The sequence below is a fragment of the Pseudophryne corroboree genome, chromosome 6 (assembly GCF_028390025.1).
Source record: "Pseudophryne corroboree isolate aPseCor3 chromosome 6, aPseCor3.hap2, whole genome shotgun sequence".
In the NCBI taxonomy this organism is placed as follows: Eukaryota; Metazoa; Chordata; class Amphibia; order Anura; family Myobatrachidae; genus Pseudophryne; species Pseudophryne corroboree.
The window spans coordinates 600,187,582-600,259,670 of NC_086449.1; the positions used below are offsets into that span (position 1 = coordinate 600,187,582).

Here is a 72,089-nt window from a genome sequence, read left to right on the forward strand (position 1 = left end):
TGATTCAATTAATACAATAAACTAATGGTGTAGTCAAATACACAGCATAAAGGCAGAGGTAGGTCATTACCGGGCCACAACCATGGGTCTCTGCGACTTTGCCTAATGGAGCCAATTCTCTGAGAGATGTCTGTGGAGATCCTGATTAAACAAAACAAGAAGGATTTTTGATCCTGCACCGACCTAGATTCAAAGCTACATAAATAATCTTATAGGAGCCAGAAATGGACAATAATGCTAAATATTAGCAATTTCTATGCGTCCCTGTGGCGGTGCGCCCAGAGTCAAGAAAAGGGGGAATATACGTACGAAAAGAGAAAAGTATGACTCTTGTTTGGGCGCACTCTTGTGATAAACTAGATGTTAATTAACCAGTGATGTATCTAAAGATTAATGATGAAGTCTTTATTGTCTACTCTTTAAAATGCAAGGGGACTAAACACAACAAGTGTTGCCACTCATTCACTGCCTTGCCACCCCACTCCCACCAGTACACCTTTTACACACAGTTAGTTAGGACACCCCCTCACACCTAGCTATTATCACCCCTGTTAGAGCAATTTTCCTTATATCTTCACACTAGGACCATATCACTCTTGCACTTGTTCTGCATTCACTTTCACACCTTTTATTTCACTCTCACTCCCCCCCTCCACCCAGGTTGCACACACACGTTTAATTTTCACATATCTCTATTTGATGCACACCTGAGACTTGACGCACCTCAGGTAGCCACACATGTTACCTCCAGTCCTTGTTATTCCCCAGACACAGTATACTGTCACACCAACACGTTCAACATCCCAGTTACACCATCCCAGGCCATCTGGTATTCTTACCTACACTCATCACTCATTAGTCGCTACTTATTCACTGATTTACCCATCATGCGTCTCTCCATTGCAATTGACACTACTCATTCCCACCTTAAATATCTGTCCACTTGCATATACTAGTATTTTTAATTTTAATTAATCCTTCTTCATGCTGCTCTTTTCCATATATCCACCGTAGCAGGCCCTTACTCACTATTAACCCATTGCTGCTGCTCCTTCACACTTTGTAACTTTCATCCCAACCATTCTTTTTATATATATATATATATATATATATATTCTGTATTCATTTCATTCAAAAAAAAAATTCATATCCTCCTTATCATTTTCTCCATGCCATTTTTTCATTTTTTGATATTTGTAATGTACACCGATTTGCATAATTTTTTCATCCCCAGTCATTTCACTGTTACTTCTATTTCACTTTTTATTATTATGCTCATACCATTATAATTGGTAACCATATCTATATTTACAGTCTGTAAGGTATGGGGGACGGGCGGGGCACACTGGCGCCTCTCTCCGTGTGTCCTCCCGAGTGTTACGAGGGTATCCTAGCAACCCTATGCCGGCCCCTCGCAATTCTCTATTTCCGTCTACTTTGTTGTTGGTTCCCTAGCAACCTGATATCTTCATGCGGGCGGAAGTCCAGATTACAGCTTCCGCCCACACTCACCAGTGTCATGCCGCCCATGTGGGCGGAAGCCCAGTTGACAGCTTCCGCCCACACTTACCAGCGTCATGCCACCTCTAGCGACTGCTCGGACTAGGACTAAACTGTCCAGGGCGGGTAAATCCTCGTCCTCCCTAGTCCGCTGCAGCCCGCCCCATGTGACATTGTTGTCACACTACTTTCTGTGTTTCACATCACGGCAATACAGTTTGGGCGGAAGTGAGAAGTCCAACTTCCGCCCTTCTTTGCCCATTTCACTTGTCTAATTTAGTCCGCACCTATGATGCATTTTTTTGTAGGCCCTCGATTGGACCAATGTGTTTAGTATTCCCGCCCACATGGTCAGCTATTGGCTGAAACTAATCACTAAGGGTTTTTAACACTCAGGTATTCCACTCTGGGGAGCTGCTCAGAATGGAAGTGAACAAGCCCGTGACCTGGTGAAACGCGTTTTCCTTGCAGGCACCCCACCTGTCTGACACTTGGAGTGGTGATATTTGATGCTTATTTAAGTTTATTAATTCTATTGCACCAAACCTATGCAAAAGCAGCACTTTTCTTTGTCCCTGTAAAATCACTAATATTGCTGGAGCTTCCAGCCTAGCTGCAGAGCATATATGTGCACTATCTCATTTAGGTACTTTGTGGTATAACCTTGCGATAGGGGCAGGTATTGGTGGCCCCGCATCCCCTGCGGGTACCCCGTCTGCCTACCAATTAAATGAGTGACATTTAACACTCATCTGCTTTATTTGCTTGAGCCTGTTTTTTACAGAGAGAATCGTTACCACTGTTGGTGTTCTCAGTGAAAGAGCACGGTATATCTTTGTTTTGCTTAAGTATATTGTACAATACTCTTTCCTCACATTTAAGTGTAATTAGGACAGGTGCTGTGTGATTCTGCATGTACTCTGCCTGAGGTACCTCCAAACTGTGTACCTTATGTTTTTGTCCCTCTGAGGGCATTTACCAAAGAGAGAACTGTATAGGTGATAATTCTCCCCCTTTTCTTCCTTTTTTCTTCCTCTTTTCCTCATATATTTGCTCATGTTAGTAACCAATATTTGTTCTAATCAAGAATTCACTGTTAATATCACGAGTGACATTTAAGGTCTGGTGCACTGCAAAATTGCATCTATTATCAAATGCCATTCATATCTGTTATGTACAGGTAGCGATACACTTACTATGTGATCTGGCACCACCCATATGAGATTACTACTATCATGATTTATTTTGGAATTTGTCTTGATACCTGTCACAGTGATCTATATATTTTTTGAACCAGGATTTATTAGAATCCAAATAAGAGAGGACTCAAAGGGACCCACTGTAATCTTATACAATCTAATTGCAATTATTTTCCGTTATCCTTGCTATGTTTTTTCTTCTCACTGTTCTTCCTTCTGTGAACTCTCATCCATGATTCAGGGGAGCGTGTCCCCTCAGGAGACACGTCTCTTCAGTCTAACGTGCACAGCAGATTCACACTCATTTATCTACTACTACTCTTTTCTCCACGCATTTCTAGCATTTCCTCTCCGTGGAGGAATTCATCCTCCCGTTTCGGTGCACTCTCATTGGTGCTACAGGGTCAAACCTTCCTACGACCATACCCCTACGTTCACGCCCAATCTCGTCCGATCTTGGAAGCTAAACGGAGGTGGGCTGGGTCAGTACCTAGATGGGTGATCTCTAGGGAATACCCAGTGAAGTAGGGAGACTCTCTTCCCCGTGGAAACCACACCAACAGCAGTATCACCACTTATACTTCATCTTCTTACCCATTTAATTCTATCTATTCATTCATTTCAATAAATACAGTGGTTTATTGTTAGAATTGTTACCTAGTGTGTGGGTTCTCCCACTCACGAATGTAACCCAACCTAGGGCTACATCAATTCAAACACAGTTTGCACAGATCTTGGGCAGATGGAAGCAGCTTAATATGTGGCTATCTTCCGATATGCACTTATCCAGGTATAATTAAGATCTGGACATTTCTTTATTTTGGGAGACCTATTTCTCCAGTCGGCATATCCACGGGAGTGTTACGTTCAACTCGTTATGTCTAACTTGTTGTGTTTAGTCCCCTTGCATTTTAAAGAGTAGACAATAAAGACTTCATCATTAATCTTTAGATACATCACTGGTTAATTAACATCTAGTTTATCACAAGAGTGCGTCCAAACAAGAGTCATACTGTACTTTTCTCTTTTCGTACGGAGATCCTGATTAACACAGAAGAATAGCTTATGTTCTGGTCACTAGTCACCTCTTATTAAGTTGTTTCTGAAAGGTGCAGATGATACTGAATGTTTTAGTTAGGATCATCTCACCACAGGCTAAGCATAGTGTTAAGCAAACTTGTGGCAAACTTTTGTATGATTCAAGTCTGGCATTGGTACAGGTAATTTCTCAGAGATACACAGCTCCAGTAATTCAGGGGTCTATTTACTAAGTCTTAGAGAGAGATAAAGTGTATTGAAATAAAATACCATCAGATCCTAACTGCCATGTTACAGGATGTCAGTGCTGTTTCTTGTGAGCGGGCGAGCTGTGCGATCACACGGTGCGCCCGGCGCAGCACTTTATGGCTCCATCTGCTCCCCCTCCTCCCTCAAGCATAGCACTCCACTTAAGGGGTGGAGTTTTGCAAAATTATGCAGTTGCATTGTGATGTCATGATGCAACCGTGTCATTCTGTGAAACTCCACCCCCCGAGCGGAGTACAATGCTAGAGGGAGGAGGGGGAGCAGAATATCAGTACTGGCGGGCTGGCGCCTGCCAGCGACTATACATACACCTTTGACAATAAGCATTCCACTTGGCAACAAGCATTACCCTTGGCAACAAGCATTACGCTTGGCAATGAGCATGGATCTCAGAGCATGAAACCCCTGGCACTGAGCATGACACCCAGCACCTGACACCCCTGGCAACAAGCATGTAATTTTAAAGTAATTAAGGGCAGTACGGATGGTGTAATGGCTAGCATTACTGCCTCACAGCATTGAGGTCATGGGTTCGATTCCCACCACGGCCCTAACTGTGTGGAGTTTGTATATTCTCCCTGCACTTGCGTGGGTTTCCTCCGGGTACTCCGGTTTCCTCCCACAATCCAAAAATATACTGGCAGGTTAATTGGCTCCCAACAAATATTAACCCTAGTGTGAATGTGTCTGTGTGTACATGTGATAGGGAATATAGATTGTAAGCTCCACTGGGGCAGGGACTGATGTGAATGGGCAAATATTCTCTGTAAAGCGCTGCGGAATATGTGTGCGCTATATAAATAACTGGTAATAATAATAATAATAATAATAATAATAATAATTAGAAGCCTTAATGTAGGGCATAATGTATCATGGGCATTGCAGAGTGTGGCATAATATGTGGCAGGGAGCATAATATAGTGCAAGAGGCATTACTGTGTAGGGCTTAATATGATGGAATGTTTTTGTTTTGTTTTTTCCCTGTGGTGGGCAAGGTCTGTCGGTGCAGGGTCAAAAACTGGGGTGTAAGGTGGTCTTTTCCTGCGAGGTCATGACCATTTTTTGTGAGGACACGCCCCGTTTAGTGAGGCAAAATAGTTTTTTTTATGTCTTTGGAGGGAGACATTTTTTTAATGCTCACACTGGGAGTCAAATTGTCTAGAAACAGCCCTGGTTGGTAGTTTATCTCACTCAACTTTATCTCTCTAAGGTGTAGTAAATAGACCCCTCTGTCTTCAGGTTCCGCTCTTGCTTTGCCAGTACGAGGAATGTTATTGCACTGTACTTGTATATATTCACTGAATAGAGCTGGGGTGACGGTCATTTCATTTTACTGTGTGGTGTCATTAGGATGGGACTATTTGGTCTGAAATGTGGAAACATCATGGCCAAATGAGGAATGAAGCAGATATTTTACAAGGCAATTCTTGAAAATCTTAATAAACAGCACTCACAGCTGATAATCATAATTATCATCACTAAATACACTCCCTGTGCAAATTACCCACCCTTAAATTTCCTAATTTGTATTTTCTTGAACAAACTCATAAAAAAGTGCCCAAAAATATCCAAAGTAGGAGAAGCAAACATTTCTCACATACTGTGTAGTGATTTACTTTATGTGACCCACCCCCTTCTGAAAAAATGAAAAATGGGATGTACAGTATAAATGTGTTCCTTAGCCTTGTTGTGGCAGAAAATATGTTGTAAGGTACTGTATACCTTTTGGACATTTTGTTGAAACTAATTACATTGGAGTGTTTGACAGATTTTATTTTAAAAAAGGCTTTTTGTAAATAATGAACATACAGTATGTTTCAGATTTTGTGAAACAAATACACCTTAAAACATTCAAAAATGGTGCAAAATCTTCCAGAAATAAATAATGAAAAAGTACTAGGCAAATACAAAGTGATTTAAACCATTGTTTATTATCCAGTTACTCTTAGGCTTCTGTGTCAAATGCAACTGTGCCAGATCTAAATCCTGTAGTTCAGGCATACTTCCCTACATTTCTGCATCCTGCAGGAGACTCCTGTTTCACTGTTAAGTCTCCCACTGCCCTGCATAGTAAGTCAAATTCCCTGTATTCTTCAAATTCTTTACTACAGCTCAACTTAGCCTGCCCGGGGATCATCAATGAGTTTTTGGATAAGTACAGTGATTTGCTTCAATTACTGTGACTGCTATTAATCCATAGCAGCTGATGACTCTCATTAACTGTTGGTCCCCTGGCTGGAGAGAAAACAGCTTACCTGCACCTTGACACCTGTGTAAAAGCAGTCATCTTATCTCAGCACTTGCTGCTGCTGCTGCTTTTGTAAGCTGTGACTGATGTTAATAATTTTTATTAGTGATTTTTAAACCCAGAAAGGGACAACACAACAAAAAGTTTTCAAATCTGTTTTCTATCAAGAGATGATCATTAAAGTAATTCTGTAATTTCTTATCATACAGTATGTGGTAAACCAATGGTTTTTAGGAAAATATAGGTGCAAAAGTTTAACAGTTGAGTATATACTAAAAAACATACTGTACAGTAGCAATATATTTTCAAACCACCCAGCAAGAAATATATGCTTAGGGATGAATTCACACATGGACAAATTGCACATGGAATTTATTGCATACAGTATGCATCACATTTGTCATATATATTGTGCTGAGTGAGAAAAAATAAAGATCACAAATATCATAGTTGCAAACAAGAAATCCAGTAGTGCAGGCAGCAATGTTAGTTTCAATACTTGCAGCAAAATTTCCCAAAATACATGTATATTGTTAGCGATGTTATAAACTGTAGCAGTATCTCGCAATAAGCATTTAAGCATAGATATGCCCATATGTGGAGCTAGACATGCAGTTTCGTGTAGCATAACATGCCACCTCAGCGGCATGAGGCGCTACTTGAGGCGCAGGCTGCTACCAACTATAATTTCCCTGAAGCTAGTTTTCAAAAGTAGGCAATTATGAGTTTTTTTGGGGGGTCAGTGGAGGGTACCCTATTCTTACTCTTGCATTTATTTCTGTAAATATGAGTTAAAGGAACATGCAGAATTACAACTGGAATTGGTGCCAATAGGTGCCATCACCATATCCATTCACATGCTTTTACTGCCATTACAAAATGCTAGGAAAATCTTCTAAGTTACTACATTGGAGTTGTGTTAGTGTAGCATGTTTTAGCAATTTCTAAAATGCTATCCACTCAACGTAGGTCAGTTTGCAATTTGAAGAATAAAATGCACATTATACAGTATGTATCAATTGCCCAATTGTAGACTTATTAAATTACATTTTGTCATTGTCACTCTGATAATCCCCTCTCATCAGAATTATGTTATTAGCGGTGTTATTTGGTTTCTGTAGAGTTTGCATGCCCTCTAGTGGTCTTGGAAATTCTAAACTAAAACTTGTTAAACTACAGTTGATAGGGACTCCTTAATGTCAATTGCAGTTCCAACTATCTTGAAAACTCCTATACTTTTGTAAGGTGTAAAGTGAAGTGACTGCAAGAGCACAATTGAAGCCAGATGGCATCATTATTGCTTTAGTAATTTCTTTTATTCAGCCATTTTACTCAAACATTAATATACTGGACTGTTAAGGGGGGTACACAAGGAGCGAAATGTAGCTGGTTTCATCATCTTTCTGTGGCTGTCAGTTCCATATGCCAGCCTGCCTTTGGACTTCCTTAACCAATACTTAATGAAACAGCAATTATACCTTCACAACGCCAAACAATTTTTATACATTTTTAAAGAAGGCACGAATTGACGCCTCAATAAATCAAATAACACTTGCAGCCATGTCCACTGTTGATAAATTGAGACTAGTACATAGACCACATAGTCTGTACACAGTGACCTATTTTAAGCTATCCTTTTCTGCTTGTTTCCTCAACTACTTCCCTCACAAATAGCAGATCATCTGTGCATGGAAAGCACATATGACTTCTCAAAACCAATACCCCTTTTACACCGCCAGCTTCTAACTTGGGTTATTACACATGAGCATGCATAACCCGTGTTGTGTTGTGGTGTAAAAGGGCCCAGTTGTAATAATCCATGTCGATTGACCTGTTATTCCAATTTAGGTAGCTTGCAGGGTTGAACATGGGTTCACCCTGGCTCGCTGTGCTGTGTAAATGGGAGCCGGGTCGCATCGACCCATTTCCCATTTACAGTGTATGTACTGGCGGCGCTTGGTGATCATAGGATCTCCAAGCACCGCCCCAGCAGCGTAACCGCTGACATCACCAATTTGGCGGGTTGGAAACAGCAGCAGAGGGGGGCCTGAGGCGGGTCGTGTCTGGGAAGCTCCCGTGGTGTAAAAGTGGTATTATTGAGCACATTTTGGGGTCTGGAATGAAAAATTCTTACTGTTTAGTGAAAGTAATAGTATAGTTCCCTAACAGTCAAGTGTAGAGCTACTCATGCTTGTGCACAGATTTCATAATCAAAATGACTGAGTTACTAATAAATTAATTTGACTTATGCATGGTTATCTCTAAAACAAAGAAAACAATTGATTAAAGCTTTGAGATAGATAAAAAAAAAAATGTACCAACCAATCGGCTCTTGTCATTTTTCAAACACATCTTGTAATTTGCAGAGGTCTGTGATTAAATAGTCGCCGCACAGGGAGAGTGAAAACCCGCCCCGTGCAAGTGTGCGAATGCATGCGTACGTCGTGCGCAAACTTTGCCAGACAGTGGACAGCTACAAATTCGTTTGCAATTCCCAGAAAACGGATAGTTACCACTCACGAACATCTGCTTCCTGTCAATCACCTTGCGTATGCCTAGCGATCGAAATTTTTTCACCATTCTGTCGCTGTTTGGCGTCACGCCTGCGCATTGTGGTGCATATGCATGCGCAGTCGTTCGATAATTGGCCGCTGTGCGATTTCGCACAACAGCAATCAGGTCTGAATCGGGCCCTTTATTTTTATGCTTTTGAGAATGTAATTTGTCCACCTGCATATTCATGGCTAAATGATCATTTATATGTGTTTTAGGAAGATTGGGGGTACTTCAGACCTGAACGCTGCTGTGCGTTTTCGCCCAGCGGGCGATCAGGTCTGTACTGCGCATGCACCGCAATGTGTCTGTGCATCGGTCGACTGCACCGGGCATTGGTGAATAGCGATGGCATGGTGCGAAAAAATCAATCGCACGGGCGATCGCAAGGTGACTGACAGGAAGAGGCCTTTTGTGGGTAGCAACTGACTGTTTTAGAGGAGTGTCCAGGAAAACGCAGGAGGGACCAGGTGTTTCTAACGTCAGCTCCGGCTACGATCATCGCAGCGGCTGAGTAAGTCCTGGGCTGAGCAGAAACTGCATAAACTAATGTTTGTGCAGTTCTGCTACAAATGCGATCGCACACCTGCACACAGCTAATACCCTCCCCTGTAGGCGGCGACTACCTGATCACAGGGATGCAAAAAACGCACCCTAGCAATCAGGTCTGAATTACCCCCATTGTTTTTACTGGGTTTACTACGCCATATGGGCGCTCGGGATCCTGGCGACCAGCATTCTGGCGCCGGGATCCCAACTGCCGGCATACCGGCAGTGGGGCGAGCACAAAAGAGCCCCTTGTGGGCTCACTGTGCTCATCATGCTGCGGGCACGCTGGCGCGCTACGTCTGCCGTGCTTTTTGTTCTCCCTCCAGGGGTGTCGTGGACACCCCAAGAGGGAGAATAGTTGTCGGTATCCCTGCGATCAGACTCCGGTGCCAGTATGCCGAGCACCGGGATCCTGACAGCCGGGATATTGAGTGCCTCCCGTCTTTACTATTATTATTACTTTGTGAATATAATTTTTTTTAATGATACAAATATTTTGTACTGCATTGAAACTAGCAGACTTTACAAATGCTCCCATTTCTTTTTATATTGGAGAGAGTAGTGTTTATTAAAGTAAGGCATACCTCCCAACTGTCCCAATTGTTCGTGTCCCGTGTTGGTGTGGGGGGAGGGGGAGGAGTTGGGAGGCTCCTATCACTCACTGCTCTGGTTAGCAGAGCAGCAGTGAATAGGTTCTGTGTGCATGCACACATCGTCTATTCATGGGACACAGAGGGACTGAGGGCATGCCAGCAGTTCACAGAGCTCTGGGCATGCCCCCTGAGTGATGTTAATGTGACATGACTCATGATTGCAGTATTCTCATGAAGACACCCTGCCTTTCCATAGGCCACCCCCCCCCCCCCTTCAGACAAGTGGCTTCGCTGCACAAGAGGGTCCCGCTTTACACGCACTTAATGTTGGGAGGTATGAGTAAATTATTGTGAAGCAAGGTTATTTAGGACCGGATGTAATGAAGTCTGAGTTGCGCGGAGGAGCGGGTTCCTGGCCAAACTCTGATTTTTTTTTAAAGAGGCATTGTGGGCTCTATTTACTAAACTTTGGAGATAGATAAAGTACCAACCAATCACTTCCTAACTGCCATGTTACAGGCTGTGTCTGAAGAATGACACTTAGGAGCTGGTTGGTTGGTGCGTTATCTCCTTCCACTGTATCTCTCTCCAAGGCTCAGCCCATAGACTCCTTTGTATTTTCAGATAATACCATTAGTCTTTTTCTCTTTATCTCCATGCACTAAATCTCTTTATAAGGCTTAGTAAATAGACCCCTTAGTCACACTCAGATGTACAAAATGTTGCACATTGATCACTGCATGCTAACAATGTAGTTTTGTTGCTTCTATGCAAATTAGACAGACATTTTGAGTGAAAAACATGCAGATGCGGCTGAGACACATAGTGCCTGGCAAATCGAGAGAGGCTATTTGGCATGACTGAAGCAACAGTCAAAAGAACGCAACTTTACATCTTCAATACCTGTATCCAGGAAATTAGGGACATTTGGATACTACTGTGTTCATATTACACCTATTCTTCCTAAAAACTCCATTTTGCTAGCAATTCCTCTATTTCACTCAATCACCTAAATCAATGTCCTTTCAGGGAAGAGGAAAATCCACACCTGAACACAGTATTCCCTTCCACTACAATGTTCTCTTCAGGTCAGCCAGCACAAGTACCAGTACCAGTGCCCACTTTTGGAGGTGCTCTCTCCCAGTCGCATCCCATACAGCAACAGAGGTCCATGTTGCCAGCACAACTACAGTTGAGAGACATTCACTAGTATTAGTACTAACATTCTCTGTCTTAGGCAATATGTCACTATGCCTGTGCAAGGGATCAGTATGAAATACCTACAATCAAAATCCTGATGGTACAAATCCCGACAACAATTGACTGATGGGCAAATTCCCGAAAAGGTCAAAAAACCGCCAAGGTCAAAATACTGACATTTAAAGTACCAACAAGGTCAAAATACCAACATTTAAAATGTCGACAGGTCAAAAAGTCGACAATAGCTTTTCATGGTTTTTCATTGTGTATGTCGACATAGGTCGACATGGACACCATTTAAGTGTACCGCGTCCCCTCGCATGGCTCGCGGCTTTGGGCACACTATTATATTCCCCCTCCAGGTCCACTGGGATGGTAAAGTATGAACAAGTTGGTTTCAATGAAAAAATCATGAAAAACTTGTGTCGACTATTTGACCTGTCGATATTTTAAATGTTGGTGTTATGACCTTGTCAGTATTTTAAATGTCTTTATTTTGACCGTCGGGATTTTGATTGTATGTAAATTGACCGCATCCCCTGTATAAATAGCCACAGAGCTGCCTCTCTAAGGCTGCAGGTAGTGTGCATCCCAGCCCACAGATGCCATCCCAAATTACCAAATATTGCCATTTGTGTCCCTGCCAACCAGCCCAGCCTGCCCCTGTTTGTAACCTTCAGTATACCTAGACACACCTCTAGTTTGCAAAGATGTATATGGAGCAGTGAGTAAGCACTCCACTTGATGTGTTCTACAGGACTATCTCTTCATATAGGCTTAATGGGCAGTTGCCCAAAGGCCTGACATCCTAGGGGCCCAGCTTGCAGCAGCTGCAAATGTTAATACCTGCCCCGCCCTAACCACAGCTCGCAGCCATGGCAGGTAAGAGATCCCACTGTACCTTGAAGCCTCCTCATCCATAGCTCCACCAAGTCAGTCCCCATGGGGCTTTGAGAGCAGGCGAGCCAGGTGACATGCTTTTTCCTCCCATCTCCCAATAATCGCAGACAGCAGGTAAGGCGGCACTTGCCTGCCCTGCTTTCACTAAAGTTACTTAGGGGTCTATTCATGAAGCAGTGAAAAGTGTGGAAAAGTGAATCAGTGGAGAAGTTGCCCATGGCAACCAATCAGCTGCTCTGTATAATTTTATAATATGCAAATTATAAATGTTACATCAAAGCTGATTGGTCGCCATGGGCAACTTCTCCACCATTTCACATCTCCACACTTTTCACTACTTCATGAATAGACCCCTTACTGTTAAACAGAATCCTAAAGCGAGTGTGCAGGTGGGTAGCACACAGTCACAGAGGGAGTTAGCAGCAGCCATGCAGCACTCAGGGGAGGGTGGGGAAGTGCAGCAGCCATATAGTAGTCAGGAAATGGAGCAGCAGTCATGCAAAAGTGTGGTGGGGGACAGCAACTATGTAAGAGTCGGGGAGTGAGGGAAGCAGTAGCCATGCACATAGGGGGTAATTCAGACCTGATCGCTGCTGTGCGTTTTCGCACAGCAGGCGATCAGGTTCAAAATGCGCATGCATATGCACCACAATGCAAAGGTGCATCGCACGGGTACAAAGCAGATCGCCGCTCTGCAAAGGGTTTGTGCAACGAATCCATTTGAATGGGCGATCTCAAGGAGATTGACAGGAAGAAGGCGTTTGTGGGTGTCAACTGACTGTTTTCAGAGAGTGTCTGGAAAAACGCAGGTGTGTCCTTGCGTTAGCAGGGAGGGTTCCTGACGTCAATTTCGGATCCGGACAGGCTGATGTGATCGCAGCGGCTGAGTAAGTCCTGGGCTACTCAGAGACTGCACAAGATCTGTTTGTACAGCTCTGCTACACATGCGTTCAGTTCACACACTTGCACAGCTAAAATACACTGCACCAGTAGGTGGCGACTATCTGAACGCAGCAGTGCAAAAATCGCTTGCTAGCGGTCAGGTCCGAATTAGGCCCATAATCAGGGTGGTGGGGGAGAGCAGCAGCTATGCACACAGTCGGATTTGGGGAAGGAGAGAGCAGCCACCATGCACACAGTCAGGGTGAGGGGAGCAGCAGCAGCATGCACACAATTGGGGTGTGGGGGGTGGACTAAAGGTTTAATTTTATTGACCACTTACATTTTTATTCCTGTGAGCGTATTGCTTTGCCCAGGGCTTAGACTGCTGTCAAGACAGCCCTGGTGTTCTGGGTGTATAAGTTACAGTAGGTGTACTCACTGTTAAAAACTATGAGGTTTTGAAATGCGTATTCTAGAGAACTTCATTAATGACCTCCTCTGGGTTTCTAATTTCAGAGTGTTCGCAATGCTTCGGTTGCCATGGATATAATCTTCAACTAAAAATTAGTTTACTTCATTTAGTTATTAGTCATAAGTGAAATTCCCTAAAGACATTGTTAAATAACACCTTAGTAATAATTTGTGTACGTGCTGTCTAAGTTACCACTGTCCAGTATTTGGCAAAACATCAACAGTTAAATAAAATAAATCTCTCATTATCATATCTAAAAGAAAACCCTGAAAACAGCACTCAAGAAGGAAATGTATGACTTATTTATTCAGATAAAAATGAAAATATAAAACACATTTCATCTTTCTCAAAACTCAAATAAAACAATATAAACCAGAGGTTCTCAAGCACTGTTCTCAGGGCATCATAACGGTCCAGATTTTAAACATATCTATGGCTCAGAACAAATGGTTAAATGTACTTGAAACCTGGACTGTTGGGGTGCCTTGAAGACCGTGTTTGGGAACCTCCGATATATAAACTGCTAAAGATTAATCTGGAATTAAAGAAATAACATTAAAATCTGTAAAGGTCATGTAGGGCTCAATGGCAAAGAAATCAGGTCTTTCAGATTAAACTGATACTTCTTGTAAATTATCATTGGTAATTCAGCACAGTAACAAGAAATAAGATATATTTCAGCACAGCAACAAGAATTCTGTCAAAAGAAATAAAAAAACAGATACTATGAGACTGGATGGAACTCAATGAATTAAATTGAGAATTAGGGATCAATATCCCAAAGTTTATTCTTCTGTGTTGTATAAATATTCAGTTCCATATAAGTGGTGATGACCTTCTTAACATAACTGTGCTTATAAAAAAATATCCTGGAGACCTGTTATTTAAAACACCATTGAGAGCTGCATACTGTATTTCTGCCCTTACTTAAACAGGTTCCCTCATTCAAAGAACATATGGGATATTTGCACTGCTGCGAACAGATAGTCGCCGCCCATAGGGGAGTGTATTTTTGCTTTGCAAGTGTGTGAACGCATGTGTAGCAGAGCTGTACAAACAGATCTTATGCAGTCTCTGAGTAGCCCAGGACTGACTCAGCCGCTGCGATCAGAATCAGAGTCATGCGGGGGACACCCAGCACAGAGATAGTACTCCCCGCATGCCAAGCACCCCCCCCCCCCCCCCAGCCGAGTAGCTCCCTGCCTACGCATGCTACCTGCCATGTTTTGGGTCACATTGTGTGACGTCACGCAGCCACCGCGGCCTGCCCCAGCAACTGTCCGGACACACCTGCATTGTCTGGACCGCACCCCCCCCCAACAGCGTTCAAACGACGCTGCTGGCATGCCCCCTCCAGCCCTTGCATCTCACTATGTGCGCATGCACAGTGTAGCCCCTGCGTGTGCGCACACCACATAGGGCTTCAGGGTGCTCTGAATTAGGCCCATTGTATCTAGAACAATCCATGTTGCAATTCTAGGGGAGCAAATACATGTATCTTTGTTTATGTGCAGGGTAAATAATGGCACACAAATGTTAGACAGCTTTATTTTTACACTACAATTTACACTGTTCATTTTGAACACACTCCACCCTAATGTTAATATCTCTGCACATCTGCCCCACCTGCAGTGCATCAGCTGGTACACAGTTGCTTCCTTTTTTTTACTTCCATATCAGAATCAGGCCCATAAACATAAAGGCAGACAAGACATGTACATTGTATAGTTTTAGGCTGAGCAAAAGTTATTTTTTCTTTATTTCTTTATTTTTTTGTAAACAAATCAGTATTTTGCTTTACGGAAATAGAATTTGAAATTACAAACCTTATAAGATGCAGGAAACAGAGTAATAGGGTTGCAAACTATAAGTTCTATTTCCAGAACCCTATTTCCAGTCAGAGATAATAAAAAGCCATAGGGTAATATACAGTACTGTAATGCTTTCTTTAAACTGTACAATCAGGCCTACCTAGTACCCTATACCCTATCCAACTTGCGTTCATTAAGAAGTACATAGTAATAAAACAAAATTCAATATTTTATAATGGCCCTCATTCCGAGTTGATTGCTCGCTAGCTGCTTTTAGCAGCAGTGCACACGCTAGGCCGACACCCTCTGGGAGTGTATCTTAGCATAGCAGAAGTGCGAACGAAAAGTTAGCAGAACTGCTCGTAAAATTTTCTTGCAGTTTCTGAGCAGCTCCAAACCTACTCCTACCTTGCGATCACTTTACTCAGTTTAGTTCCTGCTTTGACGTCACAAATACGCCCTGCGTTCGGCCAAACACTCCCCCATTTTCCCAGGCACGCCTGCGCTTTTACCTGTCACGACTGCGTTTTTTAGCACACTCCCTGAAAAGGGTCAGTTACCACCCAGAAACAACCACTTCCTGTCAATCACTCACCGATCAACAGAGTGACAGAAAAGCGTAGCTCGATCTAGTGTAAAACTGCATAATTTTGTGTGAAAGTACTTCGCGCGTGCGTACTGCGGCCCGTACGCATGCGCAGAAGTGCCACTTTTTCAACTAATCGCCGCGCTGCGAACGAAAGCAGCTAGCGATCAACTCGGAATGAGGGCCCATATTCTAAGGGATGTGGTTTCTAATTTTCAGATTCTAGAAATGAAAAAATAGGTAATAGATAATATATAATTTCTTTATCCATTTTTCATGAAGATTATAGAAATATATATTTTAAATATAAGTCTTATAGCTGTAGTTCAGTGTTACTGCCAGGAAAACTTCATGTGTACAGTATTGTGTTTGACTGCAGAACTGGCAATTTGCACAATGATTGTTGAAAAAATAATTAGTAAATTATTTCTGAGATGGAAGTATTTATAGTTATTTGATTAATTAAATCAATCATAATTAATACCGCTTTCACATACATTTAAGTGAGTCGCACCTGGGACTTGTGCATGGGTCCCGCTTGAGACCCTTTCAGACTGGCGGCTCTGACACGGCATATTGCTGTGTCGATTACATCACCACGTCACGTGCCACCTGCTCCCATACAGTGAACGGATAGCAGGTTGCATCAACCCAGAAACCAGTTCACACTGCACTTCAACACAGTTCGTACCCGTGTTAAACCCGGTTTTAATCGCGGATTGAAATACCGGGTTGCTCCTCTGGCCTCTCTCACACTGCACAAAAACCGGGGTTGCTGCGCATTCACGTGCAATAACCCGGTTTGAAAGGGGTATAATTTAATTCTAAACTATATTCTTGTCAATATGTAATGGTCAGTAGTGTGACATTTGTCATCAATCTGCTTTTCTAGAACATATTTATTGTCCATCATCAGTGTCATTGTGATCTGGTGTTGGAATAGAAACATTATTTATCCCTGTCGTCATCTTTTTTCGGAACTTCCTCTCAGCGAAAGTGACTGCATCATGCACACTGTGAAATGCATGCTCACTAGCACTGCTGTTTATGACGCTAAAAAAATCTCCATTGTGGAGTAGCCGGCAAACAGAGGGATTGCAGTTGGCAAGAAACACCCATACACCAATCTCTTCATAGTCATTGCGGACCTCTTTGAGTATGCTGAGACCTGCACTATCTACAAACTGCATAGCTCCACAATCAATAATTAAAGAGTGCACATCGATTGCTGATAAGGTTGTATCAAGCGATTTGCGCGGTTTACATACTGTTTTAATAACATTCAGCTTTGAGCCAAACCTGTGATTGGTTTGCCCAGGTGTAACCTCTTCTCTTTTGGCCTTTCTCTGTAATGTCAACACGATTGATGGGTTAACACCTGTTTTGCTATGCAGACTTGCTATGAAATAATCTTTGTTGGCATAGTAAAGAGAACCATTAAACCGATATATTTTAATATTGGGTATAGTGTTTAACTCTTTGTATTGTAATTGGTCTTCATAAATCTCTGTCCCACTGACATTACCTAAAAGGGTGGCCCTTGGCCTCTGGGTGCGAAAGATCACACAGAGCATAGAGAAGCAAACACCAACCAACAGTCCAATCTCAGTTGAGATCAAAGCAGAAGCTAACATGCTCACCCACCAGACCACTGTGTCAATTCTGCTTATCCGCCACATTTTTGGTGTATCTGCAAATTTAACAAGTGCACCCTTAAGGCTAACAATTGTGATAACTCCTAAAATACTATTTTGCAGTGAGTACAGAAGGTGGGAAAGAGCAAGAAGTACTATCATCAATAATAGGGAGGAGACAATTCCATTAAGCTGTGTATTGGCGCCTGTGGACTCCTTAAGCAAAGTTTTGGCAAGAGCAGCACAGCTTGCGAAAGAGTAAAAGAAAGATGGTATCACGTTGCACATGCCAATAGCGATCATCTCCTGATTGATACTGACTGTGTACCCGTGCTTTTTGGCAAAAATCTCAGCAAGGGATACTGTCATCGCAAACCCAATTATTGCAATTGGGATTGCATCAGTTGCAATACTGGGAATCATACTCCACTCTGGTGCCCTTGGAGACATAAATCCAGTAGGAATTGAGCCACAAATTGATGATTTATATTTGCGATTAAAATCATAGTAATGGGAAACCAATGTGGCAACAATGATAACAAAAATTTCTACTGGAAATGGAACCTTCATTTTACTTTTGAATCTGTCATTAATAATTTTGACTGGTACCATGACAGCTATCGTAACAGCACTGGCTATAAAATCACATATATTAGTGTCTTGTAAATTTGTGAAAATATCAATCCAAGTAGTAATCAGGGAGCCTGCACCATCACTGCGAGGAATCTTCAAACCGAGAAGGTATTTCATCTGAGACGTTATGATGGTGAGCGAAGACCCAGTAACAAAACCGCTCAGCAAGGGTTCTGATAAATACACTGAGATAAAACCTAAGTGGAATATTCCCATAAGGACCTGGAAAATAGATACATTATATTAAATATTTCAAAATGTGCTTAAAGTGCACATGATAGAAAAGTGAACATGATCTTTACAAGATATTATGCTACAAACAATAATTTTGAGAAAATTTATTTACTTCTGTGTTTCAATAAAAAAAAAGTAAACAATAATATTCTAAAAAAAGTGAAGAACTTAAAATGTATTGAGCTCTGCAAGGACTATATTGCCAATTTATAGTGACATACACCATTTCTTGTGCTTCGGGCAGCTATTGTCAAGAGTAAAGAGAGTGAAGTAGCAGCTGTTCTTAAAAAAATCTCACAACAATGTGACCTGAGTTATAGTTTTTGTTTTCACTAAGAATAAAATGTTAGAAAAGTTCATGGGCCGTTGAAACTGACATGTGACCTCTAAAATAAACTGTATGAGATAAGTGAAATTAGCATCAGCATGGTGTCAGTTACTGAATACCATATATATGTGAAGGTAGGATATGCACCAATGGGGGGAATGTAATAGGATGTGAGAATCAGGTTGAGAGATTTTGTGAGAGTTTCCCTGTTTTTTTTTAAAGTGGCAATCATTTACATGGCAACGCCAACCTGGTATGGCCATGTAATTGATTGCCACTTAAAAAAAAATGAGAACTCTCACAAAATCTCTCACATCCAGATTCTTACACCCTATTACATTTCCCCCATGGTGTCTCAGTTAGGGGTGACTTTCATCAAGAGAAGCTTACCGCCATTGGGCAATATATGATGTAAAACGCTTTTTGATATATCTATAAAACATTTATTCTTCTTAAAAAAAAAAAAGTTTGTACAGAGCCTTCCCTCTCAGGCAAGACTGGGCTTGTGTGCTACATAGGGTTCCATGGATTGTTGCGCAGCATGTAGCAGACCTGCTAGGAAAGATTAGCATATGCTCTCTATCTCCCTCTGTCTCCCTCTCTCTCTGTGTGTGTGTGTGTGTGTGTGTATGTATATATATATATATATATATATATATATTTCTCTGATGTCCTAGTGGATGCTGGGAACTCCGTAAGGACCATGGGGAATAGCGGCTCCGCAGGAGACTGGGCACAAAAGTAAAGCTTTAGGACTACCTGGTGTGCACTGGCTCCTCCCCCTATGACCCTCCTCCAAGCCTCAGTTAGATTTTTGTGCCCGGCCGAGAAGGGTGCACACTAGGGGCTCTCCTGAGCTTCTTAGTGAAAGTTTAGTTTTAGTTTTTTTATTTTCAGTGAGACCTGCTGGCAACAGGCTCACTGCATCGAGGGACTAAGGGGAGAAGAAGCGAACCTGCCTGCTTGCAGCCAGCTTGGGCTTCTTAGGCTACTGGACACCATTAGCTCCAGAGGGACCGAACACAGGCCCAGCCTCGGAGTCCGGTCCCAGAGCCGCGCCGCCGGCCCCCTTACAGAGCCAGAAGCAAGAAGAGGTCCGGAAAAATCGGCGGCAGAAGACATCAGTCTTCAACAAGGTAGCGCACAGCACTGCAGCTGTGCGCCATTGCTCCTCAGGCACACTTCACACTCCGGTCACTGAGGGTGCAGGGCGCTAGGGGGGGGGGGAGCCCTGAGCAGCAATGTAAAACACCTTGGCTGGCGAAAATACACCACATATAACCCCCAGGGCTATATGGATGTATTTTAATCCCTGCCAGAATTCACCAAAAAGCGGGAGAAAAGGCCGCCGAGAAGGGGGCGGAGCCTATCTCCTCAGCACACGGGCGCCATTTTCCATCACAGCTCCGCTGGAAGGACGTCTCCCTGACTCTCCCCTGCAGTCCTGCACTACAGAAAAGGGTAAAAAAGAGAGGGGGGGCACTAATTTGGCGCAGTTTTGATAATAACAGCAGCTATAAAGGGAAAAGCACGTTATATAGTGGTATTCCTGTCTATATATAGCGCTCTGGTGTGTGCTGGCATACTCTCCCTCTGTCTCCCCAAAGGGCTAGTGGGGTCCTGTCCTCTATCAGAGCATTCCCTGTGTGTGTGCGGTGTGTCGGTACGATTGTGTCGACATGTTTGAGGAGGAAAATGAGATGGAGGCGGAGCAATTGCCTATAATAGAGTTGTCACCCCCTAGGGAGTCGACACCTGAGTGGATGAGCTTATGGAAGGAATTGCGTGACAATGTCAGCTCTTTACGAAAGACAGTTGACGATATGAGACAGCCGGCTACTCAGCTTGTGCCTGTCCAGGGGTCTCAAACGCCATCAGGGGCTCTAAAACGCCCGTTACCTCAGATGGCAGACACAGACACGGATACTGACTCCAGTGTCGACGATGATGAGACAAATGTGACTTCCAGTAGGGCCACACGTTACATGATTGAGGCAATGAAAAATGTTTTGCATATTTCTGATAATACAAGTACCACTAAAAAGGGTATTATGTTTGGTGAGAAAAAAATGCCTGTAGTTTTTCCTGTATCCGAGGAATTAAATGAAGTGTGTGATGAGGCGTGGGTTTCCCCCGATAAAAAACTGATAATTCCTAAAAGGTTATTGGCATCATACCCTTTCCCGCCAGAGGATAGGGCACGTTGGGAAACACCCCCTAGGGTGGATAAAGCGCTCACACGCTTGTCTAAACAGGTGGCACTACCCTCTCCTGATACGGCCGCCCTAAAGGAACCTGCCGACAGAAAGCAGGAGAATATCCTAAAATGTATATACACTCACACGGGTGTTATACTGCGACCGGCAATCGCCTCAGCCTGGATGTGCAGTGCTGGGGTGGCGTGGTCGGATTCCCTGACTGAAAATATTGATACCCTAGATAGGGACAGTATATTACTGACTATAGAGCATTTAAAAGATGCATTTTTATATATGCGTGATGCGCAGAGGGATATTTGCCGACTGGCATCAAGAGTTAGCGCGCTGTCCATTTCTGCAAGAAGAGGGTTATGGACGCAGCAGTGGTCAGGTGATGCGGATTCCAAAAGGCACATGGAAGTATTGCCTTATAAGGGGGAGGAGTTATTTGGGGTAGGTCTATCAGACCTGGTAGCCACGGCAACTGCTGGAAAATCCACATTTTTACCCCAGGTAGCCTCTCAACATAAGAAGACGCCGTATTATCAGGCGCAGTCCTTTCGGCCCCATAAGGGCAAGCGGGCAAAAGGCTCCTCATTTCTGCCCCGTGGCAGAGGGAGAGGAAAAAGGCTGCAGCACACAGCCAGTTCCCAGGAACAGAAGCCCTCTCCCGCCTCCGCAAAGTCCTCAGCATGACGCTGGGGCTTTACAAGCGGACTCAGGCACGGTGGGGGCTCGTCTCAAGAAGTTCAGCGCGCAGTGGGCCCACTCGCAAGTGGACCCCTGGATCCTTCAGGTGGTATCTCAGGGGTACAAATTGGAATTCGAGACGTCTCCCCCTCGCCGTTTCCTAAAGTCTGCTTTACCGACGTCTCCCTCAGACAGGGAGGCAGTATTGCAAGCCATTCACAAGCTGTATTCCCAGCAGGTGATAATCAAGGTACCCCTCCTGCAACAGGGAAAGGGGTATTATTCCACACTGTTTGTGGTACCGAAGCCGGACGGCTCGGTGAGACCAATTTTAAATCTAAAATCCTTGAACACTTACATACAGAGGTTCAAATTCAAGATGGAGTCACTCAGAGCAGTGATTGCAAACCTGGAAGAAAGGGATTATATGGTGTCTCTGGACATCAAAGATGCTTACCTACATGTCCCAATTTACCCTTCTCACCAAGGGTACCTCAGGTTTGTGGTACAGAATTGTCACTATCAGTTTCAGACGCTGCCGTTTGGCTTGTCCACGGCACCCCGGGTCTTTACCAAGGTAATGGCCGAAATGATGTTACTCCTTCGAAGGAAGGGAGTTTTAGTTATCCCTTACTTGGACGATCTCCTGATAAGGGCAAGATCCAGGGAACAGTTGGAAGTCGGGGTAGCACTATCTCAGATAGTGTTGCGGCAGCACGGTTGGATTCTCAATATTCCAAAATCGCAGCTGATCCCGACGACACGCCTTCTATTCCTAGGGATGATCCTGGACACAGTCCAGAAAAAGGTTTTTCTCCCGGAGGAGAAAGCCAGGGAGTTATCCGAGCTAGTCAGAAATCTCCTAAAACCAGGCCAAGTCTCACAAGGGTCCTGGGAAAAATGGTGGCTTCCTACGAAGCAATCCCATTCGGCAGATTCCACTCAAGAACCTTCCAGTGGGATCTGCTAGACAAATGGTCCGGGTCGCATCTTCAGATGCATCAGCGGATAATCTTGTCACCAAAGACAAGGGTGTCTCTCCTGTGGTGGTTGCAGAGTGCTCATCTTCTAGAGGGCCGCAGATTCGGCATTCAGGACTGGGTCCTGGTGACCACGGATGCCAGCCTGAGAGGCTGGGGAGCAGTCACACAGGGAAAAAATTTCCAGGGCTTGTGGTCAAGCCTGGAGACATCACTTCACATAAATATCCTGGAGCTAAGGGCCATCTACAATGCTCTAAGCCTAGCAAGACCTCTGCTTCAAGGTCAGCCGGTGCTGATCCAGTCAGACAACATCACGGCAGTCGCCCACGTAAACAGACAGGGCGGCACAAGAAGCAGGAGGGCAATGGCAGAAGCTGCAAGGATTCTTCGGTGGGCGGAAAATCACAACAAAAAACTAGACAGGTATTGCGCCAGGTCAAGGGACCCTCAGGCAATAGCTGTGGACGCTCTGGTAACACCATGGGTGTACCAGTCAGTGTATGTGTCCCCTCCTCTGCCTCTCATACCCAAGGTACTGAGAATTATAAGACGGAGAGGAGTAAGAACTATACTCGTGGCTCCGGATTGGCCAAGAAGGACTTGGTACCCGGAACTTCAAGAGATGCTCACAGAGGACCCGTGGCCTCTACCTCTAAGAAGGGACCTGCTCCAGCAGGGACCCTGTCTGTTCCAAGACTTACCGCGGCTGCGTTTGACGGCATGGCGGTTGAACGCCGGATCCTGAAGGAAAAAGGCATTCCGGATGAAGTCATCCCTACCCTGATCAAAGCCAGGAAGGATGTAACCGCACAACATTATCACCGTATTTGGCGTAAATATGTTGCGTGGTGCGAGGCCAGGAAGGCCCCTACAGAGGAATTTCAACTGGGTCGTTTCCTGCATTTCCTGCAAACAGGACTGTCTATGGGCCTAAAATTAGGGTCCATTAAGGTTCAAATTTCGGCCCTGTCGATTTTCTTCCAGAAAGAACTGGCTTCAGTTCCTGAAGTTCAGACGTTTGTCAAGGGGGTACTGCATATACAGCCTCCTTTTGTGCCTCCAGTGGCACCTTGGGATCTCAATGTAGTTTTGGGGTTCCTAAAATCACATTGGTTTGAACCACTCACCACTGTGGACTTAAAATATCTCACATGGAAAGTGGTAATGCTGTTGGCCCTGGCTTCGGCCAGGCGTGTGTCAGAATTGGCGGCTTTATCCTATAAAAGCCCTTACCTAATTTTTCATACGGACAGGGCAGAATTGAGGACTCGTCCTCAATTTCTCCCTAAGGTTGTTTCAGCGTTTCACCTGAACCAGCCTATTGTGGTACCTGCGGCTACTAGGGACTTGGAGGACTCCAAGTTGCTGGATGTAGTCAGGGCCCTGAAAATATGTTTCCAGGACGGCTGGAGTCAGAAAATCTGACTCGCTGTTTATCCTGTATGCACCCAACAAGCTGGGTGCTCCTGCTTCTAAGCAGACTATTGCTCGTTGGATTTGTAGTACAATTCAGCTTGCACATTCTGTGGCAGGCCTGCCACAGCCAAAATCTGTAAAAGCCCATTCCACAAGGAAGGTGGGCTCATCTTGGGCGGCTGCCCGAGGGGTCTCGGCTTTACAACTTTGCCGAGCAGCTACTTGGTCAGGGGCAAACACGTTTGATAAATTCTACAAATTTGATACCCTGGCTGAGGAGGACCTGGAGTTCTCTCATTCGGTGCTGCAGAGTCATCCGCACTCTCCCGCCCGTTTGGGAGCTTTGGTATAATCCCCATGGTCCTTACAGAGTTCCCAGCATCCACTAGGACGTCAGAGAAAATAAGAATTTACTTACCGATAATTCTATTTCTCGTAGTCCGTAGTGGATGCTGGGCGCCCATCCCAAGTGCGGATTGTCTGCAATACTTGTACATAGTTGCTGTTACAAAAATCGGGTTTTTGTTGTTGTGAGCCATCTTTTGAGAGGCTCCGCTGTTATCATGCTGTTAACTGGGTTCAGATCACAGGTTGTACGGTGTGATTGGTGTGGCTGGTATGAGTCTTACCCGGGATTCAAAATCCTTCCTTATTGTGTACGCTCGTCCGGGCACAGTATCCTAACTGAGGCTTGGAGGAGGGTCATAGGGGGAGGAGCCAGTGCACACCAGGTAGTCCTAAAGCTTTACTTTTGTGCCCAGTCTCCTGCGGAGCCGCTATTCCCCATGGTCCTTACGGAGTTCCCAGCATCCACTACGGACTACGAGAAATAGAATTATCGGTAAGTAAATTCTTATTATATATATATATATATATATATATATATATATATATATATATATATTACTGTAGCTGGAGGACAATACTTTTATTGTTTGTGGTGTGTGTGGTACTGTCTACCTTGATAAAGGTCCAGAATGGGAGAGACGTTGACTTTGTAAGAACACTGGTGGTATGTACATAAACTACAACTATTTTTGCATCTAAAAAAGTAGTGAGTGCCATCTACAGTATGTACAACATAATTTAAACAAGCAATGGATTCTGTACTGCTATATGGAGGATGCACCCCAGCATTGAGGATTTGTTGCAGTGCCTGCGGGCTTTCTTTCTTTTCTTTTCTTTCTTTCTTTCTTTCTTTCTTTCTTTCTTTCTTTCTTTCTTTCTTTCTTTCTTTCTTTCTTTCTTTCTTTCTTTCTTTCTTTCTTTCTTTCTTTCTTTCTCTCTCTCTCTATATATATATATATATATATATATACATATACACAGGCAATTATCTAGCACTGTCCCATTGAAGTCAATAAGAGCTTGGTACAGTGCCCTCCGGGGGTGAACTCCCTAAAATATAGCGGCAATCTAATGATGGGTAGAGACCTGAAATGTTGGACATTTGTTGTGACAGACTCTGAGTGCCTTCAGAATATGGATTTGTTAAAAAAAAAAGAAGTTGCACAATGGCCAAGGGAGACACATTAGGACTCAACTTACCTGGTAAACACCAACCATGAAGGTTAAAGATGTGGCCAGCATGATAGCATAGCAGCTTCTCCCACACACAGTGCTATTAGAAGTTAGTGTTGAGTTTAATACTTCATCGCCATATTCAGTGAAACCTGCAGCTTTTAAATGCTTGTTTACAGACTCTCCAACCATGAGACACAGCACCCCAAATGTACCAACACAGTTATGATGAGATGATGCCATGAAGAAGTAGATGATGCAGCAGAAGAAATTGGTGTATAGGCCATAAATAGGGGCTTGACTTGCTAAGAGTGAGTAAGCTATTGCCTGAGGAATAGTCACAATGCCAACTATGATCCCAGATACAATGTCACCTAAAAGGTATTCTTTAATCTTGTATTGAGGAAGCCAGGTTAACACTGGGAAGAGTTCAAAGCAATATCTGACAAACTTTCTTGGGCTACTGGTACAGCATTTTTTTGTTTTCTCCCACATGATGTCTTTGATATTGAAGGCTGGTTTGATTTGTTCTTCAAGTTCTACAGAATTATAAGGCAAGGATAGTGAGCACTCACTTTGGTCAGGAAACTCATTCCTGATAGAATACTCAGTATCTGTAACCTAGAAATAAAAACATGAGATGAACAAATGCATTGAATGCAGAGGTAATAACTCAAGCATGCAGTCATGCCTACAGGACAGACACAATGGCAACCACTTTCACTCTAAAATGCATACACAGAAAACTACAATCTGAGTGTTGGTATGTGCAAGCATAACTAAGTCAATGGTTGCTTAGGTTCTTATTTATAGCTGAGACAGAAGGCCTGTCATCTCGTCTGAGCTGACCATCATATATACAGAGCATTCTATGTAGAAGTATCCTTTTTGCCCTTTTCTTATTTCCATTTCCAACAGAAAACTAAAAAAATGTTGCAGTGCTCTTTATCATTCCATTAAACCAAGTTGCCAGACAGGGGTGACACAGATGGGGTAGACAGTAAGCAAGGAACAGAGGGTTAGGATGAAATTAGGCTGGGTTTAGTGAAGAAGTGTATCTTCAGAGCCCGTTTGAAGTTTTGTAGAGGGGTGGAGAGTCTGAGGGGGAGAGGTAGAGAATTCCAGAAGAAAGGGAGCTGTACATGAGAAATCTTGAAGGTAAGAGTTGGAAGACGTAATCAGTAGGCAGGAGAGGCGGCATATATTAGTGGATCGAAGAGGATTGGTGAAAGTGTAAAAGGAGATAAGGTCAGAGATGTAAATGGGAGAGGAGTGGGTGAGGGCTTTGTAAACGTGTGTAAGAAGTTTGAATTGGATTCTGAAAGGTAAGGGAAGCCAATGAAGGGCTTGTAGGAGAGGGGAGATGGATCTAGTGCATTTGGTGAGGAAGATGAGTTGGGCTGCAGCATTGAGGATAGATTGGAGTAGACAGAGGTATTTGTCAGGGATGCCAGTTAGGAGAAGATTACAGTTGTCCAGTCTGGAAATGACCAGTGAGTGGATAATGGTCTTAGGAACATTTGTGGGTGAGAAAGGGTCTGATCCTGGAAATATTTTTGAGATGAAAATGGCAGGTTTGTGAGAGTTGCTGAATGTGTAGTTTAAAGGCAAGGGAGGAGTCAAGGATTACTCCAAGACAACACACTTGGGGGCTAGAGGAGATAGTAATGCCATCAATAAATTGTGGAAGGAGAGGTTGTGCTGGAGGGTGGGACGATGATCAGCTCAGTCTCAGACATGTTAAGTTGAAGAAAGCGCTGGGACATCCAAAAAGAGACAGCAGTGAGACAGTTGGAAATACAAGTGAGGAGAGAAGGGGAGAGGTCAGGAGAGGAAAGGTAGATATGAGTATCATCAGCATAGAGATGATATTGGAAGTTAAAAGTGCTAATTACTTCACCTAAAAAGGATGTATATATAGAGAAAAGTAAAAGATCAATAGCAGAACCTTGGGGGACACCTACAGTTAGTGGAAGTGAGGTGGAGTTATGAGAGAAGACAGAGAAGGAAAGGTCAGAGAGGTAGGAGGACAGCCAGGAGAGGTCAGTATCACACAGACCAAGGGAGTGAATGATTTGCAGAAGGAGAGGGTGGTCCACAGTGTCAAAAGCAGCAGAGCAGTCAAGAAGAATAAGCAGAGAGTAGTGGCCCTTCGAATTGACAGCAGACTTTTGTGAGGTCAATTTTAGTGGAGTGAAGAGAACAGAAGCCAGACTGGAATGGGTCAAGCAGTGAGTGGGAGGAAAGAAAGGCAAAAAGGCTATTGTGGACAATATGTTCATGGAGTTTGGAGGCAAAAGGGAGGAGAGAAATGGGTCAGTAGTTGAAGAGGTATTTGGATCAAAGGTAGGTTTTTTTAAGAATATTGGAGATGAGGGCATGCTTAAAGGCAGAGGGGACAGTGGCAGATGAGTAGGAGAGATTGAGAACATGGGCAAGATGAGTACAGGCAGAAGGAGAGAGGTAGCGGAGTAGGTGGGAGGGGCTAGGGTCATGTGGGGAGGTCGGGGGTAGATGAGGGCCATGACTTCCTCACCATATAAATGGGAGAAAAATTTCAGAGATGGTGAGAGGGATGGGGCGGTATGGCAAGGGATATGAGATAACTAGTTGCTCATGGTCTGGTGGTATGTAATGTCCTGACGTATGGAGTCAATATTGGATGTGAAATAAGTGGCAAAGTCAAGAGCAGATAGTGAGGAGGGGAGATGAGGTGGGGTTGGGCAGAGGAGGGAGTTGACAGTGGCAAAGAGGCGCCGGGGGTTAAAAGACTGGGTGGAGATGAGATTCTTGAAGTAGGACTGGTTAGTGAGAGGAAGTGGGAGTGGGAGGAGGTCCACTTGGAAAGAACAAGTGTAGATGTGAAGTTAAGGATTTTAAAGGCAGGGAATTTTGTGGGGATATCGATAGGGATGTTGAAATCACTCAGGATAATGGAGGGAATGTCAGAAAAGAGGAAGTGAGGAAGCCAGGAAGCAAAGTTGTATATAAAGGAAAAGTGTGCATACTGTACAATTATTTTAAATATTTGTAAATGAAACAAGTTATCTCATGGACCATGCCGAAACAGATCTATAATAAACAAATATTGCCAAATACAATATTTCACAATGATTACATATTGACGTTATATTTTTCTTAGCTGGGTTCTGGCAGGTGTATTGATAGGTTAAAGCCAGAAGGAAGGGTTCATTTATAACCCCACAATCTGAGTTTATACAGAAACAAAAGTACATGCTATTCTTTTTTTAATACAATAAGAAACTATATTGAAGTCTGCACACATCAGCCGGAGGTGTACCTGTAGTTAATGATCACTATGGTTTTGATTTAAATCACTAAAAAAAACATAAAAAACATAACATATTTTCATACCTGAGCCATCGTAGTAGTTTATGTTCTGTCAGCTTCTGGAAACATGAATCCATCCACAAGTCATCTAATAACACAATGGAAAAAAGGCTGAATATATATTCTTGGATGACATCATGAGTGGAAGCTGGCCTACTTGTTACCTGGCATTTTTTTAGTGAAAGCATATCACCATTCCTTCTTACGTTTCCAAAACACGATTGTGGATGTGCAATATGATTAGGAAAACAAGAAGTGCTCTTCAACTTGTGTCATTGTAAAAGATGCTTTAAGTTCTGACAAAATCTGTTTCAACCCTACAGTAACAGGTTTTGTTTACTGATTTGTGGTTGTGGTTATAAGTTTAACCAGTTTCATAATTTGTGTTGTAATGAAATACTTGATAATTACTACACATAAAGAACACATTGAGATTTGATTGACACTACACTCATTTAACACAGTATCATGTGCAATAGACTAAAACATTTGACTCATAAAATTAGTAATTCCCAGAATGACATTGCTTCTCATATAATTAGACTGTTATTGTAATTATATTAAGAAAGTACAAAGTAAGAACAGGAACATATCCACACCCAATGACATTTATTTTTATTCAGTTTACTGTACTGTACTGTATATACTATATTTATATAGAGGCATTTGAGGATTTGTTTGTACCAGTTGCTATGGAACTAGTTATATCAGAAAATGAGTGCAACAGTACTATTATAGATGTAATCTATAATAGAAATTGTCCCCCCTACTAATTTCAGCCACTTATTCAAATTTCACAGTTCCATTGCCCATCACAGGGGTAGCAACATTTTTCTTTTTGGGTACCAGACTTTCAACATTACAAGTCAAAAAGGTTTCTGGAGTATAACCACGATTGCAACGTATACAAACATTTGCAAAATTAATAGAAAAGTACTCAAAATCTTGGGGACTTTGCTTCCTTTTTTAAGTAAGTTTGCATAGGTTAGGTTAATAATTTGTTGTATGGAAAAAAAGACCTGTTCCAGACCTTTGTACTGTTATTCAACTCTGAGCAGGAGGAACTGTGGCAAGGTCACTAAATGTCCATGCTCCATTAGATATGCAGACCACTCTTCAGTTTGGAAAGGGTGTAGTGAGCCAGAGGGATATAATTTGTCAGGGAAGGAGGAGATGTGAACACTAGTGATGAGCGGGTTCGGTTCCTCGGAATCCGAACCTGCCCGAACTTCAGGTTTTTTTACACGGGGCCGAGCGACTCGGATCTTCCCGCCTTGCTCGGTTAACCCGAGCGCGCCCGAACGTCATCATCCCGCTGTCGGATTCTCGCGAGGCTCGGATTCTATCGCAAGACTCGGATTCTATATAAGGAGCCGCACGTCGCCGCCATTTTCACACGTGCATTGAGATTGATAGGGAGAGGACGTGGCTGGCGTCCTCTCCGTTTAGACTAGAGTACTAGAGAGAGACACAAATTTTGGGGAGCATATTATTAGGAGGAGTACTACTTGCTGCTGATAGTGTGACCAGTGACCACCAGTTTAATTAATCCGTTCTCTGCCTGAAAAAAAACGATACACAGTGTGACACAGTCACATACCATATCTGTGCTCAGCCCAGTGTGCTGAATCATATGTAATGCTGTATATCATTATCTGACTGTGCTGAGTGCTCACTGCTCACACAGCTTAATTGTGGGGGAGACTGGGGAGCAGTTATAGCAGGAGTACATATTTTAAGTACAGTGCACACTTTTGCTGCCAGAGTGCCACTGCCAGTGTGACTGACCAGTGACCACTGACCACCAGTATTGTGACTGTCTGCTGACCACCAGTATATTGTGATTGTCTGCCTGAAAAAGTTAAACACTCGTCGTGTGGTGTTTTTATAAACGCATTCTGCAGACAGTGTCCAGCAGGTCCGTCATTACATAATATATACCTGTCCGGCTGCAGTACTAGTGTGATATATATATATTTTAATTTTATCTCATTATCATCCAGTCTATATTAGCAGCAGACACAGTATGGTAGTCCACGGCTGTAGCTACCTCTGTGTCGGCAGTCGCTCGTCCATCCATAATTGTATACCACCTACCCGTGTTTTTTTTTTTTCTATCTTCTTGATACTAGTAGCTTACTTTAGGAGTCTGCAGTGCTGACAGACAGTGTCCAGCAGGTCCGTCATTACATAATATATACCTGTCCGGCTGCAGTACTAGTGTGATATATATATATATATATTAATTTTATCTCATTATCATCCAGTCTATATTAGCAGCAGACACAGTACGGTAGTCCACGGCTGTAGCTACCTCTGTGTCGGCAGTCGCTCGTCCATCCATAATTGTATACCACCTACCCGTGGTTTTTTTTTTTCTATCTTCTTGATACTAGTAGCTTACTTTAGGAGTCTGCAGTGCTGAGTCTGACAGACAGTGTCCAGCAGGTCCGTCATTACATAATATATGCCTGTCCGGCTGCAGTACTAGTGTGATATATATATATATATTTTAATTTTATCTCATTATCATCCAGTCTATATTAGCAGCAGACACAGTATGGTAGTCCACGGCTGTAGCTACCTCTGTGTCGGCAGTCGCTCGTCCATCCATAATTGTATACCACCTACCCGTGGTTTTTTTTTTTTCTATCTTCTTGATACTAGTAGCTTACTTTAGGAGTCTGCAGTGCTGACAGACAGTGTCCAGCAGGTCCGTCATTACATAATATATACCTGTCCGGCTGCAGTACTAGTGTGATATATATATATATATTTTATTTTTATCTCATTATCATCCAGTCTATATTAGCAGCAGACACAGTACGGTAGTCCACGGCTGTAGCTACCTCTGTGTCGGCAGTCGCTCGTCCATCCATAATTGTATACCACCTACCCGTGGTTTTTTTTTTTTCTATCTTCTTGATACTAGTAGCTTACTTTAGGAGTCTGCAGTGCTGACAGACAGTGTCCAGCAGGTCCGTCATTACATAATATATACCTGTCCGGCTGCAGTACTAGTGTGATATATATATATATATATTTTATTTTTATCTCATTATCATCCAGTCTATATTAGCAGCAGACACAGTACGGTAGTCCACGGCTGTAGCTACCTCTGTGTCGGCAGTCGCTCGTCCATCCATAAGTATACTAGTATCCATCCATCTCCATTGTTTACCTGAGGTGCCTTTTAGTTGTGCCTATTAAAATATGGAGAACAAAAATGTTGAGGTTCCAAAAATAGGGAAAGATCAAGATCGACTTCCACCTCGTGCTGAAGCTGCTGCCACTAGTCATGGCCGAGACGATGAAATGCCAGCAACGTAGTCTGCCAAGGCCGATGCCCAATGTCATAGTACAGAGCATGTAAAATCCAAAACACCAAATATCAGTAAAAAAAGGACTCAAAAATCTAAAATAAAATTGTCGGAGGAGAAGCGTAAACTTGCCAATATGCCATTTACCACACGGAGTGGCAAGGAACGGCTGAGGCCCTGGCCTATGTTCATGGCTAGTGGTTCAGCTTCACATGAGGATGGAAGCACTCAGCCTCTCGCTAGAAAAAAGAAAAGACTCAAGCTGGCAAAAGCACAGCAAAGAACTGTGCGTTCTTCGAAATCCCAAATCCACAAGGAGAGTCCAATTGTGTCGGTTGCGATGCCTGACCTTCCCAACACTGGACGTGAAGAGCATGCGCCTTCCACCATTTGCACGCCCCCTGCAAGTGCTGGAAGGAGCACTCGCAGTCCAGTTCCTGATAGTCAGATTGAAGATGTCAGTGTTGAAGTACACCAGGATGAGGAGGATATGGGTGTTGCTGGCGCTGGGGAGGAAATTGACAAGGAGGATTCTGATGGTGAGGTGGTTTGTTTAAGTCAGGCACCCTGGGAGACACCTGTTGTCCGTGGGAGGAATAGGGCCATTGACATGCCTGGTGAAAATACCAAAAAAATCAGCTCTTCGGTGTGGAAGTATTTCAACAGAAATGCGGACAACATTTGTCAAGCCGTGTGTTGCCTTTGTCAAGCTGTAATAAGTAGGGGTAAGGACGTTAACCACCTCGGAACATCCTCCCTTATACGTCACCTGCAGCGCATTCATAATAAGTCAGTGACAAGTTCAAAAACTTTGGGCGACAGCGGAAGCAGTCCACTGACCAGTAAATCCCTTCCTCTTGTAACCAAGCTCACGCAAACCACCCAACCAACTCCCTCAGTGTCAATTTCCTCCTTCCCCAGGAATGCCAATAGTCCTGCAGGCCATGTCACTGGCAATTCTGACGAGTCCTCTCCTGCCTGGGATTCCTCCGATGCATCCTTGCGTGTAACGCCTACTGCTGCTGGCGCTGCTGTTGTTGCTGCTGGGAGTCGATGGTCATCCCAGAGGGGAAGTCTTAAGACCACTTTTACTACTTCCACCAAGCAATTGACTGTCCAACAGTCCTTTGCGAGGAAGATGAAATATCACAGCAGTCATCCTGCTGCAAAGCGGATAACTGAGGCCTTGGCATCCTGGGTGGTGAGAAACGTGGTTCCGGTATCCATCATTACTGCAGAGGCAACTAGAGACTTGTTGGAGGTACTGTGTCCCCGGTACCAAATACCATTTAGGTTCCATTTCTCTAGGCAGGCGATACCGAAAATGTACACAGACCTCAGAAAAAGAGTCACCAGTGTCCTAAAAAATGCAGCTGTACCCAATGTCCACTTAACCACGGACATGTGGACAAGTGGAGCAGGGCAGGGTCAGGACTATATGACTGTGACAGCCCACTGGGTAGATGTATGGACTCCCGCCGCAAGAACAGCAGCGGCGGCACCAGTAGCAGCATCTCGCAAACGCCAACTCTTTCCTAGGCAGGCTACGCTTTGTATCACCGGTTTCCAGAATACGCACACAGCTGAAAACCTCTTACGGCAACTGAGGAAGATCATCGCGGAATGGCTTACCCCAATTGGACTCTCCTGTGGATTTGTGGCATCGGACAACGCCAGCAATATTGTGTGTAGAGATGAGCGCCTGAAATTTTTCGGGTTTTGTGTTTTGGTTTTGGGTTCGGTTCCGCGGCCGTGTTTTGGGTTCGACCGCGTTTTGGCAAAACCTCACCGAATTTTTTTTGTCGGATTCGGGTGTGTTTTGGATTCGGGTGTTTTTTTCAAAAAACCCTAAAAAACAGCTTAAATCATAGAATTTGGGGGTAATTTTGATCCCAAAGTATTATTAACCTCAAAAAACATAATTTACACTCATTTTCAGCCTATTCTGAACACATCACACCTCACAATATTATTTTTAGTCCTAAAATTTGCACCGAGGTCGCTGTGTGAGTAAGATAAGCGACCCTAGTGGCCGACACAAACACCGGGCCCATCTAGGAGTGGCACTGCAGTGTCACGCAGGATGGCCCTTCCAAAAAACCCTCCCCAAACAGCACATGACGCAAAGAAAAAAAGAGGCGCAATGAGGTAGCTGACTGTGTGAGTAAGATTAGCGACCCTAGTGGCCGACACAAACACCGGGCACATCTAGGAGTGGCACTGCAGTGTCACGCAGGATGTCCCTTCCAAAAAACCCTCCCCAAACAGCACATGACGCAAAGAAAAAAAGAGGCGCAATGAGGTAGCTGACTGTGTGAGTAAGATAAGCGACCCTAGTGGCCGACACAAACACCGGGCCCATCTAGGAGTGGCACTGCAGTGTCACGCAGGATGGCCCTTCCAAAAAACCCTCCCCAATCAGCACATGATGCAAAGAAAAAGAAAAGAAAAAAGAGGTGCAAGATGGAATTATCCTTGGGCCCTCCCACCCACCCTTATGTTGTATAAACAAAACAGGACATGCACACTTTAACCAACCCATCATTTCAGTGACAGGGTCTGCCACACGACTGTGACTGATATGACGGGTTGGTTTGGACCCCCCCCAAAAAAGAAGCAATTAATCTCTCCTTGCACAAACTGGCTCTACAGAGGCAAGATGTCCACCTCATCTTCACCCTCCGATATATCACCGTGTACATCCCCCTCCTCACAGATTATCAATTCGTCCCCACTGGAATCCACCATCTCAGCTCCCTGTGTACTTTGTGGAGGCAATTGCTGCTGGTCAATGTCTCCGCGGAGGAATTGATTATAATTCATTTTAATGAACATCATCTTCTCCACATTTTCTGGATGTAACCTCGTACGCCGATTGCTGACAAGGTGAGCGGCGGCACTAAACACTCTTTCGGAGTACACACTTGTGGGAGGGCAACTTAGGTAGAATAAAGCCAGTTTGTGCAAGGGCCTCCAAATTGCCTCTTTTTCCTGCCAGTATAAGTACGGACTGTGTGACGTGCCTACTTGGATGCGGTCACTCATATAATCCTCCACCATTCTATCAATGTTGAGAGAATCATATGCAGTGACAGTAGACGACATGTCCGTAATCGTTGTCAGGTCCTTCAGTCCGGACCAGATGTCAGCATCAGCAGTCGCTCCAGACTGCCCTGCATCACCGCCAGCGGGTGGGCTCGGAATTCTGAGCCTTTTCCTCGCACCCCCAGTTGCGGGAGAATGTGAAGGAGGAGATGTTGACAGGTCGCGTTCCGCTTGACTTGACAATTTTGTCACCAGCAGGTCTTTCAACCCCAGCAGACCTGTGTCTGCCGGAAAGAGAGATCCAAGGTAGGCTTTAAATCTAGGATCGAGCACGGTGGCCAAAATGTAGTGCTCTGATTTCAACAGATTGACCACCCGTGAATCCTTGTTAAGCGAATTAAGGGCTGCATCCACAAGTCCCACATGCCTAGCGGAATCGCTCCGTGTTAGCTCCTTCTTCAATGCCTCCAGCTTCTTCTGCAAAAGCCTGATGAGGGGAATGACCTGACTCAGGCTGGCAGTGTCTGAACTGACTTCACGTGTGGCAAGTTCAAAGGGCATCAGAACCTTGCACAACGTTGAAATCATTCTCCACTGCACTTGAGACAGGTGCATTCCATCTCCTATATCGTGCTCAATTGTATAGGCTTGAATGGCCTTTTGCTGCTCCTCCAACCTCTGAAGCATATAGAGGGTTGAATTCCACCTCGTTACCACTTCTTGCTTCAGATGATGGCAGGGCAGGTTCAGTAGTTTTTGGTGGTGCTCCAGTCTTCTGTACGTGGTGCCTGTACGCCGAAAGTGTCCCGCAATTTTTCTGGCCACCGACAGCATCTCTTGCACGCCCCTGTCGTTTTTTAAAAAATTCTGCACCACCAAATTCAAGGTATGTGCAAAACATGGGACGTGCTGGAATTTGCCCATATTTAATGCACACACAATATTGCTGGCGTTGTCCGATGCCACAAATCCACAGGAGAGTCCAATTGGGGTAAGCCATTCCGCGATGATCTTCCTCAGTTGCCGTAAGAGGTTTTCAGCTGTGTGCGTATTCTGGAAAGCGGTGATACAAAGCGTAGCCTGCCTAGGAAAGAGTTGGCGTTTGCGAGATGCTGCTACTGGTGCCGCCGCTGCTGTTCTTGCGGCGGGAGTCCATACATCTACCCAGTGGGCTGTCACAGTCATATAGTCCTGACCCTGCCCTGCTCCACTTGTCCACATGTCCGTGGTTAAGTGGACATTGGGTACAACTGCATTTTTTAGGACACTGGTGAGTCTTTTTCTGACGTCCGTGTACATTCTCGGTATCGCCTGCCTAGAGAAGTGGAACCTAGATGGTATTTGGTAACGGGGGCACACTGCCTCAATAAATTGTCTAGTTCCCTGTGAACTAACGGCGGATACCGGACGCACGTCTAACACCAACATAGTTGTCAAGGACTCAGTTATCCGCTTTGCAGTAGGATGACTGCTGTGATATTTCATCTTCCTCGCAAAGGACTGTTGAACAGTCAATTGCTTACTGGAAGTAGTACAAGTGGGCTTACGACTTCCCCTCTGGGATGACCATCGACTCCCAGCGGCAACAACAGCAGCGCCAGCAGCAGTAGGCGTTACACGCAAGGATGCATCGGAGGAATCCCAGGCAGGAGAGGACTCGTCAGACTTGCCAGTGACATGGCCTGCAGGACTATTGGCATTCCTGGGGAAGGAGGAAATTGACACTGAGGGAGTTGGTGGGGTGGTTTGCGTGAGCTTGGTTACAAGAGGAAGGGATTTACTGGTCAGTGGACTGCTTCCGCTGTCACCCAAAGTTTTTGAACTTGTCACTGACTTATTATGAATGCGCTGCAGGTGACGTATAAGGGAGGATGTTCCGAGGTGGTTAACGTCCTTACCCCTACTTATTACAGCTTGACAAAGGGAACACACGGCTTGACACCTGTTGTCCGCATTTCTGGTGAAATACCTCCACACCGAAGAGCTGATTTTTTTGGTATTTTCACCTGGCATGTCAACGGCCATATTCCTCCCACGGACAACAGGTGTCTCCCCGGGTGCCTGACTTAAACAAACCACCTCACCATCAGAATCCTCCTGGTCAATTTCCTCCCCAGCGCCAGCAACACCCATATCCTCCTCATCCTGGTGTACTTCAACACTGACATCTTCAATCTGACTATCAGGAACTGGACTGCGGGTGCTCCTTCCAGCACTTGCAGGGGGCATGCAAATAGTGGAAGGCGCATGCTCTTCACGTCCAGTGTTGGGAAGGTCAGGCATCGCAAACGACACAATTGGACTCTCCTTGTGGATTTGGGATTTCAAAGAACGCACAGTTCTTTGCGGTGCTTTTGCCAGCTTGAGTCTTTTCAGTTTTCTAGCGAGAGGCTGAGTGCTTCCATCCTCATGTGAAGCTGAACCACTAGCCATGAACATAGGCCAGGGCCTCAGCCGTTCCTTGCCACTCCGTGTGGTAAATGGCATATTGGCAAGTTTACGCTTCTCCTCCGACAATTTTATTTTAGGTTTTGGAGTCCTTTTTTTTCTGATATTTGGTGTTTTGGATTTGACATGCTCTGTACTATGACATTGGGCATCGGCCTTGGCAGACGACGTTGCTGGCATTTCATCGTCTCGGCCATGACTAGTGGCAGCAGCTTCAGCACGAGGTGGAAGTGGATCTTGATCTTTCCCTAATTTTGGAACCTCAACTTTTTTGTTCTCCATATTTTATAGGCAGAACTAAAAGGCACCTCAGGTAAACAATGGAGATGGATGGATTGGATACTAGTATACAATTATGGACGGACTGCCACGGTTAGGTGGTATAAAAAAACCACGGTTAGGTGGTATATATTATAATAATAATACAATTATGGATGGACGGACTGCCTGCCGACTGCCGACACAGAGGTAGCCACAGCCGTGAACTACCGCACTGTACACTGGTTGATAAAGAGATAGTAGTATACTCGTAACAACTAGTATGACACTATGACGACGGTATAAAGAATGAAAAAAAAACCACGGTTAGGTGGTATATATTATAATAATAATACAATTATGGATGGACGGACTGCCTGCCGACTGCCGACACAGAGGTAGCCACAGCCGTGAACTACCGCACTGTACACTGGTTGATAAAGAGATAGTAGTATACTCGTAACAACTAGTATGACACTATGACGACGGTATAAAGAATGCAAAAAAAACCACAGTTAGGTGGTATATATTATAATAATAATACAATTATGGATGGACGGACTGCCTGCCGACTGCCGACACAGAGGTAGCCACAGCCGTGAACTACCGCACTGTACACTGGTTGATAAAGAGATAGTAGTATACTCGTAACAACTAGTATGACACTATGACGACGGTATAAAGAATGCAAAAAAAACCACAGTTAGGTGGTATATATTATAATAATAATACAATTATGGATGGACGGACTGCCTGCCGACTGCCGACACAGAGGTAGCCACAGCCGTGAACTACCGCACTGTACACTGGTTGATAAAGAGATAGTAGTATACTCGTAACAACTAGTATGACACTATGACGACGGTATAAAGAATGCAAAAAAAACCACAGTTAGGTGGTATATATTATAATAATAATACAATTATGGATGGACGGACTGCCTGCCGACTGCCGACACAGAGGTAGCCACAGCCGTGAACTACCGCACTGTACACTGGTTGATAAAGAGATAGTAGTATACTCGTAACAATTAGGATGACACTATGACGGTATAAAGAATGAAAAAAAAACCACGGTTAGGTGGTAGGTATATAATAATAAATAATACAATTCTGGTCGGACGGACTGCCTGCCGTGTGCCGACACAGAGGTAGCCACAGCCGTGAACTACCGCACTGTACACTGGTTGATAAAGAGATAGTAGTATACTCGTAACAATTAGGATGACACTATGACGGTATAAAGAATGAAAAAAAAACCACGGTTAGGTGGTAGGTATATAATAATAAATAATACAATTCTGGTCGGACGGACTGCCTGCCGTGTGCCGACACAGAGGTAGCCACAGCCGTGAACTACCGCACTGTACACTGGTTGATAAAGAGATAGTAGTATACTCGTAACAATTAGGATGACACTATGACGGTATAAAGAATGAAAAAAAAACCACGGTTAGGTGGTAGGTATATAATAATAAATAATACAATTCTGGTCGGACGGACTGCCTGCCGTGTGCCGACACAGAGGTAGCCACAGCCGTGAACTACCGCACTGTACACTGGTTGATAAAGAGATAGTAGTATACTCGTAACAATTAGGATGACACTATGACGGTATAAAGAATGAAAAAAAAACCACGGTTAGGTGGTAGGTATATAATAATAAATAATACAATTCTGGTCGGACGGACTGCCTGCCGTGTGCCGACACAGAGGTAGCCACAGCCGTGAACTACCGCACTGTACACTGGTTGATAAAGAGATAGTAGTATACTCGTAACAATTAGGATGACACTATGACGGTATAAAGAATGAAAAAAAAACCACGGTTAGGTGGTAGGTATATAATAATAAATAATACAATTCTGGTCGGACGGACTGCCTGCCGTGTGCCGACACAGAGGTAGCCACAGCCGTGAACTACCGCACTGTACACTGGTTGATAAAGAGATAGTAGTATACTCGTAACAATTAGGATGACACTATGACGGTATAAAGAATGAAAAAAAAACCACGGTTAGGTGGTAGGTATATAATAATAAATAATACAATTCTGGTCGGACGGACTGCCTGCCGTGTGCCGACACAGAGGTAGCCACAGCCGTGAACTACCGCACTGTACACTGGTTGATAAAGAGATAGTAGTATACTCGTAACAATTAGGATGACACTATGACGGTATAAAGAATGAAAAAAAAACCACGGTTAGGTGGTAGGTATATAATAATAAATAATACAATTCTGGTCGGACGGACTGCCTGCCGTGTGCCGACACAGAGGTAGCCACAGCCGTGAACTACCGCACTGTACACTGGTTGATAAAGAGATAGTAGTATACTCGTAACAATTAGGATGACACTATGACGGTATAAAGAATGAAAAAAAAACCACGGTTAGGTGGTAGGTATATAATAATAAATAATACAATTCTGGTCGGACGGACTGCCTGCCGTGTGCCGACACAGAGGTAGCCACAGCCGTGAACTACCGCACTGTACTGTGTCTGCTGCTAATATAGACTGGTTGATATTTAAAGAGATATTAGTAGTATACAACAATACTATACTGGTGGTCAGGCACTGGTCACCACTCCTGCAGCAAAAGTGTGCACTGTTAATTAATATAATTGTACTCCTGGCTCCTGCTAACAACCTGCAGTGCTCCCCAGTCTCCCCCACAATTAATTATAAGCTTTTAATTTATACATTGATGACTGTGCAGCACACTGGGCTGAGCTGAGTGCACACAGACTGAGTCACACTGTGTGACTGACTGTGCTGTGTATCGTTTTTTTTTTCAGGCAGAGAACGGATATAGCAGAGAGAAGTGAACGGATATATTATATTAAATAAAAGTTAACTAGCAACTGCACTGGTCACTGACTGTGGTAAACTAACTCTGTCTGCGACTCTGCACAATCTCTCTCTATCTAATCTATCTATCTCTATTCTAATGGAGAGGACGCCAGACACGTCCTCTCCCTATCAATCTCAATGCACGAGTGAAAATGGCGGCGACGCGCGGCTCCTTATATAGAATCCGAGTCTCGCGAGAATCCGACAGCGTCATGATGACGTTCGGGCGCGCTCGGGTTAACCGAGCAAGGCGGGAAGATCCGAGTCGCTCGGACCCGTGGAAAAAAAAGTGAAGTTCGTGCGGGTTCGGATTCAAAGAAACCGAACCCGCTCATCTCTAATTGTGTGTGCATTAAATATGGGCAAATTCCAGCACGTCCCATGTTTTGCACATACCTTGAATTTGGTGGTGCAGAATTATTTAAAAAACGAGAGGGGCGTGCAAGAGATGCTGTCGGTGGCCAGAAGAATTGCGGGACACTTTCGGCGTACAGGCACCACGTACAGAAGACTGGAGCACCACCAAAAACGCCTGAACCTGCCCTGCCATCATCTGAAGCAAGAAGTGGTAACGAGGTGGAATTCAACCCTATATATGCTTCAGAGGTTGGAGGAGCAGCAAAAGGCCATTCAAGCCTATACAATTGAGCACGATATAGTAGGTGGAATGCACCTGTCTCAAGCGCAGTGGAGAATGATTTCAACGTTGTGCAAGGTTCTGCTGCCCTTTGAACTTGCCACACGTGAAGTCAGTTCAGACACTGCCAGCCTGAGTCAGGTCATTCCCTTCATCAGGCTTTTGCAGAAGAAGCTAGAGACATTGAAGGAGGAGCTAACACAGAGCGATTCCGCTAGGCATGTGGGACTTGTGGATGGAGCCCTTAATTCGCTTAACAAGGATTCACGGGTGGTCAATCTGTTGAAATCAGAGCACTACATTTTGGCCACCGTGCTCGATCTTAGATTTAAAACCTACCTTGGATCTCTCTTTCCGGCAGACACAAGTCTGCTGGGGTTCAAAGACCTGCTGGTGAGAAAATTGTCAAGTCAAGCGGAACGCGACCTGTCAACATCTCCTCCTTCACATTCTCCCGCAATTGGGGGTGCGAGGAAAAGGCTCAGAATTCCGAGCCCACCCGCTGGCGGTGATGCAGGGCAGTCTGGAGCGACTGCTGATGCTGACATCTGGTCCGGACTGAAGGACCTGCCAACGATTACGGACATGTCGTCTACGGGCACTGCATATGATTCTCTCCCCATTGAAAGAATGGTGGAGGATTATATGAGTGACCGCATCCAAGTAGGCACGTCAGACAGTCTGTACTTATACTGGCAGGAAAAAGAGGCAATTTGGAGGCCCTTGCACAAACTGGCTTTATTCTACCTAAGTTGCCCTCCCACAAGTGTGTACTCCGAAAGAGTGTTTAGTGCCGCCGCTCACCTTGTCAGCAATCGGCGTACGAGGTTACTTCCAGAAAATGTGGAGAAGATGATGTTCATTAAAATGAATTATAATCAATTCCTCCGTGGAGACATTGACCAGCAGCAATTGCCTCCACAAAGTACACAGGGAGCTGAGATGGTGGATTCCAGTGGGGACGAATTGATAATCTGTGAGGAGGGGGATGTACACGGTGATATATCGGAGGATGATGATGAGGTGGACACCTTGCCTCTGTAGAGCCAGTTTGTGCAAGGAGAGATTAATTGCTTCTTTTTTGGTGGGGGTCCAAACCAACCCGTCATTTCAGTCACAGTCGTGTGGCAGACCCTGTCACTGAAATGATGGGTTGGTTAAAGTGTGCATGTCCTGTTTATACAACATAAGGGTGGGTGGGAGGGCCCAAGGACAATTCCATCTTGCACCTCTTTTTTCTTTAATTTTTCTTTGCGTCATGTGCTGTTTGGGGAGTATTTTTTGAAGGGCCATCCTGCGTGACACTGCAGTGCCACTCCTAGATGGGCCAGGTGTTTGTGTCGGCCACTAGGGTCGCTTATCTTACTCACACAGCTACCTCATTGCGCCTCTTTTTTTCTTTGCGTCATGTGCTGTTTGGGGAGTGTTTTTTGGAAGGGCCATCCTGCGTGACACTGCAGTGCCACTCCTAGATGGGCCAGGTGTTTGTGTCGGCCACTAGGGTCGCTTAGCTTACTCACACAGCTACCTCATTGCGCCTCTTTTTTTCTTTGCGTCATGTGCTGCTGTTTGGGGAGTGTTTTTTGGAAGGGCCATCCTGCGTGACACTGCAGTGCCACTCCTAGATGGGCCAGGTGTTTGTGTCGGCCACTAGGGTCGCTTAGCTTACTCACACAGCTACCTCATTGCGCCTCTTTTTTTCTTTGCGTCATGTGCTGTTTGGGGAGTGTTTTTTGGAAGGGCCATCCTGCGTGACACTGCAGTGCCACTCCTAGATGGGCCAGGTGTTTGTGTCGGCCACTAGGGTCGCTTAGCTTAGTCATCCAGCGACCTCGGTGCAAATTTTAGGACTAAAAATAATATTGTGAGGTGTGAGGTGTTCAGAATAGACTGAAAATTAGTGGAAATTATGGTTTTTGAGGTTAATAATACTTTGGGATCAAAATGACCCCCAAATTCTATGATTTAAGCTGTTTTTTAGGGTTTTTTAAAAAAAACACCCGAATCCAAAACACACCCGAATCCGACAAAAAAAATTCGGTGAGGTTTTGCCAAAACGCGGTCGAACCCAAAACACGGCCGCGGAACCGAACCCAAAACCAAAACACAAAACCCGAAAAATTTCAAGTGCACATCTCTAGTGAACACCTAGGAGAGGGACTGACCCCATGAGTGACACTCAAAACATCCCTGAGAGCCACCTTGTGCCAATATTTCCAAGTAGAGATGTGCGGCGGGCACTTTGTGTTTTGTGTTTTGGATCTGGATCCCCACTCGTGTTTTGGATCTGGATTGGTTTTGCGAAAACCACTCTTTCGGTTTTTGGTTTTGTATCTTGATGATTTTAAAAAAAAAAAACATAAAAACAGCTAAAATCACAGAATATGGGGGTAATTTTTATCCTACAGTATTATTAACCTCAATAACATTAATTTCCACTCATTTCCAGTCTATTCTGAACATCTCACACGTCACAATATTGTTTTTAGGTCAAAAGGTTGCACCGAGGTAGCTGGATGACTAAGCTTAGCGACCCAAGTGGGTGGCACAAACACCTGGCCCATCAAGGAGTGGCACTGTAGTGTCAGACAGGATGGCACTTTTAAAAACTAAGCCCCAAAGAGCACATAATGCAAAGAAGAAAAAGAGGTCCAATGAGGTAGAGTGGCACTGCAGTGACAGACAGGTGTACTTCAACAGTGACATCTTCAATTTGAATATCAGAAACTGGTCTGTGGGTGCTCCTTCCAGCACTTGCAGAGGGCATGTAAATGGTGGAAGGAGCCACCTATTCCCATCTAATGTTGGGAAGGTCAGGCATCGCAACCTGCCGACACACTTGGACTCTCCTTGGGGATTTGTGATATTGGAATATCAGAAACTGGTCTGCGGGTGCTCCTTCCAGCACTTGCAGAGGGCGTGTAAATGGTGGAAGGAGCCACGTCTTCCCGTCCAATGTTGGGATGGTCAGGCATCGCAACCGCCGACACACTTGGACTCTCCTTGGGGATTTGTGATGCCATCTTAGAACGCACAGTACTTTGCTGTGCTTTTGCCAGCTTAACTCATTTAAATTGAGACTGCTACTACATGTTTTTTCATCAATTTCTCCTCTTATGTCCTTCCGATATAAGCCCAATATTGCCTCAGGTCTTTATGCTATTTCCTTCAAACTTTGGGCAGCAGTGGGTTTGTTCTACATTGTCCAGCTGGTGTACTCATCAAGTGCCCATCAGGTGCCCATCAATCAACTGCAGCTGATATTGATAAATTTTTGAATGAACTCTCTCTATCTTTTTTTAGTTTCCGAGGCCCGCCTGTTCCTTAATTCTCCTTGGTCATTAGAAGAGGTGGAAGTGACTATAGACTCCTTGCTGTTTGACCAACACCACGGCCAGATGGTTAATCCTCCAATTAGCAGAGATAAGCGGGTTCGGTTCGTCGAGATCCGAAAACCCCCGAACTTCACGTGTTTTTCACGGGTCCGAGGCAGCCTCGGATCTTCCCGCCTTGCTCGATTAACCCGAACGAGGCCGAACGTCATCATCCCGCTGTCGGATTCTCGCTAGATTCGTATTCCATATAAAGAGCCGCGCGTCGCCGCCATTTTCACTTGTGCATTGGAGATTGAGCGGAGAGGACGTGGCTACATTCTCTGCCTGAAATGCCCAATATCTGTGCTCTGTGTGCTGCAAATATATGTGCTCAGTGTGCTGCATTGTGGTGACCACCAGTATTATAGTAGTACAGTACAGTAGGCCATTGCTGTATCTTGCAGCTCTGTGTCAGACTCCGTTCTAGACAGTATCCTGATGATCAGTGCTCAATATCTGCTGCATTGTTGTGTGACCAGTATACTATATAGTAGTACAGTGCAGCATTTTAGAGACCACCAGATATATATAGTAGTACAGTACAGTAGGCCATTGCTGTATCTTGCAGCTTCGTGTCACTTCCAGTATCCATATCTGTGCTGCATTGTTTGTGAGCAGTATAGTAGTACAGTGCAGCATTTTGGGGACCACTAGTATATATATAGTAGTACAGTACAGTAGGCCATTGCTGTATTTTGCAGCTCCGTGTCGCTTCAAGTATCCATATTTGTGCTGCATTGTTCGTGAGCAGTATAGTAGTACAGTGCAGCATTTTGGGGACCACCAGTATATATATATATATATATATATATATATATATATATACAGTAGTACAGTACAGTAGGCCATTGCTGTATCTTGCAGCTCCGTGTCACTTCAAGTATCCATATCTGTGCTGCATTGTTTGTGAGCAGTATAGCAGTACAATGCAGCATTTTGGGGACCACCAGTATATATATAGTAGTACAGTACAGTACAGTAGGTCATTGCTGTATCTTGCAGCTCTGTGTCACTTCAAGTATCCTGATCTGTGCTGCATTGTTTGTGAGCAGTATAGTAGTACAGTGCAGCATTTTGGTGACCACCAGTATATATATAGTAGTACAGTACATAAACAAGATCATCCGGCACTAGTTTTTAAGGCACTGTATGTGCTCCGGTGCCCTCCATAAGGAAATAATCCTAGAATACAGATTGGCAGGATGGCGGCACTCAGAGTCTTGTACTCACGTAAATAGCAGAAAACTTTTATTAAGGCATCAACGTTTCGGGTAGGCACCCGTCGTCAGGATAGCATAACAACAAATACACCATCTTACCACATTTAAATACCTAGGCATACCTTCATTAGATCACCTGGCCGGGTCCAGCTGGGGTCCGCAGTATCAGATTCCGGCTGCCGTGCGGGCGTGCGGCGTGGACGCCGCTCCGTTCCGCTCTGTGACGTCATCCGTGTGCGTCCACCCAGTCTGTCCGTCCCGGCGTCATCAGGTTATTATCACCATGGTAACTAATACATAAACAGAAACATATAAAAAGAACATAATCAGTTAAAAGCAATATTAAAAATTGTTACAATCAGTAACCTGTGATGATAATAAGCTACATCTTTGTATTAATGAGGATATTAAATATCGTTACCGCTAAACATAATTGCACTACCAAGTGCACATTTAGTAAATAATGTAACTGGCTCGTTACTGGGGGGCTTATCTAGCCCTATACTTTTGCTAGTGGTAACGAAAGTTATTCTCAAAACACTTAAAATGAATAAGTGACTGCTATGTTACATGAAACACTTCAGACCCAGGGTATCATTAAGTCCCCTAGGGGCTATGGTATCCAACTGGAAAATCCATCTGCTTTCCAATTGGAGGAGCGCTTTTCCTCGATTACCTCCCCTAATAGTGGCTGGTATATTATCAATCAATTTAGATCGCAAGCTGGCTATACTATGTTTAGCCTGAGCGAAATGTCGCGCTACAGGTTGGTCACTGTCTCCTGACTCTATGGCCGCCCTGATGGCGGATCTGTGTCCAGCCATCCGTTCCCTAAATTGTCGTTCGGTTTTACCTATATAGCTTAGTCCACATGGACAAGTTAAGATATATACGACAAATTTGGTGGTGCAAGTCAATGCATGTCTAATTGTATATTTTTTTCCAGAGTGGGGGTGAGTGAACGTACTGCCTGGAATAAGAGACCTACAGGTAGTACACCCCAAGCAGCGATAACATCCTGCCCTCTGGGTCAAAAAATGTGTTTGTGATTTCTTCTTTAAACTAGTGACATCTCTCTTGACTAAACGGTCACCCAAATTTCGGCCTCTGGTATAACAGGAAAGGAGACGTGAGTCTTTAAGTGAAGGCAGATTTTTGTCTGTATTGATTATAGGCCAGAACTTCTTTGCTACTTTATTGGTGAATTGGCTTCTAGTGTTATATCTATTTACCCAAGGCACAAAAGGAGATTCAGAGGATGTTTCTCTAGTAGTTCTGAGTGCCTCATCTCTGGGAATAGCTAACACTCTGTCCCTAGTCTTCTCCAATTCTATGCGGGGGTACCCCCTCTCCGCAAGCTTATTCACCATCTCAGTCATGGCATGTACAGTTTCTACTGGGTCACTAGTAATTCTCCTCACTCGCAGCATCTGCCAGTAAGTGAGACCATTTCGGAGTGCTTGTGGGTGGAAACTATCATGCTTAAGGATGGTATTCCTATCAGTTTCCTTCACATGCATTGCTGTAATTATTCTCCCAGACTGGAGTGAAATTTTCACATCCAAGAAGTTAATAACTACCGGTGAGATATTGTACGTAAATTGGACTGCATGCCCTGTCCTGTTATGTGTAGTTAATGATGCGATTAACGATGATTCATCACCCAACCAAATCAATAGAAGATCATCTATGAATCTCACATACAATGGCAAATATATCATAACTTCAGGTTTAGACAATAGCAGCTGTTGTTCAACCATAATCATAAAGGCGTTGGCGTACGATGGGGCCACATTCGACCCCATCGCACACCCCGCCAATTGCACATAAAAACGTGCGTCATACATGAAATAATTTCTAGTTAATACCAGATTAAGAAGTTGTAAAAATAAATGTACCGGGAGCCCTTTATAATGTGGGTTGTTAGTAATCAACAATTCCACAGCCCTTAACCCATCTGAGTGAGGAATACATGTATATAGACTGTTAACGTCAGCACTACATAATAATGTTCCCGAAGTGAGGGGCCCCAAGCTCTTAATTTTTAACAATAAGTCTGTCGTGTCCTTAAGGTAAGTTGTGGAATTCTGGACACATGGATTTAGTAGGGAATCTAAATACACAGATATGGGTTGATAGAGAGAACCCTGGGCAGATATGATGTTTGTGAGCAGTATAGTAGTACAGTGCAGCATTTTGGTGACCACCAGTATATATATATAGTAGTACAGTACAGTAGGCCATTGCTGTATCTTGCAGCTCTGTGTCACTTCAAGTATCCATATCTGTGCTGCATTGTTGTGAGCAGTATATAGTATTACAGTGCAGCATTTTGGTGACCACCAGTATATATAGTAGTACAGTACAGTAGGCCATTGCTGTATCTTGCAGCTCTGTGTCACTTCTAGTATCCTGATCAGTGCTTAATATCTGTGCTCAGTGTCAGTGCTGCATTGTGGTGACCAGTATGCTACAGTACAATAGTCCAGTGCTGTTCTCGCAGCTCAGTGTCAGTTCTCCGTAGTATCATCAGTGATCAGTTTAATCAGTGCTCAGTAAAATCAGTGCTCAGTATAATCAGTGCTCAGTATAATCAGTACTCAGTATAATCAGTGCGCTGTTAGATGTGCGCCCGTTTTCCGCCATTAGTGCATTGGGATTTAGACAATTGATGAAGTTATTATGTCCCCGGTACAAAATCCCATCTAGATTCCACTTCACTAGGCAGGCGATAGCAAGATTTTACCAATTAATAATAGTGATTTATAATTAATTATTAATTTCAGTGATCTTGCCAAATGATTCCAGTGATTTTGTCATTTTCTTCCAGTGATTTGGGCCAATAATACCATTGATTAGAATGAATAATTCCAGTGATTTTGTCATTTTCTTCCAGTGATTTGGACCAATAATACCATTGACTAGAACAAATAATTCCAGTGATTTTGTCATTTTCTTCCAGTGATTTGGACCAATAATACCATTGATTAGAACAAATAATTGCTGTGATATTGAGGTGTTTGTGTTGCTTAGCTTAGCCGTCCAGTGACCACAGTGCACCTCTTTTTCTCTTTTCTTTGCATCATGTGCTGTTTGGGGCCATTTTTTTTAAGTGCCATCTTGTCTGCCACTGCAGTACCACTTCTAGATGGGCCAGGTGTTTGTGCCGCCCTCTTGGGTCGCATGGCTTAGTCATCCAGCAACCTCGGTGCAAATTTTAGGACTAAAAATAATATTGTGAGGTGTGAGGTGTTCAGCATAGACTGGAAATGAGTGGAAATTATGGTTATTGAGGTTAATAATACTATAGGATCAAAATTACCCCCAAATTCTATGATTTAAGCTGTTTTTGAGGGGTTTTTGAAAAAAAACACCCGAATCCAAAACACACCCAAATCCGACAAAAGTTTTTCAGGGAGGTTTTGCCAAAATGCGTCCGAATCCAAAACATGGACGCGGAACCGAATCCAAAACCAAAACACAAAACCCGAAAAATTTCCGGTGCACATCTCTACTAACTAGTATAAAACTTTTAAGGCTGATATAGCTCTGGTGCTACTGTCTGAATTTAATGAAGCTTCAGAGACTAAACTATTTCCGAAGGAGATGTTAGAATCACAGATCGTAGTTACTATTAACCCAGATAAAGCTCCAAACTCTGTGCAAAATTATCATCCTATTGCTTTGCTGAATACTGATGTTAAATTATTTGATACATTAGTAGCTAATTGTCTGTGCCCTCTTTTGCCTACTCTGAGTAAACCTGGCCAGGTTGGTTTTGTGTTGGGCAGACAGGTCCCGTATAATACGCACAGAAAACCTCATTCAGTAAGTATTGTAATTTCTGATAAAAAGCATTTGCTGCGATCAAATAGTTGCCGCCAAGAAATAGAGAAAAACATGAACATTGCAGAAATTGTGAATGCATCGCAATATGAGGTCCGATCGCAAAACCATATGCATCCAGCCATAGTCGCCCACAATTCTTGCAATGCAAGAGGCTGGAAGTTGTCATCACTGACAGAATCGTCAGAATCCTTCCTTAAAAACGCCTGGACATGCCTGCGTTTTTTCAGACACACCCAGAAAACGTCAGGTTTCCGCCCAGAAATGCTGGCTTCCTGTCAGACAGCGGCTGCATTGCGATTACGATCTGTATGAATTTTCTGACATTATTTCCCTTTGTGCCTGTGCAGTGCAAACACTACACATACGCAGTCATTCAATAATCAGCCGGATTCTGAATCACAAATTTTGCAATCCTTACTGAATAAGGTCCAGAGTTTTTAATGTTATAGAACACTGCGTATCCCTGAAGGAGCCTTTATTGGGTGTATTTGCAATCTACAGTACTTTAAGGCGATTTGGTTTTGAGGCTAGAATGCTTGATTCTATTTTAGCTTTATATACCTCTCCATCAGCTAGGATTTTTGCAAATGGATGCCTTTCCTTGGGGTTTGACATTACCAATGGCACTCTACAGGGGTTCAACCTCTCATCTCTCATTTTTGCGCTGGCAATTGAACCTTTGGTTGAATGAATTCAGTCCCTGGAATCTATATGTTGGCCTACTATTGAAGGATCCTTGCATAAGATTAGGCTATTTGGGGATGATATTTTATTTAGAGATGAACCGAACCCCCCCCCCGAACTCCACGTGTCAAACATGGATCTGAGCCCGGCTCGGTTATTCCCGCCTGACTCGGAAAACCCGAACGAGACAAAACGTCATCATACCGCTGTCGGATTTTCGCCAGATTCGGATTCCATATAAAGAGCCGCGCATTGCCGCCATTTTCACTCGGGCATTGTAGAGGGTACAGAGAGGACGTGGCAACGTTCTCTCAGTGTCAGTGCTCAGTATCAGTGCTCAGTATCGGTGCTTATTGCTGTTCAGTAATACTAGTACAGTGTCTCTCTTGTGCTGCATCTTGCTGCTGTAGGGTGCTGTGGTAGTAATGTCCTGTGACTGTGTATCGTTCATCATCATTCCAGTCACAGTGGTATCTGGGGGGTGACAATTCCAGAGTGCTTTTGTGTTGCTCACTAATACTAGTACAGTGTCTTGTGCTGCTCAGTGTCAGTTCTCAGTAGTATCATTAGTGCTTAGTATCACTACTCATTGTCTTGTGTTGCATCGTGGTGCTCAGTAATACTACATTACTAATACTACTACAGTGTCTTGTGCTGCATCGTGCTGCTCAGTGTCAGTTCTCAGTAGTATCATCAGTGCTTAGTATCACTGCTCATTGTCTTGTGCTACATCGTGGTGCTCAGTAATACTACATTACGAATACTAGTACAGTGTCTTGTGCTGCATCTTGCTGCTCAGTTTCAGTTCTCAGTAGTATCATCAGTGCTCAGTATCACTGCTCATCGTCTTGTGCTGCATTGTGGTGCTCAGTAATACCACATTACTAATACTAGTACTGTACAGCGTCTTGTGCTGCATCGTGCTGCTCAGTGTCAGTTCTCAGTATTATCATCAGTGCTCAGTATCACTGCTCATTGTCTTGTGGTGCTCAGTAATACTACATTACTAATACTAGTACAGTGTCTTGTGCTAATCGTGCTGCTCAGTGTCAGTTCTCAGTAGTAGTATCATCGGTGCTCAGTATCACTTGCTCATTGTCTTGTGCTGCATCATAGTGCTCAGTAATACTACATTACTAATACTAGTACAGTGTCTTGTGCTGCATCATGCTGCTCAGTGTCAGTTCTCAGTAGTATCATCAGTGCTCAGTATCACTGCTCATTGTCTTGAAGTGCTCAGTAATACTACATTACTAATACTAGTACAGTGTCTTGTGCTGCATCGTGCTGCTCAGTGTCAGTTCTCAGTAGTATCATCAGTGCTCAGTAGTATCATCAGTGCTCAGTATCACTGCTTATTGTCTTGTGGTGCTCAGTAATACTACATTACTAATACTAGTACAGTGTCTTGTGCTAATCGTGCTGCTCAGTGTCAATTCTCAGTAGTATCATCAGTGCTCAATAGTATCATCAGTGCTCAGTATCACTGCTCATTGTCTTGTGGTGCTCAGTAATACTACATTAATAATACTAGTACAGTGTCTTGTGCTAATCGTGCTGCTCAGTGTCAGTTCTCAGTAGTATCATCAGTGCTCAGTATCACTGCTCATTGTCTTGGGCTGCATCGTGGTGCTCAGTAATACCACATTACTAATACTAGTACAGTGTCTTGTGCTAATTGTGCTGCTCAGTGTCACTTCTCAGTAGTAGTATCATCAGTGCTGAGTATCACTGCTCATTGTCTTCTGCTGTATCGTGGTGCTCAGTAATACTACATTTCTAATACTAGTACAGTGTCTTGTGCTTCATCATGCTGCTCAGTGTCAGTTCTCAGTAGTAGTATCATCAGTGCTCAGCATCACTGCTCATTGTCTTGTGCTGCATTGTGGTGCTCAAAAATACTACATTACTAATACTAGTACAGTGTCTTGTGCTAATTGTGCTGCTCAGTGTCAGTTCTCAGTAGTTTCATCAGTGCTCAGTATCACTGCGCATTGTCTTGTGGTGCTCAGTAACACTACATTACTAATATTAGTACAGTGTCTTGTGCTGCTCAGTATCAGTGCTCAGTAGTATCATCAGTGCTCAGTAGTATCATCAGTGCTCAGTATCACTGGTCAGTGCTCAGTGTCTTGTGCTGCATCTTGCTGCTGTAGGGTGCTGTGGTAGTGTCCTGTCACTGTGCATAGGTCATCATCATTCCAGTCACAGTGGTATCTGGTATCTATCTAGTGGTATCTAATTCCAGACATTACTGCCGTCTAATTCCAGATATATTACTGGCATATAATTCCACACATTAAAAAATGGAGAACAAAAATTTGGAGGGTAAAATACGGAAAGATCAAGATCCACTTCCACCTCGTGCTGAAGCTGCTGCCACTAGTCATGGCAGAGACGATGAAATTCCATCAACGTCGTCTGCCAAGGCCGATGCCCAATATCATAGTAGAGAGCATGTAAAATCCAGAAAGCAAAAGTTCAGTAAATGACCCAAAAATCGAAATTAAAATCGTCTGAGGAGAAGCGTAAACTTGCCAATATGCCATTTACGACACAGAGTGGAAAGGAACGGCTAAGACCCTCTCCTATGTTCCTCATGACTAGTGGTTTAACTTCACATGGCAATGGAAGCACTAATTCTCCCGCTAGAAAACTGAAAAGAGTTAAGCTGGCAAAAGCACAGCAAAGAACTGTGCGTTCTAAATCACAAATCCCCAAGGAGAGTCCAATTGTGTCGGTTGCGATGCCTGCCCTTCCCAACACTGGACGGGAAGAGGTGGCTCCTTCCACCATTTGCACGCCCCCTGCAAGTGCTGGAAGGAGTACCCACAGTCCAGTTCCTGATATTCAAATTGACGATGTCACTGTTGAAGTACACCAGGATGAGGATATGGGTGTTGCTGGCGCTGAGGAGGAAATTGACAAGGAGGATTCTGATGGTGATGTGGTTTGTTTAAATCAGGCACCCGGGGAGACAGTTGTTGTCTGTGGGATGAATAAGGCCATTAACATGCCTGGTCAAAATACAAAAAAAATCACCTCTTCTGTGTGGAAGTAATTTAACAGAAATGCGGACAACAGGTGTCAAGCCGTGTGTTGCCTTTGTCAAGCCGTAATAAGTAGGGGTAAGGATGTTAACCACCTAGGAACATCCTCCCTTATACGTCACCTGGAACGCATTCATCAGAACTCATTGACAAGTTCAAAAACTTTGGGTAACAGCGGAAGCAGTCCACTGACAACTAAATCCCTTCTTCCTCTTCGGTATCCGTTCACATGGTCGACCATGTTATGGTCGACAGTCATTAGGTCGACCACTATTGGTCGACATTGACATGGTCGACGTGGACACATGGTCGACACATGAAAATGGTCGACACATGAAAAGGTCGACACATGAAAAGGTCGACATGAGTTTTTTAACTTTTTTTTCTTTTTGGGAACTTTTCCATACTTTACGATCCACATGGACTACGATTGGAACGGTAAAGTGTGCTGAGCGAAGCGGTAGCAGAGCGAAGGCACCATGCGAGGGGACGCATGCACTAATTGGGGTTCCCAGTCATTTTACGCAAAAAACGACACCAAAAAAAGTTAAAAAACTCACGTCGACCTTTTCATGTCGACCTTTCATGTGTCGACAATTTTCATGTGTCCATGTCGACCATGTCGACCATGTCAATGTCGACCAATAGTGGTCGACCTAATGACTGTCGACCATAACATGGTCGACCATTCAGACCGGAACCTTCCTCTTCTACCCAAGCTTCTGCAAACCACACCACCAACTCCCTCAATGTCAATTTCCTCCTTAGACAGGAACGCCAATAGTCCTGCAGGCCATGTCACTGTCAAGACTGACGAGTCCTTTCCTAACTGGGATTCCTCCGATGGATCCTTGAGTGAAATACCTATTGCTGCTGGCGCTACTGTTGTTGCTGCTGGGAGTCGATCGTCATCCCAGAGGCGATGTCGGAAGACCACTTGTACTACTTCCATTAAGCAATTGACTGTCCAACAGTCCCTTGCGAGGAAGATGAAATGTCACAGCAGTCATCATGTTGCAAAGCGGATAACTCAGGCCTTGACAACTATGTTGGTGTTAGACGTGCGTCCGGTATCCACCGTTAGTTCACAAGGACTTGCTTGAGGTAGTATGTCTCCGGTACCAAATCCCATCTAGGTTGCACTTCTCTAGGCAGGTGATACAGAGAATGTACACAGACATCAGAAAAAGTGTCCTCAGTGTCCTAAAATATGCAGTTGTACCCACTGTCCACTTTACCACGGACATGTGGACAAGTGGAGCAGGGCAGACTAAGGACTACATGACTGTGACAGCCCACTGGGTAGATGTATTTTCTCCCCTGCAGCAACAACAGTGGCGGCACCAGTAGCACATCTCGCAAACGCCAACACGTTCCTAGGTAGGCTACGCTTTGTATCACCGCTTTCCATAAGAGTCACACAGCTGACAACCTCTTACGGAAACTGAGGAACATCATCGCAGAATGGCTTAGCCCAATTGGACTTTCCTGGGGATTTGTGATATTGGACAATGCCACCAATATTGTGCGTGCATTACATGTGGGCAAATTCCAGCATGTCCCATGTTTTGCACATACAATTTAGTGGTGCAGAATTTTTTGAAAAACGACAGGGGCGTGCAGGAGAAGCTGTCGGTGGCCCGAAAAATTGCGGGCCACTTTCGGCATTCAGCCACCGCGTGCCGATGACTGGAGCACCAGCAAACACTCATGAGCATGCCCTGCCATCAGCTGAAGCAAGAGGTGGTAACGAGGTGGAATTCAACCCTCTATATGCTTCAGAGGATGGAGGAGTAGCAAAAGGAGATTCAAGCCTATTCATCTGCCTGCGATACAGGCAAAGGAGGGGGAATGCACCCGACTCGAGCGCAGTGGAGAATGATTTCCATGTTGTGCAAGGTTCTCCAACCCTTTGAACTTGCCACACATGAAGTCAGTTCAGACACTGCCAGCCTAAGTCAGGTCATTCCCCTCATCAGGCTTTTGCAGAAGCGGCTGGAGAGATTGAAGGAGGAGCTAAAACAGAGCGATTCCGCTAGGCATGTGGGACTTGTGGATGGAGCCCTTCATTCGCTTAACCAGGATTCACGGGTGGTCAATCTGTTGAAATCAGAGCACTACATTTTGGCCACCGTGCTCGATCCTAGGTTTAAAGCCTACGTTGTATCTCTCTTTCTGGCAGAAACAAGTCTGCAGATGTTCAAAGACCTGCTGGTGAGACAGTTGTCAAGTCAAGCGAAACGTGACCCGCCAACAGCTCCTTCTTCATTTCCTACTGCCACTGAAGCTGCCAGGAAAAGGATAAAATTTCCAAAACCACCCGCTGGCGGTGATGCAGGGGAGTCAGGAGCAAGTGCTGACTGAACAACCTGCCAATGATTATTGACATGTCTACTGTCAATGCATATGATTCTATCACAATTGAAAGAATGGTGGAAAATTATATGAGCGACAGCATCCAAGTAGGCATGTCAGACAGTCCGTACGTATACTGGCAGGAAAAAGAGGCAATTTTTAGGCCCTTGCACAAACTGGCTTTATTTTACCTAAGTTGCCCCCCCTCCAGTGTGTACTCCGAAAGAGTGTTTAGTTCAGCCGGTCACCTTGTCAGCGATCAGCATAGGAGGTTACTTCCACAAAATGTGGAGAAGATTATGTTCATCAAAATGAATTACAAATTCCTCCGTAGAGACATTTACCAGCAATTGCCTCCAGAAAGTACACAGGGACCTGTGATGGTGGATTCCCGTGGGGACGAATTAATACTCTGTGAGAAGGAGGATGTACACAGTGAAAGGGGTGAGTAATCAGAGGATGAGGTGGACATCTTGCCTCTGTAGAGCCAGTTTGTGCAAGGAGAGATTGATTGCTGCTTTTTTGGTGGGGGCCCAAACCAACCAGTCATTTCAGCCACAGTTGTGTGGCAGACCCTGTCGCTGAAATGATTGGTTTGTTAAAGTGTGCATGTCCTGTTTATACAACATAAGGGTGGGTGGGAGGGCCCAAGGACAATTTCATCTTGCACCTCTTTTTTATTTATATTTGCATCATGTGCTGTTTGGGGACTATTTATTTAAGTGCCATCCTGTCTGACACTGTAGTGCCACTCCTAGATGGGCCAGGTGTTTGTGCCGCCCACCTGGGTCACTTCGCTTAGTCATCCAGCGACCTCGGTGCAAATTTTAGGACTAAAAATAATATTGTGAAGTGTTCAGAATAGACTGGAAATGAGTGGAATTTATGGTTATTGAGCTTAATAATACTAGAGGATCAAAATTACCTCCAAATTCTATGATTTTAGCTGTTTTTGAGGTTTTTAAAAAAATCACCTGAATCCAAAACGCATCCGAATCCAAAACCAGAAAGGGTGGTTTTGCCAAAACGCGTCCAAATCCAAAACACGACCGCGGACCCGAATCTAAAACCAAAACACAAAACACGAAAAATGCCGGCTGCACATCTCTGATTTTATTATGCTTGCTTTCTCCAGAGGCTTCTCTCCCTGTGTTACATTCAGTTTTGGACAATTATGCAGCATTCTCATATTATAAATTGAACACAATATTGTTAATAAGACTGAGGCCTTCTCCTTTAAAATACTAGAGGAGTCCCTGAGAAGTTTGAAGGAGGCCTCTAGATATGCCTGGCAGCTCAGGTCACTGAAGCATCTATGGGTTAGCTTGGCAAAAGACTGTGATGTTATTGACTGTAATTATGGCCCTTTTTTGAGTAGATGATGCATAAGGTGTTTTGATTGGGCAGGATTGCTGTAGCTAAAATGGTACTTCTCCCCAAACCTATGTATATCTTCCGCACCATCCCCAGACCCCTACCTAAGTCTCTCTGCATAAAAATTTAATCAGATTCTTGTATGATACATTTGGAAGGGATCCAGACCTAATATCAAGGGGTACTCTTTTCTTCCTAAGTTTGCTGGTAGAGTATCCTTTCCATATCTTGAAAAATATCATTCTGCCTGTCTCTTAAGTCAAGCCAAAGATTGGTTTAAACCTGACTTGCCAAAACCATGGGTAATTATAGAAATTTTGCAAGCCCTTTTGCTCTCCCTGATTTGTTTTGGATGTCTCCATCTGCAGTGCCCTCTTAGACTGGCCCTTGTAAGGTATTTAAATTACATTTAAATGCATAAATTCATACCCTCCCATGAGTCGATATCTCTACCCTCTCCTGCCTTGTCCCTAATGGCCATAGCTAACCTGATTTTGGAGTCCTGGGCCAGAGGCGGTCTTTCCTCCCTGGGCGATGTCTTCTTGGAGAACAGTTTAGCGCCCTTCTCTCACCTCCAAATGCAATATGGTGTCCCAAAACAAGACATCTATAAGTATCTAAATGGAAGCTGTCCTTTTCCATGTTACTGGTATCCCGGTATTGTTATTCTAATCATAGGTAGGAAGGGGATATTTCTTGGTGGTACTTATATCAAATATTGGATACTAAAAAGGACAAACCATTTTCCCAGATTAAATGGGAAAAGGACCTATTTAGGGCCCTTTCTGTGGAAGAGTTGGGTATTATATTTGCATTTTAAAATTAAAAGTGCATCAGTCAATCACAAATTCACAAATGTTTTTTGAACTGATCCAGGCATCATACTTCACTCTGGAGTAGAATCTCAAAATCTGACCTTCTATTTTTCAGAATTGTTGGAGGAATTGTGGGAGATAACTATCATACCTTCTAGATGTGTCCCCTGCTTCGGCCACTCTAGACAGCAGTATTTCTTATGATCAGTAGAGGGATAGGAGTAAGTGTCCCTGCAGAGCCTCTGACAGCAATGTTTTATTTTAACCCTATGAAGCTGTCACGTGGAGATAGATATCTTATATTTCACACCTTAGTAGCTACTAAAGCTTCTATTGCCCAGTTGTGGAAGACCGCTTTGGTACCCAGTATTGTATTTATTCAAAATAAAGTCAACAAGCACTTTCTATTTGAAACAGCGTACTGTAAATACTCTTCCTCTGCATCTTCCATTCATTTGAAATGGGTTAGATGGGGAGAATACAGGGAGGAGCAGGGACTTTCCACTATCTAGTACTCCTGTTGCTCCTATTGTTCTCTGTTCGTCTCTGTCTGATTCTTGATATATTTGACCGGCACTAGGCTTTTGTTGTTTTATTTTTTTGGTCTAGGTTTCAACTATGTACTGTTTGTTTGGGCTTTGGCCCTCTATCTATGTATTGACCTGGTTACTTTCATTCCCCTTCTTTTTTCTGTATCACCATTTATTTTAAGTTAAGCTTCAATAAAAAGTATTGTTAAAAAAATCCCTCTTCCAACACCTCAACAATGTGGCAAAGGCTGTGATTCCAGTCCTATGAAAGTCATATACTTCATCTTCTCCCATTATGTTCTCTCAAAGATTTATTATCAGATGGACATGTGTGGTGGAACAACATTCTCTTTAAGCAAAAACTCACTACCTGGCTAGTCTGTTTGTTTGGAATTTGGGGAATCCTATCTGTACTCATAGCTCTGAATCACATCTCTATCCACCAGAGTTCACTCTACTCTTTACAACCGTCCATATTTCCTCCTCTTTTTCCTGCCTGCCTGATCTCCTGTTTATAGTTGATTTAAAATTGTTGTTTCTTTTCTTTGTTATCTTGTTGCTTTATGTTTGGTACCTTTTTAGTATATCCATTATATGACAAAACAAGTTTCACTGTGGTTTAAAGTTTTCAATCTCATTAATTTTCATGACTAATTACATAATGTGCTGTCACATAGGCAGGATCCAATGGCACTAGGACCCATTACAGCTCTTACAGGAGGTCCATCCCCCGAAATGTGCTATTGTGAATGTATTTTGCATGCAACTTTTTATTCAATAAAAATAGTAAGAAAAAAAACCCGTTGACTATACCTTTACTTTTATAATTTGCACCCCTGTTTGTATATGTATGTAACTATGTACTGTGCTGCATTATCTGTGGTGCCTTAAAAATGAGCTTTGATAATGACTATTTGCTTATGCAGGGTGCTGCATCCATTACTCAACTCCCTATGCCACTTCACTTCATAGCTGACTGCTGAGTGCACCCATTCCTGACTACATCATAGGGCAAGTCAGCATTTCACCTTACCCTTTCCTCTTTTGCCCACTCTGACTACATTCTACACTCTATAATTGAAAACCAGCTGGGGGATTGCTCCTGCAGACCCCGTTTCCACTAAAATCCATCACCCCCCAGGCAACCTCAGTCCACGAACTGGTACTGGCTTCACATTGAAAGCCCTTTCCTCTACTAATCACACACCAGTCTGTCAGTCCCAGGGGGACTCAATCCCAGTCAGGGGTGAAACCAGTACTCTCTGGGCCCCATAGCAACATTTTGAAAGGGCCTCTGTCCTAGTGCTTCTAAAGAGACACCTCTCCACAGCACTTGTTAATTTTATGTCCCAGAATAGTGTATTAGTTTATTTTTTGATCCAAAATAGTGTCCTAGTTCACATTGTGTCACATTATAGGGCTGGCAGTGCCAGTACACATTATGCAACACAGTACCCCAATTAACATTATGACATACAGTGTCTCCAGTTCATATTATTTGACATTACAGTGCTATGCTCTTGGTCCCAGTGTTTTCTCCCCATGAGACTGCCTTTCTGGATGCTTATTGGGAGAAAGTGCTTCCAAAGTGAAGCTGCTTCAGCTGCTTGAACTTTAGCCTTACCTGGCTTCAAGGGACAGGCCCTAGAAGACAGGTTTTGTGTGCATGCAGATTTTTTTATTTTTTTCCCAGGCTAGATTTTCTGCCCATGTGTAATAGATAATTATGGAATCCAGGTCACGCTGACCTGAGCTGTACTTTGGGTAGCTCCCATACTGAATGTGGTAATAACAGTCACTGATAAGAGATGTACCCATCAGATGTAGGGGTCTATTTGTATTAGGGTAAGTATATCTGTATCACACAGGTAAGTAATTATTCTCTAGAATTGTACCTGATCTCCTCTCGCTGCAGGGTCTTCAAGTTCTAATCATCACAGAAGGATGAGGATGAAGGTCACAACAAACACTTTATGTAGGACACTATGTGTGAATTACCTTCTCTTCGGTCAGACGGAACTCACTGAACGTGGATTATAGTGAAACAAAGTTACTGTAATAAACTTCACTAAATCTGTGCTACAGCTCAAATAAAAGTGGTTTACTTTACTGGAACAAAGTGTTACTCTTTCTCACCAGTATTCACTACAGCTATCTAGACAAGAGCGGTTAAGATAACAATACATTCCATAAAGTTTGCGAAAACTTTAACATGCAACAATATTATCAACAATATTTGTATCACTTTGCTAATTGTGTCAGAAGGGAAGAAGTTTCACTAACCCATTAACATTTCTATCTGAGTACTCTTAATACCTCATTGGTGCACATAGGGTGAAGTCATTGTGGTATCAATGAAATGAAATAAATTCTCACTATAGAATACTGGACTCTCCCCTGCTCCGGTATCAATTATAAGTCTCCAGGGGTCTTAATGATAACAGCTAGGCTGTATCCTGAGTCCCTCTCCATGTGTGATACTTTCATGTGGATAATGGTGCGATTAATTCGGGCCACAGTTTATTGTAATTATAGCAACAGAACAGCTTTGAAATCCTGCGCTAGCTGTATCTGTACTCCAAGAAAGCCAAGGGGGATCTGCAATCAGTAGACACTTAGCCTATACTGATAAGCGTTATCCCTGATGGCAGTGGCTGATTATTAGCATAGCATTGACTGAGGCTCAGATGCTGCATATTTTTATGCAAAAAGTCCTTCCTATATGCTATATCTCCTCACTTCTGTAGGCACAGGGTTTCTTTGCAACTTCAGTGGTCACTAGTATAAGCCTTTGCTTTCTGACTGAGCCATAGGCAAACTCACTAGGCATAGGGATGTTGGAGATAGACTCCGTATATCAACGCCCTTCGGTCATCTGTTTAATACCCTTGAACATCAGTCAATGGTTCTGTACTTAGCAGCCGGCTGGAGACCAGAAATAATGAGACAACACACAGGAGATATGTAGAAGCTCAGCAAGTCATTTCTGATTTGACTCGTTATTTTAGGAGCCTTTATCTATACACAAATGAACAAAGGAATAAAGGTATGAGAGTGTGTTAGCCAATCAAAGCACACCATGTGCAAAGATATGGCAGTGTGTAAACCAATCAAAGTACCATGGCCCTCATTCCGAGTTGTTCGCTCGGTATTTTTCATCGCATCGCAATGAAAATCCGCTTAGTACGCATGCGCAATGTTCGCACTGCGACTGCGCCAAGTAACTTTACTATGTAGAAAGTAATTTTACTCACGGCTTTTTCATCGCTCCGGCGATCGTAATGTGATTGACAGGAAATGGGTGTTACTGTGCGGAAACACGGCGTTTCAGGGGCGTGTGGCTGAAAACGCTACCGTTTCCGGAAAAAACGCAGGAGTGGCCGGAGAAACGGTGGGAGTGCCTGGGCGAACGCTGGGTGTGTTTGTGACGTCAACCAGGAACGACAAGCACTGAACTGATCGCACAGGCAGAGTAAGTCTGAAGCTACTCTGAAACTGCTAAGTAGTTAGTAATCGCAATATTGCGAATACATCGGTCGCAATTTTAAGAAGCTAAGATTCACTCCCAGTAGGCGGCAGCTTAGCATGTGTAACTCTGCTAAATTTGCCTTGCGACCGATCAACTCGGAATGAGGGCCCATATGTGTAAAGATAAACAATGATTTAATTTAACCAATTAACATTCCTGTATGTATATTCTTATCAGTATCTGCTCATTAATTTAATGAGAAGGCCTGTTCCTTATCGCCATCTGGACATTAATCTTGAAAGCCTTCTTTCTATTGTCACCTGAACATTACAAAACATACTCCTTTAATGTTCTCATACGCAATTAAAGTTTTATCTCAGCCTGGGAGTTAACTAGATGTCCTTGTGACTGCAGCTGGAGAATTCATATTGCTCTCAATAAAACAGTTTCTCACAGAAACATCTATGTAATTCATTTAAGGAAATTACATGTACTAGCTGGCTATGTTCATTGATTATTGCAATGAACATTCTAATCAATACCAAATTATGAAACATAGAATCAAATAACTGCTTATTGGGTTGAAACCTATTATATAACATTATACATGCTTTTGGTTATTAAATACAAAACTTAAAATGGTTATAAAGATGATTATATATTTAAAACTATTTTAATTTCTTCAGAAATACTTTAAGGTCATTTTCTGGGCGTCTTGCCAATATCTGGGAATCTTGCCAAAAAACACTATCTAGCAACTATATATCTGAAGGTGTAAATTCCTTAACCTGACAAGCTAATAGGGAGTCTCTTCCCTATCAGGTCATTATTTTTAACGAGCTATTATTTCTTATCAATAAGTTTTGTTTTTATGTAGTACAAACATTCACTTAAAACTCTTAAAGGGGTAGGTTTAATTACCCATATATACATCTGAGCTGATCCTTGACCATTATCAATATGTTGGAGTGTATATTCCTTATACAGGTTGCTAGGGCTAAGGGTCTCATGCATATATCATATAAATGTCAGCATTACTTATAAACCTATAAAAAATAGCTTGAAATACATCTAGAATGGCTGACATTATGCAAAATGGCTGATAGCTACTTTAGCATAATGTTGTCTCTTTCAGGGACTATACAAGTTAATCTGTGCTCCTAGTTCTCAGGTGGGATCTTTATAGCTCTATTACATCAAAGTTAATTCAAAGCTGCAGTGTGTCTATAAAGTGTATATCTACTGTATAAGGTCCTTGAGGTGTATGCGCTAATTATATCAATGCGTGAGGATGCTTATGATGTATTAACGGATGCTGATACTAAGAGGCTGAATTACTGATGGGGTTGCTGCGGAGTTGCTGGGGTGGTTCACTACTATGTACCTTACAAGGACCTCCGGTTCCACCTCCTGTAGTGACTCCTGGCTGTTTTCACCGCCCCAGGGCTGGGTTGAGTCAGTAGATGCCACAAACATCTGTAGCTGGAAGCCCCGGACTATGCCAGCTCCCGTTGTCACGCCCTCTCTGGGCCAGCTCAGCTAGGTAATGCTGCCTGCACTTGTGAAGGAGAATCCTGGCCTGTCCTACCTCCCGCTGTCACTCACGGTTCCGGGCCGCCTCCTGCTCTTGCCACCTCTATGGTTATTTTTGGGAGTGTCACGCCTCCTGTCTCTGATGGGAGTGGCACAGAGGTTGAAGGCCACTGCCACGGCTCGCTGCAGTCACACCACTCTCTAACTCGGCAGTTCACTCGGATCTGGCTTGCCTCGGTGCTGGTGCTTCAGCGATGGGTACAGGAGAAAGGACTTTTCTAAGGGCTCTGTCAGATGGTCATGCTGCCCACAGGGGGAATACAGCCTCTTACCCTTCCAACATCCATTCCAATGTGCCTTGGGTCCCCTATTTATCCATTCCATCAGGGTACCCAGGTCAGACCTGCCAGACGCGTTTTGCGCGAGCTGGCCTGCGTATCAATTATCTTTTGTCAGCACCCCTGTTATAGAGGGGCGGTGTAACAGTCCCTTAAGCAGGCATATGGGTAGACTGTTCCAACTCCCCTCTGTGAGGGGAATATTACTTACCAAAAACTAATTGAGATACTACAAATTGAATCTAATATTCCTCTGCTTTTTATTATCTCTGATTAGAAATAGCTTTCAGGAAATAGAACTTATAGTTTGCAACCCTATTACTCTGTTTCCTGCCTCTTATAAGGTTTGTAATTTCAAATTCTATTTCCGTAAGGCAAAATACTGATCTGTTTACAAAAAAATAAAGAAATAAAGAAAAAATAACTTTTGCTCAGCCTAAAACTATACAATGTACATGTCTTGTCTGCCTTTATGTTTATGGGCCTGATTCTAATATGTAAGTAAAGTAGAAAAAAAAAGAAGCAACTGTGTACCTGCTGATGCACTGCAGATGTGCAGAGATATTAACATTTGGGTGGAGTGTGTTCAAAATGAACAGTGTAAATTGTAGTGTAAAAATAAAGCTGTCTAACTTTTGTATGCTTCATGTAAAAGCAGCCATTATTTACCCTGCACATAAAAAAGATACATGTATTTGCTCCCCTAGAATTGCAACATGGTTTGTTCCAGATACAATGGGCTTAATTCAGAGCACCCTGAAGCCCTATGTGGTGTGCGCAAGCGCAGCGGCTACACTGTGCATGCGCACATAGGGAGATGCGAGGGCTGGAGGGGGTGTGCCAGCATCATCGTTTGAACGCTGTTGGGGGGGGGGGGTGCGGTCCAGACAATGCAGGTGTGTCCTGACAGTTGCTGGGGCAGGCGGTGGTGACTGCGTGACGATGCGACCCAAAACATGGTGGGTATCAGTGGCGTGTGGTGAGGTCTTTGGCTGGGGAGGCACACACACACACACACACACACACATATATATATATATATATATATATATGTGTGTCCTTTTGGCTATATACACTATATGAATTTTTATCCTTTTTTAATTATACTTACATACAACACATGTAATAATTCTATACCTGTGTGTTATACAAACCATAACCCATACAATATAATTAGCAGGGCATCACATACCTCCCTGCTTGAAATATGCGTGTCCTCACGCAGTTCTTTACCTTTTTCTATAACATGTTTCAAATCAGGTTTAACAATTACCTCAGTGAACTTAGTTCATACTCAGATATACAACATTTTGTGTAACCTCAGTTACGCACTTAGTAACCTTTTAACATCTATATCTAAGTGGTAACACTCCCTTTGTGGTTCTTTCCAATCTCCTTAGCTCAACTGGAGAATTAAGCCCATCCTGGCAATGTTCTACCAATGCTTCTGGCAACATTGTGTGAGAGTCAGTAGCATCATATCTTTCTCTTCTCATTACTGCAGGCTGTACTATTTCTGATGGAGGAGTAGTTACCCCATTAGCAGAAACCCCTACATTGTACAACACTGGCCAACACAACTTCCACATGTCCATAGAGTCACTGGGATCTAGATCAGTATGTAAACGCACTCTCTCTGCCTTTTCCTAATGGTTGTCATAATACAGCAAAGCCCAGTTTGGGCACATTTTTAAATGGTTCCTATGCACTACCAGGGAAGACCTGCCCTTATCCTTAGAAATTCTATATATTGCTACATCAGGTCATGGAATTTCAATGACTAGATAAGGTGTCGACTCCCAGCGACTATCCAGCTTGCTGCTTCGCTGATCTTTCTTACACCATACTACGTCGCCTACTTCTAATGATTCCGCTAGGGCTGTCTCATTGTAGTAATCAGCTTGATGCTGTCATGCCTTCTCTATCCTTTGGTCCATTATAGTTTGTGCTGCCTCTAATCTTCGCCTGTGTTCCCTGACCCATTCACACTGTGGAATTTGTTTCTTCCTGCACGACTTCCTGGGGCTGATCCAATTTTCGATCTACAGGAAATTTACCTTCTAGCCCAAATAACAAGTAGTAAGGTATATACCCGGTGGAGCTATGCTCTGCATTGTTGTACAGATATGTAATCTCTGGAAGCAGGGTAGGCCATTCTTTACGTTCCGGTAATAGAATAGCTTTTAACATACTTATTCCAGTGTCATCTGCTGATGTAACTATGTTTATTTACCCTGTACTTGTCCTATACTGTCATCAACTGTAAGTTGCTGTTTTCCTGTTTGATTATTCATGTACTCTGTAATTGGGCGCTGCGGAACCCTTGTGGCACCATATAAATAAAGGATAATAATAATAACATACTGATTAGGGTTTGATTCATCCTTTCGCATAGTCCATTGCACTGTGGGTGGTATGCAGTGGTTCTTAACTTTTTGCACCCATAGAAGTCACAAAGTTCTTTCAATAATTTAGATTCAAAAGCAGGGCCCTGATCCATCAAGATGTTTTCTGGATATCCATAAGGCCATGCGAAAGCTCTAAACAGTATTTCTGCAGTGGTTTCTGCCGATAAGTCCCTCACAGGAAGAGCAACAGCAAACTAAGTGACGGCATATTGATATCCAGTTCAGCTGGCTTCCAACTTCACATGGTCAATGATTAGTATTTCTAGCAGATGACGACTAATGATAGGCTGAAGAGATGCTCTTTGATCGGAGGAGGCCTTCTTCCGGATAATGCAGTTCTGACAGTTTGTGCACCAATCCTCAATTTCCTTCCTCATATTGGGCCAGAAGAACCGTTTCCTTAAGTGTGCCTCCAGCTTTTGAGTACTGAAATGCCCAGATTGATCATGGTGAGCATGTAAGAGGGATTTTTTCACTTCCGAAGGTATCACGATCTGAATAACAGGGTGATGTGTTTTAGGATTGATGAGACCTTTTCGTATCCGAAGATGTTCTTTTTGTCTCCAGAGCTTAAGAAGCTTAGGTTAGGCAACCAGTCTTTCCTCCTTGGTCAGCATTGTACCGGTAAGTAAAAGAGCTTTCAATTGCTTTAGAACGGGCTCTTCTCCTGTATTTGCCTCCATTTTTCCTCCGGCTCATCCTTTGGCAACACCCACAGTTCAGATTGAGATTTACATTCTGCTCCCATGGATAATGCTTGTTAATGTATTAACATGGCATGAAAGGCTGGCATTTCCACTACCTCCAATCCTTCTTTGTCAGGTCCACTGCCTGTTTCTTCTGGCAATCACCACAGTGCATCAGCATTGAGATTACTTTGACCACTCCAGTACTTGATCGTAAATTCATAATTGGCCAATCGAGAAGCCCACCGCTGCTCCAGTGACCCCAGATGAGCAGTCGGTAGATGGGATAAGGGATTGTTGTCGGTGAAAGACAAAAATGGCGTAGCAGCCAAATAGCTTTTGAATTTTTCCGTGACTGCTCATACTAATGCCAAGAATTCTAACTTGAAGGCACTATAATTCGCATCATTGCGTTCGGTTTTCTTTAAGCTTTGACTAGCATAAGCAATTACTTGTTCTTTTCCATCGCTATGCTGGGATAACACAGCTCCAAGGCCCTGATTGCTGGAATCGGTATATAAATGGAAAGGCTGGCTATAGTCCGGGTATGCTAAAATGTGCGTCTTGGTCAGCAGGCATTTCAATTTATCAAAGGCAGCTTGCTGAATCTGGTTCAAATTTACCTGAACGTTTCGGTCATGTAGACTCTTGGACACTCCTCGGAGTAATTTTTGTAATGGGGCTGCAATATGAGCAAATTATTCCACAAAACTTCGATAATATCCTACAAATCCAAGAAAATGACACACTTCCCTGATGGTACTTGGAGTAGACCAATTTTGTACAGCTGCAATCTTTTTGGAATCAGGAATGATGCCTGCGGTGCTCACGATATGCCCCAGATATTGTACACTCATCTTTAACAAATGGCATTTGGATGGCTTTACCTTCATGCCATACACAGCGAGTTGCTTGAAGTCATATTGAAGTTGCTGTAGGTGTTCTTCATAAGTTTTAGAATAAATGATAATATTGAGTTATAGTAGCACCATCTCAAAGTTTTTATGGCCTAAGTCCCTCGGGCATTACAGAGTCTGAAGGGCATGCGCTCAAACTCATTTAAACCCATGGGAGTTGTGAAAGCTATTTTTTTCACTATCACTAGGGGCCATTTGGATCTGCCAATACTCGCTCATGAGGTCAAGGGTTGAGAAATAGGTGGCTCATTTCAGAGCCACTAGAGACTCCTTGATCCATGGTAGTGGATAAGCATACTTATGGGTCACCTGATTTAACTTTCTATAGTCTACACAAAAACGTAAATTTCCATCCTTTTTCCGGACTAAGACTATCGGTGCAGCACAAGGACTGTGACTTTTGCGAATTATGCAGGATGCCTCCATTTCTTCCAACTTGTGATGAACAGGTTGGTACAATGTTGGAGCAAGTGATCGATATCGCTCTTTAATAGGTAGTGCATTTCCAATAGGGATATAATGCTGAATATGATCTACCTTTCCAAAGTCAGCTGAATTCTTGCTAAAGGTGGCAGTGTTTTCCTGTACTACTTGCAGAACCCCTGACTTCAACTCATCCAGCGTGTCCTTATCCCCAATTTGAATCTCCTGCCATCATCTGGATTGCTCTTTATTTCCTCTAGTCTCGTTGGAAAGGTGGTCTGTTTGACTCTTCAAAGACGCGATGTCCACCACATCTTGATACGTTTTCCATAATAATTTAGTGACAAAGGATGATCATGTGGATTGACAATCCTCACAGGCACTCTTCCGCCCACTACAGTTACTAGGGTTCGCGCGACAACTATGTTGCTCCTGATGGAAATATTGCAAGGCTCAACAATAGCATCATAAGTCCACCCTTGAGGCCTGCACTTAGCTTTTTCCCAAACTATGGTTTCCGAATTGGGTTGCAAGATTATGGGCTTTCAGTCCACTGTCTTCACCTTGCCCACTATGCCACTGATAATAATAAATCATTGTTGTCCTTGTAGAGTTCTAATGGTCCTATGCAGAGCCCATTGACAAGTGGATGGCGCATGGATTAATTCTATTCGGTGGGCCACGATCAATTCATCAGGATATTGCTGTAATACATTCATTCCCACGATGATGGGAGGCACAGTGGGGTCCTCTATATTAGTAATGAGACAGCCCTGTCTTGATAATTGGGCCTGACCAATTTGAAAGTCCAATTCACAGTATCCCTGACAGGAGTTACTCAGCCCATTACTAGCAACAAGTCATAGCCAAGCCGGTAGTGGTGGTAATATTCCCAGTCGTCCCCAATACTGGTGAAACAAATTCTACTGAATAGTGGTAACCTGAGAACCGGTATTCAAAGTAGCTGGTACTTGTACCCTGTCAATACAGATGTTGACAACGGGGAGCTGCCCTATATATCAAGGGCACCTTTCTTCTGGGGTAGGACCTATTCCGCATGCTCCCCCTGAGGGTTGGTCTCTGGCTTCGGGGTCTCTGCATTTAAAGGCTCCTCCTGGCGGCACACCCTCTCTCCATGTCTACTCCGATTACATCTCCGACAAATTTGACGTCCTTGTGAGTCAAATCAATCTGTGGGTCTACAGCCCTTTCCTTGTGGTTGCTCCCACCAGTCGCTCCTTGTTCCTCGTGGGTCTCGTCGCCAGCTTGATCAGTCCGAGCTGATGGTGTATGTTTGACGAGCCTCTATAGTTCTTTGTTCATAGCAGCCATCCCGACTGTAAGGTCTTCTATTTGACCTTTCAATGTGAGGACAGGATCGGAAGTAGGAGTTTGCATACTCTGTAGTGTAGCCTTCTTCGAGCTTACTACCTCTGTGGATGAATGTCCAGAAGCGCCCATCTCATATGCTCGTTCTTGATAACCGGGCATTTCTGGGAAGGTCACATCTTTGAGCGGTATGGGACTGATCACCTTTATGGACGCTTCTTTGAAATCCAGAAAGGAGGCAGTATTTTTCTGCATTCTCAGAAGTTTGAGTTGCATTCTGAAACTCTTGCAGTTTGCACCATCAATAAATTGATTTACCAAAGACTTATTTCCGAAGTGTCCCCTGCTAAGTAATGCTTCTTGCAAACTCAACGGAAAGTCTTGTGATGACTCCCAAGACTGCTGTTTCGAGATGGTACTGGTATCAAAACTGGTTGCCAAAAGCTGAAACACTTGATCTACAGTTTTCCAAGGCTGACCCTTTCAGTTGACCAATTAAAATCTCCACTTGCTGTAGGTTGGCTAATGGGTAAAGTCTAAACATAGCTTGCAGCTTTGTCTTGAATTCAGTAAATGTGTTTGAACCTTTTCCTCTTTCTTCTCCTGCATCAGTGGGTAACCACAGGGCCCCAAAATAGTACGGGAGGGTAATCGGATTTGCATTGGTCATGGCCGCTGGTACGCTCGCCGCACTTGTTGTGCTGGTTGCGCTCATTGTGCCTGTTGTACTTGTGCTTGTTGTTGCTACACTAGGTGTTTGTTGTCTGACATTTAATTGTTTGTGATCCTGTTCGTGGGATGGCAAATTTATTTTAGTAGTAGATTTGGCACTCCGGTAAGTAAGTTGTCGATATTAGATATTATGGGTAAGTATAACTGTGTATTGCTCAGGTAAGTAATTATTCTCTAGAATTGTACCTGTTCTCCTCTCGCTGCAGGGTCTACAAGTTCTGAACACTGCAGAGGGATGAGGACGAAGGTCGCAACACTTTATGCAGGACACTCTGTGTGAATTACCTTCTCTTCGGTCAGATGGAACTCACTGAACATGGATCATAGTGAAACAAAGCTACTGTAATAAACTTCACTAAATCTGTGCTACAGCTTAAATAAAAGTGGTTTACTTTACTGGAACAACGTGTCACTCTTCCTCACCAATATTCACTAGAGCTATCTAGACAAGAACGGTTAAAATACCAATACATTCCATAAAGTTTGCGAACAATTTAACATGCAACAATATTATCAACAATATTTGTATCACTTTGCTAATTGTGTCAGAAAGGAAGAAGTTTCACTAACCCATTAACATTTCAATCTGAGTACTCTTAATACCTCATTGGTGCACATAGGGTGCAGTCGATGTGGTCCCAATGAAATTAAATTAATTCTCACTATAGAATACTGGTCTCTCCCCTGCTCTGGTATCAATTATAAGTTTCCAGGGGTCTTAATGATAACAACTAGGCTGTATCCTGAGTCCCTGTCCGTGTGCGATACTTTCGTGTGGATAATGGTGCAATTAATTCGGGCCACAGTATATTGTAATTTTAACAATGGAACAACTTTGAAATCCTGCGCTAGCTGTATCTGTCCTCCAAGAAAGCCAAGGGGGATCTGCAATTAGTAGACACTTAGCCTATACTGATAAGCGTTATCCCTGAAGGCAGTGGCTGAAAATTAGCATAGCATTGACTGAGGCTCAGATGCTGCAGATTTTTATGCAAAAAGTCCTTCCTATATGCTATATCTCCTCACTTCTGTAGGCACAGGGTTTATTTACAACTTCCGTGGTCACTAGTATAAGCCTTTAGTTTCTGACTGAGCCATAGGCAAACTCACTAGGCATAGGGACTAAACAAGTTAATCTGTGCTCCTAGTTCTCAGGTGGGATCTTTATAGCTCTATTACATCAAAGTTAATTCAAAGCTGCAGAGCGTCTATAAAGTGTATATCTATAAGGTCCTTGAGGTGTATGCACTAATTATTCCAATGCATGAGGATGCTTGTGATGCATTAACGGATGCTGATACTAAGTGGCTGAATTACTAACTGGGTTGCTGCAGAGCTGCTGGGGAGGTTCACTACTATGTACCTTACAAGGACCTCCTGTAGTGACTCCTGGCCGTTTTCACCGCCCCAGGGCTGGGTTGAGTCAGTAGATGCCGCCCACATCTGTAGTTGGAAGCCCCGGACTATGCCACCTCCCATTGTCACGCCCTCTCTGGGCAGGCTCAGCTGAGGTAATGCCGCCTGCACTTGTGAAGGAGAATCCCGGGCAGTTCCGCCTCCCGCTGTCACTCACGGTTCTGGGTCGCCTCCTGCTCTCGCCGCCTCTCTGGTTATTTTTAGCAGTGTCACGCCTCCTGTCTCTGATGTGGGAGTGG

The 72,089-nt window shown here is 43.7% G+C and overlaps 1 protein-coding gene and 1 pseudogene across 1 annotated transcript; one reads left to right on the forward strand and one right to left on the reverse strand.

Moving 5' to 3' along the window:
* The first annotated feature begins 3,111 nt into the window (after positions 1–3,111).
* LOC134936924 (5S ribosomal RNA) lies at positions 3,112–3,230 on the forward strand (annotated as a pseudogene).
* A 13,467-nt stretch (positions 3,231–16,697) lies between these two features.
* On the reverse strand, positions 16,698–47,462 carry LOC134934630 (sulfate transporter-like). Its single transcript, XM_063930020.1, has 3 exons — positions 47,175–47,462; positions 25,463–26,056; positions 16,698–18,287 (listed from the first exon to the last, which is right to left on the reverse strand). The coding sequence occupies exons 1-3, from the start codon at positions 47,460–47,462 to the stop codon at positions 16,698–16,700; spliced, it is 2,472 nt and encodes an 823-aa protein (XP_063786090.1).
* Positions 47,463–72,089: the final 24,627 nt, after the last annotated feature.

What these genes read in the sequence shown, in the direction of transcription:
- LOC134934630 (XM_063930020.1), bottom strand. Translation starts at nt 47,462, where the DNA reads ATGCATGTGAAGGAAACTGATAGGAATACCATCCTTAAGCATGATAGT. An exon ending in AATCTCCTTTTGTGCCTTGG is followed by an intron (nt 26,057 to 47,174) that starts GTAAATAGATAT and finishes TTTTATTTCTAG; the next exon opens with GTTACAGATACTGAGTATTC. An exon ending in TCATGGTTGGTGTTTACCAG is followed by an intron (nt 18,288 to 25,462) that starts GTAAGTTGAGTC and finishes TCTATTTTCCAG; the next exon opens with GTCCTTATGGGAATATTCCA.